This window comes from Cuculus canorus, chromosome 2, assembly GCF_017976375.1.
Source record: "Cuculus canorus isolate bCucCan1 chromosome 2, bCucCan1.pri, whole genome shotgun sequence".
Classification (NCBI taxonomy): Eukaryota; Metazoa; Chordata; class Aves; order Cuculiformes; family Cuculidae; genus Cuculus; species Cuculus canorus.
The window spans coordinates 64081207-64153295 of NC_071402.1; the positions used below are offsets into that span (position 1 = coordinate 64081207).

Genomic DNA, 72089 nt, shown 5'->3' on the forward strand with positions numbered 1-72089 from the left:
TGTGTCAAAGGCTTTACAGAAGTCCAGATAGATCACATCCATTGGTTTACTTGTGTCCACTGCTGTGGTTACCCCATCATAGAAAGCCACTAAATTGGTCATACAGGACTTGCCCCTCGTGAAACCATGCTGGCTGTCATTAATCACCTCCCTGTCCTCTATGTGCTTTAGCATAGCTTCTAGGATCAGTTCCATGTTCTTTCCAGGCACAGAGGTGAGGCTGACAGGTCGGTAGTTCCCAGGGTCATCTTTTCTACCCTTTTTAAAAGCAGGCACAATGTTACCCTTCTTCCAGTCACCAAGGACTTCTCCTGATTGCCATGACTTTTCAAATATGAAGAGTCGCTTGGCAACAACGTTGGCCAATTCCCTCAGGATTCTGGGATGCATCTCATCAGGTCCCATAGATTTATATATATTCAGATTCCTCAGGTGTTCACAAACCTGATCCTCCTCCACAGTGGGGAGGGATGTACCCCCTTGGTCACCATCTTCTTGTTCCATGACCCAGGAGGGTTGAGGAGAGAGGTTGTCGGTGAAGACTGAGGCAAAAGTTGTTAAGTAGCTCAGCCTTCTCCTCATCTGTTGATGTGAGGTCACCATTCCCAACAATCAGTGGGAGTATGTTCTCTTCCTCTTCTGATTGACATACCTGTAGAAGCCCTTCTTGTCAGTTTTCACCTCCCTTGCAAGTTCAGCTCCAGCTGTGCCTTGGCCTTCCTGACTTGATCCCTACACAACCAGGCAGCATCTCTATACACATCCCATGTTCCCTGTTCCTGCTTGCACTGCCTGTGCTGTTCCCTCTTGTTCTTGAGTTTGTCCAGCAGGTCTTGACTCAGCCATGGTGGTCTCTTCCCTTTCCTGCCTGATTTCCCACATCTGGGGACTGACTGCTCTTGCGCTTTACAGAAAACATCCTTAAATATTTGCCGGCTCTGTTGTTCTCCCTTGTCCCTGAGAACAATGACCCAGGGGGTCCTACCAAGTAACTCCTTGAAGAGGTGGAAGTCTGCTTTCCTGAAATTTAGGGTCCTAACTATATTCCTCACCTGTCCTATATCTCTCTGGACCTTGAACTCCACCAGTGCATGGCCACTGCAGCCCAGGCTGCCTCCAATCCTAATGTCACTGATGAGTTCACTTGTATTAGTGACCATCAGGTCCAGTGTTGCCTCCTCTTGGGTGGGGTCTCTATCAGCTGGACTAAGAAATTATCTTGCACTCCAGGAGTCTCCTGGATTGCCTACAGCTTGCTGTGCCACTTCTCCAGCATATGTCAGGGTGGTTGAAGTCCCTGAGTAGGATGAGAACTTGTGAGCGTGAAGCGTCCTGTAGCTGGAGGAAGAAGGCTTCACTGGTTGGCTTCTTGATTGGGTGGCCTGTAGTATACACCAACCACAAGGTTCTCGTTGATTCCTCGGTCTTTTATTCTGACACACAAGCTTTCAACCTGTTTGTGGCTACTCTTCAAAGACAGTTTGTCACATTCTATCCATCTCCTGACATAGAGGGAAATGCCTCCACTCGTCCTTCCCAGTCTGTCCCTTCTGAACAGCCTGTAGCCATCGATAGCCACACTCCAGTCATGGGGTCTGTCCCACCAAGTTTCTGTGATGGCAACTAGATCATAGCTTTCTAGTAGCATGGTAGGTTCCAGCTCTCCTTGCTTGTTGCCCAAGCTTTGTGCATTTGTACAGAGGCACTTCAGCTGGGCTGCGGTCGCATCGACTTCTTAGCAGACTCTTTATTACCTATAAGATGTTTTGAAAAAGTTTCCTCCCTGACACCTACTACCTCAGCAGCCTCCCAGTCATCTCCACAGGAGTTCAGATGTGCCACAGCATCCCCAGCATGCCCCTGGACAGCAGGTGGAGGGCTCATACCAGCACCCCATCCCTCCAATCACTGTCTGTCCTCCCACCGCTTGTCACAGGCTAGCCTGATGTTATCCCCCTCCCCCTTCACATCTAATTTAAAGCCCTAACTATGAGCCCTGCAAGCTCCTGGGCAAAGACCCTCCTCCTCCTTTGATAAAGGTAGCTCCTGTAATCCTTGGATCTGCCTGGTTAGCAGGGATAAACTTGCCCAGCAATCACTGGACTGTGACTGACCTTTGCTGCCATCACCAGACCTGAACCTGATTTCTTGACTTATGTTTCTGGCTTGACTTTGGACTTTCCTCATTGCTTCAAACTTGGCTGATGATTTGGGGTCTCTTTTCAACCTGCCTGTAATCTCTGGGCCCGCTGTGTTCACCCTGCTTGGGGTGGTAGGGCAGGGCCTCCCTGTACCCTTGCAACATATGACATCATTCAATACCACAACCTCCAGTTTAGAAAGATACAGCTTCACTGCTGAAGTGGTATTGGAAACAAACATTCATCCCCTGACCCTGCACCTTCCAGAGGTCCTCTCCTTATTCCAATTCATCCAGAAAGACATGCTTCTCCTCTCACCTGCTGGCTTTGTGTGATATGTTTTCCTATATAGTCTCCTTCTTTTTTTGCTTTGTTTTACTGGTATTTCTGGTTAGAAAATGTAACTTCCAAAATGTTAGGCAACTGTAGTTGATGCCTAGCTGAGTTTGCAGGGAGCCTGGCACAGAAGCACTAAAGCAGTTAAAGTCTTTGGAGACTGTTTGCCAAAAGTCCAAGCAGTGATAATGTAAGAGCCAAACTTATGCAACTTCTAGTTAAAGTACAAAAGGAAAGAGAAAATAATTAAGTTGTATCACTGGCCCTGACACTATAACAGTAAATTGGATGTGGGAGAGCATCTGAGTAATTTCTCAGCTTGAGAAGCTAAAAATCTGAGCAGAGGAGATAGGTGGAGGGAGCTGACCTGAAAAGAATCCAGTGGCACTTCTAAGCCTCATAGAAGAGAGTGAAAGCTATGAATCCGAGTATGATTGCCTTTATTTTCAGTGTCACTAGGATTTCTATAGCCTTAGGTGCTGAAGCATTTATACATGTAGCTAAAATAGTTTGATGTTCAACTCTCTGAGTTCCATATTCAAATTAAATTCTTAAGTGTCAAAAATCATGCGCTATCTAGATTGCATGCTCTTTGAAAGGAACTCAAAAACCAGAGGCTTGATTGGAAGTACTCTGAAAATATAAGCCATGGACATCCTTTCCTTCTTCAGTTAAAAACCAATAAACTGAACAAAAAGAACCAAAACAAACCACAACTGAAAAAAGCGTGGTAATCTGAAAACCCCAAACAAACCTAGAAAACAGATGTGCATGCAACTCTGCTATATTTTGCTCAGGAATAACCTTACTCATTTATGTCTGTGGATATAAACTGCTGTGTTCCACTGATACCTTTTCCTTGAAGTCCTCACTAGCATGACACTTAGAGGTATTTTCCTCATACTGAAAACTGGGCAGCTGATTACAGACATTTATCTCTGTGTAGCCTGCTTTTGGTGGTCACCTTTTTCGTTCCAAAACCACGTTCATTGAAGTCACTTTTTCATAAGCATTTTCCCATAAACCTCTGTTTCAAAAGAGATTATTCAAACCACTTTTAAACAATTATTCTTTTGAAGGACCTAATTGAAGGAAATAAACCTGTAGAGAATCTGACTGAACTAAAGATCTTCAGCATCCAAGATTATCTATCTGTCACCCTGTGACCTATTTCCTTCACACTACTTTTTAATTTTTGTAGCAATTATAGTGTATATGGATAATACCTATTAGCATATTTATGGTCATTGCTTCATATTTATTGTCTGCACAACTCATTAATCTTCATCTAGTGTGTGAGGCTGACAGCTCAATCTATTCTGCAATCTCTGGGCAGCAGCCATATCCAAAAAGCTTTTGTTTCCCTGTAAATAAACTGTGTTCAGGACCAGAGGACAATGGTACATCATGCAGTGATTGACACAAGCCATGGCTGCTAATCAAAAGTAGATTTTATTACCAGCTGAGTCAAATGCATTATGGGGCCATTGTTCTAGCGCTGTCAGGGCAAGAGCATACGTAGTCAGTCACCTTCTCAAGATGGGTTGATTGTTCTCCAAGATTAGACAGAGTTGCCTTATTATCCATCCCAGACAACAAGGCATCTCACCCAAACAGACGCCTTTACAGAAACTGCCTGTACATTGAATTGATTTGAATTGCTAATGCATAATCTGTCCAGCACAGATGTGCAATGAATATTTGGATGTTGTTTTGCATGTCAGTTGAGAAGGCTGGATGATGAGGTGATGATCATTCAGTGATGGGTACTGGACATTTGCCAACAATTGAGTTTGAGCACTTTCCCTGACAGTAATCAGATCAGCTTCCAAAATGCCTTTTCTTCAATTCACTGACAATTTATGTTAGAAGATAATGCAACTCTCTCACAGTTAACACAGTTGGCAGCAATTTGCATTTTTTTCATATAATTAAATTTTTCATTTCACCAAAGAAGAAATACGTATAAGCCACATATAACTGATATACATATTCCACGACACTTCCAAAGTAACTTGAATAAGAGGCCATCTAGATAAGTAAAAAATGTTGAAACTCTTGACAATACAGGTAACACTAGTTTTATTAGTTATGAACCTACATTTGCTGTGAAAAATTAGGAGCTTGGTAATCAAGCAGCATTTGGTAAGCTTTCCAACTAAAGCAATTAATATAATAAGCATTTAAGATATGACCATGGTCATTCTTGGAGAAGTTTGGTGAAACCACAATGTTCTGATTTAAAAATTTTCAGGCTCTGTCAGGATTGACATAGTATAAAATAGAAACAAAAATGAAACCCACATTATCGATGCTGTGACATCAGGGGGCTGATATGAACTCACACAGTGTCATCCCATGATGATGTGACTGTGACAGAGGTCTTTATGTAGTCATAATCATAGAACCATACAAAAAATTAGGTTGTAAGGAAGCTCTGGAGATCACCCAGCACAGCCAAGGACTTACCCTGTTACTTCCTCAGAGACTCACCTGGCTGAGCTCTCAGTATTTCCAAGGATGGAAATTCCACAGCTTCCCTGTGCGACTTGCTGCGGTATTTGATTAAACTTGTGGTGATTTCCCCCCCCCCCATATATCTGGCCAGAATTATGCAGTTTATGTCCGTTGTCTTTTCTTTGTGCACTCTTGATGAGATTTTGCAACTTATTTACATTCCTCATTTTTTTCAGATCTAAAAAGCATAGTCAAAATGCTACATTTAGGAAATAAGTAGCTAAAGATCTATTGTTAGCTTAGAAAATCAGGGGTTCATGGTGACACTTCTGATACCTTAAAGATTTTACCTTACAATTTTATTTAGTATCTAGTGTATCTCTAATAATATAGCAAAACACTTTCTCTCAGAAATAAATAACAGTGTTTCTCAAGAGCTTCTAGAGCTCTTTTTAGAATATAAAGTAATTAATGCATGTTTGTTACCTGTCTTTCTAAGACAAAGATGAGTATTCATGAGCGTGGGGTAGAGGGAAGAATCACTTCCTTTAACTTGCCAGTCTTTGCATCAATGAAATTTAATATAACTGGGAAAAGAGTGGGAAATGATTGAGCCAGAAGTTTTACAATCCAGGTCAGAAAGGACTTTACAGGTAATCCTGATTTTTCAATATGTCGGCCTTGTTCAGGGTTAGGTTAAGTGGCTGTCATTTGGATTTTTATTATCATTTTCATTTGTCAATAGCAAGACATTATTGTCCCTACATTACAGAAGAAATAAATCACAAAGTTGCACTACTGGCTTTTTAGGGGAAGAAAATTCCAGTTTGGGATATTTTAATTTTGTTTACTGTGGAAAAGAGAACTACAGACTTGTGTAACATCTACACCCTGCATAGTCATAATATCAGCTGAAATTCCATGGATTTTCCAGCTGGAAATCTAGAAACGGATCTTTGAATAAGTGGCATGAAAAGAGTAAGCTTGGATCATGAACGGAGTTAAATGGCAAAATCTTACTAGGTGTCAACTTCAAGCACTGGAATTCCAGTCTGCACTCCTCAGAGCTCTCCACAGATGGATCCTACCCCACACTGACGCTTCTGCTTTTGATATCATGTTTGTGAGCGTAGTCAGGATTGATGTAGTTTATGCCAGGACTTTGCTCCACAATGCAAACATACCAGGTGAGGCCCTGCTCAGAACAGACTCTGCAAAAGAGGAAGCCGTCCTGCCTTGGATATAATATCTGAAGGTCAGATGATTCGCCCAGATCAGGACTCATACCTTTGAGAGCAATTCCATAGGAACAGGGACTGGATGCACCACTCATCCACGGGGTCATGTTCCTATTTGTCCTTGATCTCCATGGAAGTCTTCGTCATTTCTTTTGGCTTTCCACTGATCCTTTCATTTTCCGACTTGAGCTACTACGTGCTTTTGAGGCACTGAAATGAAAGCCTGGGCATCATTCTCAAGGCTGTTAGTTTCTGCCGCAAGGAGAGCGGTACTTGAAAGATATCATGGAATAGCCAGTGCTTAATGTACTTAGTGAAGTAATTTTTTATCCCAAGACATTTAACACAAGCCATTATTCCTTCACAGAAGGATCCTTTCTGTAGGGCTAAAAGTCTTATTTTCCCAAGCACAGGAAGTTACTCCAGCTGACAAATAAATGTCAGCAACATGGTCTTTATTTTTTGAGTCTGGAAATGAAGGTAAATGTAAAGAATAGTTCCTTTATATATTATTCTATTAAAGAAATGCATAGATAAGTGGTAGAAATGTGTCATCTCTTGAGTTAAAGTTCCATTTAATCTTGAGGCTGCAATTTCCCATGTACAGTTATACTAACAAAACTTCAAAATACAGGAATATAGGCTACTGTAGACAATAGGAAGGAAAAGAGTATTAATCAGTCCATACAGTCCCCAAAAACAGATGTATAAATGTGAGGAAAAATTGTAAGTTATTCTGGAACATAGGAAGAAGATTCATGAAGGCAATATATAAGCCACTGATTGGTTGTACCTGTACCTTAAGAGAATATAAGGTGATTTTTTTTGGAAGAAATAAGGTGAAAACAAAAATAAAAGGTGAAGAAATTGAGTTAATAGACATAGTGTTATTTTTAATGACACTGAGTTCCCTCTACTATTCAAATGTAATCACAATTGCTAGCTTACTAAAGGCATTTCAAAATACACCATCTACAAACATTAAGTAAGCACATACAAGCATAGGAACCTCTTCTAATTCATGAGTGCCCCATGGATATGCCCATGACGCAGTATATGCTCCAGGGTAAGTGCTGAGCAATTCAGAATGGTTCGGGTCCCTCAGGGCAGACACTCCATCAACCTGGTGGGCCCAGTTCCACATAGAAGCAGTTGGCAGAAAAGGAGGCTGTGATGCCTACCATCTGCAGCTCAAGTCAGAGGACATGGGTTCACTTGTGGTCTCTCCACAGTGAGAGGAGGTTATCAGCTTTCTTTGTCACCTCCCATACTGCAGCTTCTACACCCAAGGAGTGCACTCTAATCACATGTGTCTGTGATCAGTGTTGCAGGGTCCAAGAGGCTGAAACAAATTCCTGTTTTCAAAACTGAAAGGGTAAGTCTTGCCAGAAGACGGATGTTGAGTTCAACATATGAGAGAGCTCAACATGTATGGACCTCTCCTCACCCAGAAGCTGAAAGTAATATTATTTTCCTATTCCCAGGAGATTTCTGAGGCCACATATATTATGATATTCAGGTGTTATGGTAAATAAACATAGTATAAACATTTAATGTGGGTAAAAAGGTTTCAAGTCCTAATACAAGCGAGTATCACTGAAAGTGTAATTGCTGCAACCGCCTTCACAAGGCGTTTGAAAAGCTATTAATGACAAAGTGGTTAATCTGTTACATGGGCAAGGAGTCTGATGACCAGATGGACTAATTTACTTCCTAGCTCCAGCTGCAAGATACGTGGATCAGTTTCTGTCCATGCTTGGAAAGTTTCCTTGGAAGAGCAGTAAGAATGGGTGATTCTTTCAGGCTCTTCTAAGCCCTAACAGCCTATTTCAATGAGAAGAAACCTCTTATTTTATGTTTCTTGTTAAGTTTTTGCATCTGAAGGATGTTTGGATTTGGCATTAGTCTCTTCTGTTTTGAGAATGCAAGCTACATGTTTACATGACTTATGCTGGAGATTGTAGTCTGATTGAAGGTGGTGAGTCTGCTTACTGTCATTGTTACAAATAAATGTATTGCAGCATCTGAGATCTTGTAAAGGGTAGACAACGATTATAGCAGCATGAAGTACAGTGAGAAAAGCGCAGAGAGAAAGCCATTCCTGGAAAGATCATGGAACATGTTCTCTTGGCATCCATACCTGAGGATGGGAAAGATGAGAAAACAGTCAGCAATACTCAACATGGATGTGCCAAGGGCACATTGTGCATGGCCAACATGACCACCCTCTGTGTCAAAATGTCTGGTGCCCCAAGTGCTGTGAAAGCTTTCATTTCAGAAAGAAAACAAAATTTCTCAGAAAAAGCTGCCTGTAAATAAGTTTGTAAACAAAAGAAACAACTTCCTCATCCCTGCAGTATTTAGGGAAACATGCCTGCCCATGAAGGCTGGACATTGATAGATGCCTTGAATCAATAGTGCCTTCAGAAACTGGATAACTTTCTCAAAACTGAAGTGCCTCTGAACTTCTGAACATCACCCACTTATGGCAACAGAATGCAAGCCTTATAAAAAGGTTCATCAGGGAGATCTTAATCCTCGTGGCTAGTTCTTAGATGGGAAAGAAAATGTTTCTCTATTTATAATGCTAAAGCTGCTGGGCAAGACAAAGTGGAAGACTTAAATTAAATGTCAATTCATGAGGTACTAACAATAAATAATGGAGAGATTTCTGTTGCCTTTGGTGGCTGCAGATAAGCCACTGGATAAACTATTTACTGCAGGTAGGTTGTGTAGTCCTCGATGGATCATTCTGTCCTAGATGGATCATTTCTGTGTTTTGTTACTTGGTTGAGAGAGCAGAATTGTGAGACTCTGCTGCCTACATCTCAGAGCCTTTATGTTCCCAGGCCTTATCGACACTATAAAGCAGCTGAGAATGTACCAAAGGTTCAAGAGCAATCCGCTCTCATTTCTTCTGCTCATGTTTGTCCACATTATGTGCAAGCTGTAGTGGTGGCAGCATGCTTTGCGGATGGATGTGCTTTTTGCAGGAAGTCTAGTAGGAAGAGTTGCTGATCCATGATCCAGCAGGGTATTAGCAGACAGAGAGGAGATAGAAGATGACTTACAGACAGTGATGTGATCCATTCACAGTGCCCATGATGCCTTCGTGTTATCCTGTCCTTTAGGGGACACTGATACTTTCAATATTTGGCTACTGTTCTGTATCATAGCACTGAGGCTGCCTGACTTACTGGGATGTGCAGCTGCAGTCAGTGAGACCCTGAACTCCTTCCTAGCAGAGCCTAAGACTTATCTTCAGCTTAGTTACTACAAGGACAAAGTAAATGCTAACAAGCCTTGCAACATCCTTAAATGTGCAAAGAGTTATGCCCTCTGCAGTTTCTGCAAAGCATTGGGAAAACTCACCAGATATGGCAATAACAGGACTATTATTTTTTTAGGGGTGCTGCACACATGCAGATGGCACCAGTGTGTGAAAAAGAGTTAATCTGGGTTTTATAGAGCTGTGGATTCCTTTATCAGGTCTCTCAAATACTTTCACTCCCTTGCCACCACGCCTTATTGATTCAGAATTAATTTACTTCAGCCTTATGTTATTCCCTCTTTCCTCCACCATTCCTCCTCCTCTGCAAAAGTCCCCAGACGTATGTGAGGCAGTCCTAGCCAGGAGAATTTTTTTATCGCTCTGTCGGGCCTGCTCTGTCCTGACTTCATCAGTCCTACAAGCAAATTTTTCCCCACAGGAGAAAGTTTGCAGCGCGTTGCAGAGCCCGACCTTGCCAGGGAAGTTGCCTTTGTACAGTCCATCTTTCTTTTTGAATTTTGGCTTGACTCCTCAAAGAAGTGTGTTCTTTTTCAAGTAACTGGAAGGTAAAGAGGAATTACCAGGAAAAAGGAATGTAGCACAAACAATGGAAGCAGAAGGGGATAATCATCTTACTTTTGCTGAGTAGGTGATCTACTATTAAAGGCCCCCTGATCTTAGTCTATAGCCCATTTTAAGGAGAAACCTGAAATGCATTAGCATCCACTGTAAAGGTGCATGTGAATTTTGAGACCAGCAGTGAACTGTCCACTGTTTATTTAGCAGATTCTGTAGTACAGATCCAGAAGCGGAAAAGTATGTTATTCTACCAGGATGAGCATGGGCTATAGCCCACATCCTCAAGCCTGGAACTAGGAGAAGAGGCTGCTCTGGGTACAGCTAACCCACATGTACAGTCCCAAGGGGTCATACATCTGGAACAAATCCATGCAGGAACAAAAGGAGGGGTGAAAGAGTTCCCAGACTTTCTGCCCAGTTTGCCATTCGTGCACATCTCCTGAGCCTGCTCTGACGGAGCAAAGGGACAGATTCATCTGTCACATTCTATTGTCCTGAGACACTACACCCCTGAGATTCTAATCCTAATAATCCATGCTGCAGCCTGTCCAGAGGAAAGCTGTGCCTTATTTGGGGTCAGAGCATGATTAGACATGTGGAGAAACCTTTCTTGGAAAAGGATGACTGAGCAGAAGGGAGTTTTCACCTTCACATGAGAAGCAGGGCATGGATACAGGAAAAGGCACAATCTGGGTGCTTGTGTAACACTGGTTACTTCCCGAGACACAGCAACTACAGTACTTCCAGGTCCTAGTGGTCCCGTTTTCTGAGACTATCTATCTTCCCCACACTCAGATCTGCGCTAAGTTTACACACTTAGTGCTTGTCATAGCGCCTGGGCTGAGTGATAGGGATGAGAACTACCAGGAGACACTACCTGTGGCTGCCGTTGTAGCCACAGTGAATGGCTGTGAGGTGCAGTTTGTCTCTATGCAGCAGCATCAGGTAGATATTCTGGAAAAAAAAATAGGCTCTAGGACCTGATTAGCTGAAGAGCTCCAAATTTTCCCTTATGTATATTTATTTTGTGCCTGCAAGGGGGGAAAGAAGGTGCTGGGAACTTCCTCCATTTGCGCCTGGGCACCACGACCTAGTGATACTTAAATCTATATGTTTCTCATCAGTATCTGTCCTTTGTGGCCAGGTCCACACTTGTTGGCTTGGTGTGTGACTAGACAAAGGGAGCGAGAGATATTCTGGCTCATGAAGAAAATAATTTCTTGGTCTCCTGGTCAACGCAAGGATTTCCTTCTTGGGCTCAAGCATCTGTATGGAAACGCAGTCCTGATGGCAGAGCATCCAGTAACTCTTTATTCCCCACAGTAGGGTGATATTTTGAAAGGTGTCCCACATCAATGAGAAAGCCATGAAAAGTTCAGTTTAAATATCAGCAGCTATTCTAAGTAAAAGTGTGAATTGGTCATGCTTACAGAGTGCCAATGAAGCTGCTGAGAGGAGTTAGTGCCATGGGAAAAAGCAAGATAAATGTGTAATATTTGCTGGCTCTTCTTCGATACAGAGGGATAGAACTTGAAATTTTATTTGTTCAGCAAGATTTTGACACTTGTCAGTTCCTGCCATGGTTATGTCACAACTCATGTGAAAGTGAGTTTCATCAGCTTAAATGAGATGCCGTCTGAAAGTCTATGGATAAATTTCTGGCTGTAGGCCCACTTACACCCATGTCTCCTGCTCTTTCCCTCTGTAGGGGTTGGAATACTCTTTGCAATTAGCAAAAGGAGTCTATTACTAGGGGAATATAAACAACACTGTAAAAGGCGAAAACTATTTTTTTTCCTCCCTGTCCACCAAGATCTGCACCAACCATAGTCTAAAGGGCAATTTAAATGTTTTGGGGAGGTAAGGTTTTCAAATCTGAACTTAGTTACTTTGCTGAGCTTGTGAAGGCCTTGAATGAGCACGGCATAACCTGTCATTTTGCAAGCGCCTTAGGAATCAATTGCTTAGCCTTCATTAATTAATTAAGCCTGTGCATTAATTCTGAACATCACAGTTCTAATTCTGAACATCACAGTTCATCACAGAACTTTCAGCCTGGAATCACTATGGTGGAGGAAACGTAGAGTCCTGTGAAAAGGAAACACTTGTCTTGAAACCCACTGTGGGAGCCTATTGACATAAGTACATCTTGCCTGAGTTTCATCTGTTTAATGGTCTTAAAGTTTTTTTAACTCACGGAAAGAACAGCCTTTGTCATTTGTTATAATCAACTTTCTATTGTCATTGTAAATGACCTTGCTCTTTGCCTGGGTGAGGGAATCTGATATAAAAGGGTTCTAAAGAAGGAAGGTGAAAACTAGATTCAGTCCTGCAGGCAAGAGAAGGGAGATTTGAATTAAGCTGTAAAAGGAGCTGATCTTCTTACCTGTTTATCATCTGCTTATTATCCAGAGGAGTTTACATCCAAGCAACTGCTGTATTACAGTGACTGTGTACTGCTATCTGAACATCAGGGATCCTTTTTGTCACGTTCATACCATGGTCATTGGGAAAAGTCTCACAGACTCCAGAGTGTTGTAGAATTGATCTTTTCACTCTTCCATGTGTCTTTCACAGGGTCCCAAGAAAATAATATCTCTGTGACACATATAGTTACATGAACCATTAATCAAAAGAGGCAGCAACTTCTGCTCCTTTCTTCTTGTATGAGGTGACCACACAGGCCATTCTAGAATGAAACTCTCAGAGATGAGAACAGCTTCATGAGTATTTTGTAATAAGAAGGTGCCTCTTGTATCATAATAATAATAATGATATAAAGAGATCGAGGAAATGAATTATGATAAAATCAAACAGTAAGCGTATTGCACAAGAGAGGAAAGAGGAGAACGTGTGATCACAAGATGTCGGTGCAAGTTTAACCACTGCTTATCACAGTGTGAATCTGGATTGAGATGTGTCTGCTCGTGGTACAAGACCCCTTTTCAGTTTTTAGTGTGTTTCTTCCTCTCTTCTGGACCATTCTTCAGGAGGCACAAAGCACTTATAATGTTGCTCACACATAAAAATGATTTCATAGTTGGTAACCCAAAGTGATATCAGATACTAAGATCTGAAGAATATTACTGTATGCATCTGAGTTAATAATATATTATATTAAGTATTTTCTTAAATCAGAACATATCTGTCCACTTGGAATTTAGGTGAAGAGACTGTGCCTTCCCCCAGTTCATTAAAAAAAATTGAATTTATGGGCATGCATGTATATAAATCCTGATTCCTATTACTGTGCATAAAATCATATGTAATTTCTTATAAATGTAAACTCACTGCTGTTACTCCAAGCTTGTTCTTTAAGAAATTGATGCGTTTTATATATGACTGAGAAAAATGCCCACCAGGAGACTGGTTCGAACGGGTCCAGAGGAGGGCTACAAAGATGACCAGAGGGCTGGAGCACCTCACATACAACAACAGGCTGAGAGAGTTGGGGTTGTTCAGCCTGGAGAAGAGAAGGCTCAGAGGAGTTCTTATAGCAACATTCCAGTACCTCAAAGGGGCCTAAAAGAAAGCTGGAGAGGTATTATTCACAAAGGCTTGTGGACAGGACAACGAGGAGGGGTATGAACTGGAGAGGGGCAGATTTAGGCTTGATATAAGGAAGAATTTCTTCACCATGAGAGTGGTGAGGCACTGGCACAGGTTGCCCAGGGAAGCTGTGGCTGCCCCACCACTGGAGGTGTTCAAGGCCAGGTTGCATGGGGTCTTGGGCAGCCCGGTTTGGTGGGATGTCCGGGCTCATAGCAAGGGGATTGGAACTAGATGATTTTTAAGGTCCCTTCCAGCCCAAACTATGATTCTATGAAGCTACCTGCTTTGGAGAAAAACACTGCCATTGAAAGCCTGCCACTGAAAATCCTGCCATTGTTACTTATGATTGCTTACGGACATCTTGGTTTCTCCCAAGTCTCAGTTTGAAGAAGAGCCTGGCACAGAGTATTTTATCTCAGTTCATCCCATATCTTTCTAATCACTTTTATTAACCATTTATTTTAATGATTAACAAATGGTTCAATTTATTTTGTGATTGCTTTGTGCTCATTGGGTCTGATTCTTCAAAACAGATTTTTCTTCTTTGAAATTTGCTCCTTTTCTGTGTTTAGTGGTCTCAGGACTCACTTTCTTTTGTCCTTTTATAAGGATTAGCAGAACAATGAATCACTTCTTGGAAACCATGAGATCTGGAGCATATGAAACAGTCTCTTTTGCTCAACTACAGAATTTTGCTTTAAGTTACTTTTGCAGCCAATATTCATGCTTGGAACCAAATAAAAATCAAGGAATCATTAACAAATAGGTGCTTCTTTGCACCTTAAAGGAAAGAATGTTAATGCTTAAACATTTGTATAAGATTGATGCATGTTCTCTAATCCTCCTGGACTGCTGGTCTATCTATCTTTTAAAAATCTGCTTCTACAACCATTGTTGAGGTTCTTCGTTTTGAGTTGACCACAGTTAATACTTTCTCAAATTATATTTTAGGGAACCTGTTCACCTGCATGAGTCAGAGTCTGTTTTGTCTAGTTTTAGTTAAATGGGTACATAAAGAAAATAATCTCTGCTTGTCAAATACAGAAGTTTGTCAGAGATGCAGTATTAGACTATCGTGTTAAATTAATTCCAGTCAATATCTACTTCAGCCTCTAGAAACGTAGTCTCAGTAATAAACCCATAGCCCCCAAGTTCTAGCAACTGAATTCTACCAAAGAATATAAAGGAAGAAAGAAAACTTACGTGAGCATTTATATCACTGTGGGGGACAGCCTGGACTGCGTCTCTCTCACTCAAAAAGTCAGATCTCCACAGTGCGTTTGTATACATACAAAGTGCTTTGAGACTTGAGTGTCACAGATTACTTATGTAATACAGTAGGAATGCAAGCTGTGGAATTTTACCTTGTCACCTACCTTGTCACCTATCATGAACTTTCATGTAGCTTTAGTAATCAAGAATTCATAGGTGATGTTTTGTAATTCTATTCATGTTGTTCACAGTAAGTCACGGATTAGTGCCAATTTCTTGTCTTGAATTCACACTGAATACTTCTGTGCAGAAAATTGGATGCTACTGGAACAGGTGACACAGCATCCCTTCCTTTAAGTATTACTAAGGCAGACACTAGCACTGGATGAATTAAACATCCCCTCTCGGTAGAATCTTCTCAGTGTATTGCTGTTTATGGTGATACATAGATTTTTCCTGGGATGGGAACTGTTTCAAGAAGAGAGTTGCCTATTTTCATGTTCTTTAAGCAGTGCCTATCCTCTGTAGGTGTCTTCTGGACCCACTTTTCCACTGTTTGGATCACTTAGGAATAGATAGGTTCTGCCTAAGAACAGAAGAGGTCTGAATACAGATCAAAGATCGTATTGGATTTATACTCTGCTTTCAACGTTGCCTGAAAGGAGATGCTCATGTCTAGTATTATTTGTGTGCTGTCTAATGTTGTTTCCAGCTCCTAATCACCAGTTATTGATGGACTTTCTCAGCGATGACTGTATTTGGACCATCACTTTTAAAATCAACCTATTTAACTAACTCTTTTTTTTGAATCTTTCTTTTGAGGGGCTTTTAGTGTTATTTCAGCGCTAAGGGAAAGTGTCCTCACAGCATAACTGTGCTATGAGAAAAATGATGTCATGTCTTTGTTTTTCCCTGTTGCAAGTCTGTAGAACCTGCAGTGTGTTAAATCAGTGCCATTATGCAAAGGAGAAGGCAGCATAATCAAGAGAACTAGAAACAATATTTTGTATTTTCCTGTTTAGTGTTTCTTTTCTCTGCTGCTAGGTATCTGCACAAGCACAAGTTTAATACAGAAGCACGAAACTATGTGCTGCATCTAAAGCTAAGGAAACATGGGAAGCAGCAGCAAATACTTTCCATTCATACAGTGGGTCCCTCCGGAGTCTCTCTTCAAATTTTGTTCCCATCTTTAGGGCAGGAATAAACAGTCCTGTTAATATCACTTTTAGATCACAATTTCAGACCACTGGGACTTCTCACAGTGTCAGAATATAGCCCTCATAGTTAAGTGGCATTAACTGATTGCTCAATAGCTGTGGATTGTGCACACAGAAGAGGCTGTTTAAGTTTCTTTAAAAATTCTCTAGACAGATCCTCCCAAGCCAGACAGATCCCAGTCTGCACTGCTGCTTGGGATTATTCTGTGAAGGCTTTCCTGTCTTCAGTTCTTGTTGGCTCAATCTTCCAGACCATCCAGACTTCTGAGTATGATGACTCTTCTTTCTGGCATGTATGTCCCTCCTCCCAGCCTGGTGTCATGTGTAAACTTGATGATGGTGCTTTCAATACCATCACCCAGACTGTTGAATGCTATTAGACCCAAAAGTGACTTCTGAGGTATTCTACTCATACTCTCTGGCCAGAGTCCAATCTCCTGCTCAAAGCAGGTCTGCTATGAGATCAGACCAGACTGCTTAAGACTTTTTTGAGTCAGGTCATGAAAACCTCTAAAGAGGGAGACTGTTGGACAGACGGTTTCATGGCTTCGCTGTTCTCACGATGACCAGAAGTTTATACTTATGCCCAATGGGAACCTTCCTTGGTTTGATATACACCTTTTGTATCTTGTCACTCTACTAGGCAGCAAGGTGAAGAGCCTTGCTCCTTCTTTTCTGTAACCCTTTAGAAGAACTGGAACACTGCTATTAACAAGCGTGCTTCCCTCAGTCTCTCCTCTTAAGGCACATGCTACTGTCTAACCAGGTTCTTTTGCACGTTCCATGCATGAAGGATTTAATGTTTAACCTCAAGACTACTAGCTTTTTTGAGCTATCTTAGGTAAGATGGAATTTTGATCTATCAGAGTGATGTAGTGATGTATTTAAATCACAGTATATGTGCAAATTATACTTAGGAGAGAATCTCAACTGTAATATGCAGTTGAGCCACAATACAAATGTGATTTCCATTATTAATCTCTATAATATATACATTATCATGATGCTGGGTGTTCCCAGCCTCCAGGAAGGAATATCTGGATTGGAAGATGCTTAAGCCCGTGGCTCTCTTCAGAGTTCCTCTTATTTGTTGTTTGCATTTTATACTCTACATTGGGCTGAGCTGTGCTGTTACATCTTCATTCACTTCATTAACTTGGGGACCAATATCTAAGCTGCCGGTTCATTCAGCCAGCAGATATAGTCATTTGCTTAGAGCAAAGGCTAGCTTCTGGTTCCCTTTCTGTTGAGGCAAGTTCACAGCTGTGCAACAGCTGTGCTCAGTAATTCCCACATTCTGTGTTCCCAGGATTGTCCTGCTCACCTTGCCTCCATACTGTGGGATGCCCACCTTGTTATTACACACTGCTCCTGGTTCTCTTCTCCTTAGTGACCAAATAGTCCTTGCTGCTCCTGGCAATCTAACTCTATCCTGATTGGATCCAGACAGGTGATAAGAGAAAAGATTGACTGGAGGGAAACTGAGATACCTGGGGATTGAGGGGTCCTGGATTTCTTCCCAGACTATTTGAGTGCTCTTTCCCTCATTAGACCCAAACATGGGTTCATTCTCCCTTACCTCTGATGAACCCGCACTACAACATCAGGCATCTTCATTCAGCTGCTGCATCCCCTGTGCTGCTCCTGTAGGAACTCTGCTTGGATTTCTCTTACCTTGGCAGAGGGTCAAATGTCCTGCTAGGCTCCCTCTGAGCATTCCTTTGCCTGAGCAGTCACTAGGTCTCTCTGAGCAGTCCTTTGCCATTGAGTCTTCTTGAGTTTCACTTTGTGAAGAAAAGGTTTTCTAAAAGAGGGATGAAGGAGGCAAATGGTCTGTGTTATGTAGCAAATGCTAGAAGAGGGGATGCCAAGGAGAGATACATTCCTGCTAGGAATGTATTCCTATTCTTCCATAATACGTATTCCTATTCCTATTCTTCCATAATACTCTTGTCCTGTTTTACTAGACGATGTGATGGCAGGATCTCTTCCTGCCATCTGTCCTTGCAGAGTTTCTTTTTGATTATATGCAGCACCTTTTCCAGCTGTAAGTTTGTTTACAGAGCTAATACTAGGCCAGGATCAGGATTTTAAAGAAGAGTAAATCAGATATAGTGTGATGCTCCTGTGATTTGTTTTACACTCTTGTAAATACTGTGAGACACAATTTTTTTTAACCTTTTCCTGGGAATAACTGAAGAAAGCATCTCAGCATCCCATTTTTTTTGTCTTTTATAAATCTTACTGTACAGCACAGGATTTCTGTGTATAATTGTGAGGGGAAATGTTCATTAAATTAAAATGTGGTCTGTGCTTGTAGTTGGACTGCAGGTTGTTTGAAGGCTAATTTCCCAGGTGATTGATTAGCTTACACAAGAGTTTTAAAATTTAACAACTTTTGTTCCCTTTCTCCATGTAAAACAACTCCAAATGATTTCTTTTTTCATATTCTGAATCATTACTTTTTTTCTCCTCTTTTAATGCACAGCGATTGGAGTTACAAAGATACTATAATGTTAATAGATATGTCTCAGAGTTCATGAGGTCAAACTTGTTGGTTTCCTCATATGACTAACAGTGCAAAAATCTGGAATCAACTCACTTAATCTTGGGCATAAAATAAGTGGTACGGAACAACTGCACATCCATAAAACAATAGAGACTAACCTCTGATTTATTTCTTTTTTGGGTCACGTGTTCTACTTTCATCATAAAAGCAGATAAAGGTAACTATAATTAAAATGTCTGTTTTCCTCCTCTACTGTTTGTGTTAATGTTCATGCTATTGAACATAACCCTTTGATGATACTATATTTTTTCAGTATTCTACAGTTATTGTTTCATTAAGAATACCCCTGTGATAATAACTGTATAATAAATTACTATTCAAAATAAAATATCAGCCATTTAATCCATGAGACAGAATAATATAGTCATAATAAAAAAGAGTAAAGTTTAGCAATATGATAATGTAGCATGAGGCTTTTATAGACTCCATGTAAATGTTAAAATCTATAAATTTTTTATATTGAGTAAAATTGTATAAAATAGTAATGGAGGGAGTGGGGAGAGGGGAAAAAAGCAGTGTCAGAGGCTGGCTTAATCCTGAGATTGCTGTTTCTTTGATTTCTTTTTATAATCTGAAAAAGAGTATAAAAATTATGTATATGAAATTATTTGTTTGTGGCTTATCTTACTTACTAGAGGTATTAAAACTAACCTGAAAAAGGAAAACTGCGTATCTCCATTTTCCAGCCCATAGTACTGTTAAGTGGAGAAACGCTAAAGCCTAATTACCTCTCTTGCCTTCCCTTGTGCATACCTTGTATCTCAGTACACACTCTGTCTCTATTTTTTCCTTAAAAAACTTAAACAACTTTTTTCCTTAAACAACTTGTGCCTTAAACAACTTTATTTGGCTTCTTTTTACATATTTGAGTTGTAAACAAAGGTAGAAAGATGTACAAATATTGGGAGGACAGGACTGAATTCCTTCTTGCAGCCATTTTCTTCTTGTTAAATCACCCTTCACACTACACTGGTTGGATATGATTTTAAAACCTTCATATTCTTGTAGGTTAATGATAATTTATTTAATTGTACTAGTCCAACACTTAATATTTCTTCTGACAGCAGATTGCACAAGATATTTGTAATTTGATTGAAATGAAATTATCTTAAAAATTTTTATTGAAATAGAGAGAAGGAAAGTTATACACACAAAGAGTATGGTTTTCTAACAGGTTCAGAATGGGAAAATATAATTATTGCTTTAAAAATTTGTCATTTTGGAAAGTCAACACTGGTCAGACTTGTTTTCTTGTATTGTGTTGGCCTAGACTCAGCACAACAAAATGAACACGATATCCCCTAGAACATGTTGACTTGTAAAATATGGAGGCACTTATTGTCCTCTCATGATGGAGCTGCTTCTTTTTAATTGACAGGTGGCTCATCACTGACAAGTACATCATGCATTCTACTTGCATAATCAAGATTCATGTTGTATTTCCAAAACAGAGAAGGGGAAGCAGAGAGGAATCAAAGCTACACTGGCACAAAATAAGGAACTGACTGAGCACTTGCACTTCTGAAACTAAAAGAAGTCACTGCAATTACTAGGGCATAGTTACGTGCATATTTCCTCATGCATAGCAGTAGCACTCAATGGTTTAAGACAGAAAATTAAGACAAATACTGGACACAGCAAAAACAACCAATTGAGGCAATCTCTACTGATGTAATGTTATTCTTCAAGATGCAATCCACCCAGGATCACTGAGGATTACTGAACCTAAACCACAAAGAGTGAAAGAGGAGTTGATTTGTACTTCCCCTGTCAAGAGGTAACCTAGGGCAGATCAATTAAACAAGAAAAAATCCCAACATCTTTGTATCTCCTGCCTTATCACCTGCCAAGGAAGTGGGCACTGGCAGAAGCAGCTCAGGAGTTCCCCTCCAGGAGGAGAAAGTGAGAAGGGATAGGAAAAAGGGAGGACTTTGCAACTAAACTGAAGTTATGAATGGTGTTGAGAAGATGGATAGAATTTAGTTGTTCACTGTCACTTCTAAGAGAAAAATTACAAGGCTTAAAATGAGGCAAGCAGGAGGTAGATTCAAAACAGAATGAAGAAGGTAGTCATGCAATGGGGAATTAAACCGTGGAAGTCCTCATAGTTGGGACTTTCCATGATTTTTTCCACAAAACTCTTCCATGAATGTCAAAACGGAAAAAGTGGAAGAGATACCCATCTGAATAACACAGAGAAGCCACAACTGGCTCAACAGTCCTTCGGCTGTCAGAGAGCCTCAAGGGCACATAAGCCAGGAGCCAAGGGTTATCCCAGCACACAGGAGAGTGACCTCACTGGCCAGGGCACAACTTCACTGTACCCAGGCAGCTTGGTGGCAGTGATAAGGTCTCTTAACAGTCCAGTAATCATCAAACCAACAGGCCTTACTGGCCCTGACCAGTCCCACCTGTGGCTGCCACCCACACCCACTGCTCATGGGTACAGAGGCTCCATTTATGCTCAGGCCAGGGCTGTCCATTTCCGTGTGAGCTGTATTGTAGGTGTACTTCTTTCTAGTCCTCTACTTGAGCTGTTTGGCTTTCCTGGCTTGAACCTGGACCTGTCACGTTACCTTGTTTCTTCCTGATGATCACTGAACTGTTGATAAGGTCTTCTTTTGACACCATCTCTTCTCTAGCTACCCAGTCCAGAGCTATGGGTCTGCACCTTCTCAGTGAGATAATTTCCTAGCCTTCATTGTGGCCGCTCCTGGCTTTTTCTCTGTTGTGGAAGAGTCTTGCTCTTGTTGCTCCGAAACAGTTAGCTCAGGTCTTCTCAGGTCCTGAGCTGATTACCATAGAGCCTGGCCCTCAGACTATGACAGGGCTTGACCTCACAGCCTCCTTGCAGCTACCTACGTGTCACAAGATGTGACCTCATGGCCACCCTGCAGTTTCTGTTTTAACCCCAAACGCTGAGGGGAACTGTGAACAGTTTGCAGAGGCAGATCTATAGGCTTCTCTAACCTCCTCTGCAGGAGGTGGCACCTCCTGCCCACCAAGTTCTTTGATGGTCTTTGGAGCATCTAGGCTTTGTTATGGTTCAAATCAGCAGCCCTCAAGGAACATCGCAGGGACAATCTGATACATGGGTTGATCTGCCCCTCTACCTCCATTGGCGGTGCTTCATATTTTTAGTCTAAAAGAAGAATGGGTGTTTCTGCCCCTTCACAGGAGCCCGACAGCTTAAAGTGCCTTGAATCTACCTGGGACCAACATGCTAGCAGTTGGGGTCCTCCAAGTACCCCAGGAACACCACCCTGTGCTGTTGGAAAGAGCAAATATCTGGAATTTGATATTGAGGCACATGGTTGCAAGTGACTCGGGACTTCCCTGGCATAGTCTGTGTGCCTGTTGAGCACTGGAGAACATGATGATGCCAAGAATACCACTACATAGTTATCAGGCAGGCTATGCAGCACACCATCTGCAAAACAACTGAAGGTGGACAGAACACAGAAGAGACCAAATGGTATCACAAGGTCCTTGTAGACTCTGTATCTAGTTAGCAGTTGGAAAAAAGCAGAACAGAAATGTTGGAAATAGGGCCTATGAGCCTACTTGCTCCCAACCCACGATCAATAAGCATTATTGCATCCCAACTCTCTAACTAAAGACAAGGACAGAGTTTATTTGTGGATTTTGTTAGTTTTACTCTAAATAGAAGCCTTATACTGAGACCTGGGTTGCAGTCCTAAGCAACAGAAAGACTGGTCTCTCTGTTGTGAGGTACTGAGCATGAAAATGTCTGAAACCATCTTAAATACAAATTGCAGAACTCAGACTACCAAGCTGTATTTTATGGATAAAATCAGATTTCAAAGAATGAGGAAGTTGTATAGTTACTCCATCCATTTTCAGACTAAAAATTCAACTGTACGGATTATTGGAAACCAAACAGAATAAACAACTAATACTGATGAGCTAAAAAGAGAGGTAGATAAAAAAAAAATCCAAACCCAAACAGATATTCCTGTCCCCAGACTTTGTATTACACTTGAAGAAAACTAAATTACTGTCACATCTGCAGTCACTGCATTAGGATAAAAGTATCTCCCAGCAAAACTATTCAACAAAGTTATACTGAAAAGTTACCACAAAACCAGGCAGAATAAAATGTCTTTATTGCCTGTTCTAGATTAACAATTTCTTTTTTGTGAAGTGTGCTCTCATTTAGAATTTAACATTGAATAGAGGGGATATCAATTAAGTCTCTATAAATCAGAAACTATGGAAGTAAAATTACATCCTTAAGCACTGCAGATACTGGCATAGGTGCAGAATTTCAGCACTAACATTTCTGCCTGAGGTAGTCCGATGTTGTTGGTTTTATTCGTCTCAGGTTCCTCCTGCTCACACACTTGTACAACTGTTTGTGACACTCAGTGTGACTAAATGATGCAATTTAAGTAAGGAAAAAGTCAATCACTTTAAAACCATACCATTCATATCCCTAATAGTGTTCTAAACAAGCAGTTGGTTGGCCTGTGAAATTCTCTCCACACTTCAGCCAAAATAGCTCTTTTACTTTAAAATTACTGATGAACATCTTAAATACCTAAGAATAAAGCTATGCTTATCTATACCAACCCATATTTGTAAACTGAATCAGCCACACCATACAGTATTAAAAGTAAAACGTGCAGTAATTTCCTAGTAAGTTACTGCCATTTAATTATAAATTTTTCCAAGGCACAGTACATGAAGGAACTCCCACAATGGCAGATCAGATCAAGTTAGCTCACCAAAATTTTAACCTTCTAATGAGACGGCGGGACATGTTTTGCTTGTTCTTTGTATCAAGTGACAAAAGGCAGCACAAGGAAAATAACAAGGAAATTCAGAAGTCTTGGGTTCTTCATTACAGTCATGATCAATACCAGTCCCCTGTACAAATGAGACATACAAAGCTGTAAAATGCACTATGGGACTCTAATTCTATTGTATTAATCTGCGTATGTATTGGTACAGGCGTTCTGCAAATGCTTCTGAGGAAAATTTTTCCATAACTCTGACTCTCCCAGCTGCTCCCATTGAGTCCTTTAAGAGAGGATCTCTCACAATTTTTAACATGGCCTCAGAGAATTGCGTTGGCACAGGATCGCACAAAAATCCTGTAACATTATGCACGATTGATTCTAAAGGACCACCTGAATTAACTGCTATAACAGGACATCTCATGTACATTGCCTCCAGAGGAACAATGCCAAAATGTTCATTGCTTGGTGTATAGAGCACACATACAGAGTTACTAAAAAGAGAGATTTTCTGTTCATCTGAGAACGATCTCAGAAAAGTGACATGGTCATTAACATTAAGCTTGGATGCAAGTCTCCTCAGCTCTTCATAGTGTTCCACGTTTTCCAGAACTCTTTTATCATAACCACCTGCCATAACCAGGTGAACTTCATTCCACTCATGAGAATCAAGCCTTCCTCGAAGCTCACATAAAGCTTCAAGAGCCAATGGCAGATTCTTTTTTCTCTCATACCTATTAATGGAAAGAAACAAGAACTTTTTCTTCTTCGGTATCAGGTCCATTATGTCTGTAGGAACTACTGTTTCAAAGCTACTGATGTTGAGCGATGGATAGAGGACATCAGGGTTTATGTGTGATAAGGACTTAAACGTGTCCTTGAACACACTGGCAGTGAACATGCTGTTCACAACAATACAGTCTGCCATGCCAGTCGTGTACTCTTCCAGCCAGTCGAGTGGTAATCTGTAGATGCGCTTCAGAAAAGATTCTCTCTTGGTCAGAAGCTGATCAGGGAAGTGACAGTAAAACAAAACCTTCTTACGGGGTCTGGCCAGTCTAAGTACAGGAATGCAAGCAGACACCTAGTACAATCACAAGAAACAGGAAAAGAGGAAATGTCTGTTACTTGCATGAGTGCTGCCGGCATGTACGTGCAATTTCAAAGCCATGCCCTGAGAGCCAGCCCTTTGCAACCTGAGCGCGTTCTCCCTCTCCTCTCCATGAGTAGACAAAGCTACACTCCCCCACCTAGGACCTCTTGGTGCAGCTGCAGATTTCCCCCCCTCACCTCAGCCTGTAAGGCTATCAAGACTCCCTCTACGATCCAGTCCCCAGCAAGACCTGAGACTTGCCAATATACCTACTCCCACTGAGGTCCACCACCACCAGTGGAGAGCTGGGATCATAGAATCTGTTCCGGTGTCTGATAACCCTTCAGTAAAGACATTTTTCCTGATACCCAATCTAAACCTCCCCTAATACAATTTAAGTCCATTTTCTCTTGTCCTATCATTTGTCACTTGGGAGAAGAGACCAACACCCACCCTGCTACAACCTCCTTCTAGGTAGTTGTAGACGGTAATAAGGCCCTCCCTCAGCCTTCTCTTATCCAGAATAAACAACTCCACTTCTCTCAGCTGCTCCTCATAAGACTTGTGCTTCAGCCCCTTCACCAGCCTCGTTGTCCTCTAGACACACTCCAGTACCTCAATATCCTTCTTGCAGTCAAGGGCCCAAAAGGGAACACAATATTGAGGATGTGGCCTCCCCAGTGCAGAGTACACATGAAAGATGACGTCCATGGTCCTGCTAGCCACTCAGTTTGATACAAGCAGAGGGAAGCCCAAGCTGCTCGCTTCAGCTACCTTGCACCCTGTCAGCACCCCTTCCTCCTCCTGGGCCTCCTCCCACCCCTGCCAACACCTCCACCCTGCAGGAAGGGATCTGGGGGTTCTGGTTGATGGCAAGTGCCCCAGCAGCCAAGAAAGCAAACCATGTCCTGGGGTGCATCAGTGCCAGCTGGTCATGGGAGGCGATTGTCCTGCTCTACTCCACACTGGTGTGGCCCCACCTTGAGTACTGTGTGCAGTTTGGGGCATCACGATATAAAAAGGCTATCAAGCTACTGGGGAGTGTCAAGAGGATGCCACAAAGTTGGTGAAGCGTTTAGAGGGCAAGTCATATGAGGAGCAAGCTGTCACTTGGTCTGTTCAGCCTGGAGGAGACTGAGGGGAAACCTTACAGCAGTTCACTGCTTCCTCACAAGGACAGGAGGAGGAGCAGGTGCTGATGATTTACGTTGGATATTCATACATCCATCATAGAATCATACAATAGTTTGTGCTGGAAGGGACCTTAAAGATCATCTAGTTTCAACCCCCCTGCCCTGGGCAAGTGGACATATTAGGAGAAGGATCTTCACCCAGAGGGTGGTGGAGCACTGGGTTCCCAAGGAAACAGTCACGGCACCAAGCCTGACAGTACTGAAGAAGCCTTTAGATAACGTCTTCAGACACATGCTGTGAATCTTGGGGTTGACCTATGCAGGGACAGGAGTTGGGAGTCGTCAGATGGGACCTTGGGCAGCCTCATCCAGTGGGATGTCCCTGCCCATGGCAGGGGGGTTGGAACTAGACGATCTTTAAGACCCCTTCCAACCCTAACTATTCTATGCTTCTATGATCCTCATGCATCTCTTCCAACCGAGGACATCCTATGCTTCTGCGCCACCCCTCGGGTCTGTCCCCAGCTCCCACTCTCTCCCCCGACCTCTCACCCCCCAGCCCTCCCCGTTGCCCCGTTCCCCCACTCTCTCTCCGGGGCCGCAGGTGGCACACGCACATTTCCCCCCCCTCCCCGCACCTGGTCGCACACGAAGACATCGGGGCGCTCCCCGCTGAGCACCAGGACGTAGAACGCCAGGAAAGCCATGCGGAGGGCGGCGCACAGGGCATGCCCCCGGCCGGCCAGGCTGCGGGGCAGCCACCCCGCCGCCTGCCGCACATCCAGGCCGCGCGTCTCGGCGAAGCAGCGCCCCGGGTCGTAGTGCGCCGTCCAGAGCCGCACCCGACAGCCACGCTCCCGCAGCGCCAGCGCCGCGTCCACCACCAGGCGCTCAGCGCCTCCCAGCCCCAGGTCCGGGTGCAGGAACAGCACGGACGGCGCGGCCCCGCTCCGCTCCCCCTCTGCCCCCATGGCCACGGGAGCGCGCCCACTGTCCCACGGAGGGAGGCGCGGGCGCCACGTCAGCCTTCCCACCGGGTCCTCCCGCTCGCTCCTCCCCGCGGGCGGCCCCGCCGCCGCCTGCGCGTCCCGCACGGCTCGGGAGCCACAGCCCGGGGGCAGCGGGGCCAGCGGGAGCGCTCGAGGCTCCGGCGGGGCGAGCTCGATCGGGGGCGGTGGGGGAGAAGGGGAGCGGGCGGGGAAAGGCGGGAGGCACCGCTCAGGCAGCGCGGGGGACAGCGCGGGGCGGTGGGGGGCGGGGCTTGCGGCGGGGAGCGACGTGGCCGGAGGCACCGCAGCGATTGTAGAGCCGCGCTCGCCATGGTGAGGTCTCGCCCGGGGACGCGGCGCCCCGTCTCCCTTCGCTCTGCCCGCGCCGCTCACCCCTTCCCCGCTCACCCCTTCCCCGCTCACCCCTTCCCCGCTCACCCCTTCCCCGCTCTCCTTTCTCTCCGCAGCCAGGACCCAACCCCAGCGCCACCAGCGTCGGATCCGCCGGCCGCTCTCCCAGCAAGGCGGTGGCTCCCCGCGCCGCGGGATCCACCGTGCGGCAGAGGTGGGTGCGGGAACGGCATCCGTGGGGTGGGATCCAGCGTGCCAGAATGGGATCCACTAGATGGGATCCAGCATGCGGGAATGGGGTCCTGTGGGTTGGGATCTGGGGAATGGGATCCACCGTGTGAGAATAGGATCCCACAGGACGGGATCCACTGTGCGGCACAGGGGGGTGCGAGAATGGGATCCTGTGGGGTGGGATTTACTGTCCTGCAGAGATGGATGTAGGAATGGGATGCTGTGCGATGGAATCCACTGTGCAGCAGAGGTGGGTGTGAGAACGGCCTCTGTGGGGCAGGCTCCCTGATCCAGCAGAGGTAGGTGTGGCAAAGGCCTCCTGTGGGGCAGGCTCCAAGTCATGCAGAGGCAGGTGTGCAAAGCGTTTTCTATGGGGCAGGCTCCGTCATCCAGCAGAGGTGGGTCTGGAAATGGGCTCCCATGGGATGGGATCCACTGTCTGGCAGAGGTGGGTGTGGGAATGGGCTCTCATAGGACAGGTTCCATCATCCAGCAGAGGTGGGTATGGGAATGGGCTCCTATAGGGCAGGCTCCACCATCCAGCAGGGCTAGGTGTGGGAGTGGGCTTCCATAGGGCAGGCTCCATCATCCAGCAGAGGTAGGTGTGGGAATGGGCTCCTGTGGAGCAGGCTCCACCATCCAGTAGAGGCTCCATCATGCAGCAGAGCTAGGTGCCGGAAAGGGCTCCCATGGGACAAGCTCCAAGTCCTGCAGAGGCAGGTGCCATCTGCATGAAGTCTAACAAGGGTAAAACTTGAGAGACAGTTGAGGTTGTTCAGCTTGGAGAAGAAAAGACCTTATTGCAACTTTTCAGTACTTAAAAAGGGCTTATAAGAAATATAAGGGGGAGAAACTTTTCAGCAGGTCCTGTAGCAATATTACAAGAGGTAATGGCTTCAAATGAGAAGAGGAGAAGTTTAGACTAGATATTAGGGAGGAAATTTTTACGTTTAGAGTGGTGAAACACTGGAACAGGCTGTGCAGAGAGGTAGTAGGTGCTCAAGGTGTCATTCAAGGTCAGGTTGAATGGAGCTCTGAGCAACCTGATCTATTTGAACACATCCCTGTTTGCTGCAGGGTGGTTGGACTAGATGACTTTCATGGCCCTTCCAACCCAAACTATTCTATGATTCTAAGTGCCGGATTTTGCACCTGCGGCATGGCCATCCTCGATATACACACAGACTGGGCAGTGAGAAGCTGAAGAGCAGCCCTGTGGAAAGAGAACTGGGGGTTTTGCTCGATGGCAAGTTCAACATGAGCCAGCAGTGTGCCCTCGCAGCCAGGAGACCTAACGATATCCTGGGCTTCATCAAGCATAGCTTTGCCAGTCAGTCAAGGGAGGTGATTGTCCTGCTGTGCTCCGCACTGGTGCAGTTCTACTTTGAGTATTGTGTGCAGTTTTTGGCACCACAGTATAAAAAGGCTGCCAAGCTACTGGAGAGTGTCCAGAGGAGGGCGACAAAGTTGTTGGAGGGCTTAGAGAGGAAGCCATATGAGGAACGGCTAAAGTCACTTGGTTTGTTCAGCATGGAGGAGACTGAGGGGAGGCCTATTTGCAGTTCACTGCTTCCTCACAAGGAGATGAGGAGGACCAAGCACTGATCTGTTCTCTCTGGTAACCAGTGATAGGACTTGAGGTAATGGCCGGAAGTTGTGCTAGGGAAGGTTTAGGTTGGATATTAGGAAAAGGTTCTTCACTCAGAGGGTGGTGGAGCACTGTAACGGGCTCCACAGAGAAGCAGTCATGGCACCAAGCCTGACAGTATTCAAGAAGCATTTGGGCAATACTCTCAGACATATAGTGTGAATCTTGGGGTTGTCCAATGTAGAGACAGGAGTTAGACTTGATGATCCTTGTGGGTCTCTTCCAACTCAGGACGTTCTATGATTCAGCCATTGTGTCCACTGCGTGCCTGGCTGGTACAAGTGTCTTCCTTCTGCAGTCTCTTTTGACGCTTAGTGCTAGGAGCTGGCAGACTGCTAATGTGTTTTGGTCTTTATTTCATTCCATTATCCCCTAAAGGAAAAATGCCAGCTGCGGGACAAGAAGTGCAGGCCGTGCCACTTCCACAGGTACTGGTGGGATGTGGCGATTCTACACCGAGGACTCTCCAGGGCTCAAAGTGTAAGTTGGATATATGGGTGGTGGTGGCGGCCGTGGGGGGATATATATTTCAGCTATTTATGTAATCTTTCAGTCTTTGAATTGAGAGATTGTAGAATCAGGGAGTGATCTGGGTTGGAAGGGACCTTAGAAGGAGGAGGTTGATGTTCTGTTCTACATGGGAAAACATGCTGAATGAATGTCAATTTACATAGATTTGGAGTGAAATATTTTATTTAATCTGTAAACCTGGAGAAGTAAGTTTTCAAAGTTGTAGTGGTTTTAAAAAGGTAGGTGCAGATTACATTTTTTGATTGCCTAGACTCACTTTAAATGGTCTTTGAAGACTGCAAGCAATGGAAGCCCCATCCCTGGAGGTGCTCCTGGTCAGGATGGATGAGGCTTTGAGCAACCTGATCTAATGGAAGGTGTCCCTACCTATGGCAGGGGGGGTTGTAACTGGATGATCTTTAAGGTGCCTTTCAAACCAAACTATTCTATGATTCTATGAAAGATTAATTGTCACAGTGAATTTAGGCATCTGTGTGCATGTTTTTATTCTGTTTTAATTAATTTCTTTTTATTTGTTAGTAAACATGCTGTAATCCTGCACTTCTCTCTTGAAAACATAGTATAATTGATAGGCCATATGCTTGCAAAATCTCAGGTGTTTTTGTTAAAAAGGCTGAAGATAAAATAATTTATCTAAGCTTGCAAAGCAAGCATCGTTCTGATACCTTGCATATATTTGTTCTTACAAGATGAACATTCCGAGATTATGGTCAATTACCTGGTGTTATTGTCCCTTAAACTGTAAAGGGAGCCTAACTTTTTAAATTTCGGGCAGTTTGAGACATTCAGATCAGATTCCCAAACAAGCTTTGTGGACGAATATTGGGTAATAAAGGTGGAGCGTGTCTTTCCACTGATGGGTGTGTGCTAAGTCATACATTGAGTGGGAGTCTGTACTTCTTGCACGTACTTTATGGCCTCTTGTTCTTACTGGGCTGAAGAGGCTCAAGGCACTCAGGAATGTTCCTTTTGCTTCTTTTTTTCTAGAATCCGTTAGTATTTTATTTTGTGGCTCTTTGAGAGGGCTGCTGCTGGCTGCAGAACCAGAACATTTGGAGGAGGGCTGCTGATAGTCTAGTTGGTGTTCTTTCCATGAATAACCCTTCCTCTGAAGTTGTCTTATGTGTTTTCATTATCCTATGTGCTTGACACTTTAAAAAGCCAGAAGCTATACAGCAAACTGACAAAGTAGTGGTGCTCTGCTGCTGCAGGTCTTACTTCTTCTATTCTGAATTCAGAGAGGAGACAAGGCAAAGAAGACGGTGAGCAACAGTAGTGTTCTAGAGCAAATCTATGCAGATAGGAAAGACAACTATTTTCTGGGTTGTTTGTTCTACTAAAACTCAATTAAAAAAAAATTAATAAAACTAAAGTAAGAAGCAACAGAAGTGTTCTACCATTAGGTAGATTTCTTTTTCAATAGATCTGTGATACAAGCTGTCAAAGCTGCTTTACCAATTTCAGTTAAGTTTCCTTGTGAATCTTTTGATTTCTTTTTTGATGTTGAATGGCCGCTCAGTTGTTCTAATCTTCACTACAAGCAGATCAGTAGGTAGATTTTCCCCTTTATTTATGTTGCAACACAGTGGTTCCCAATTTGAAGGCTTTGGAACACTGGGAGTTGGTTTTTGCAAGCTTCAATGAGTAGCTTTGTGGTCAAGCTTTTAATGGAAGAAACAAATACGTAAAAGTGAGTTAGTTTTACAAACCACCTGCACACTACATGTAACACTTTCTGAACCATGGCTAGGGAGCAACTGTCTTGCTTGCAGCTTTCCATGTGTTTTCCTGTGTATGTTTTTTTCCATAGCAACCAGTTGCTATCATCTCTGACCTATTCAGTAGGCTTAAAAATGAAAATGGATCATGGAGGGGTTGTGGTTGCCTCAGTAAAGAGTGTCAGCCAAAGCTGTTTTTAAAACTGATTGTAATCGCTACTGCATAAAGCAGTTGGAAGGCTTAGCTTGGTGGTGGGTTTTTTGTGGGTTTTCTCATGTTGTATAAAACTTGAGCTCTTCAAATTACTATGAAAAAAATCTGTAGAAACACCGTAGAACAGGTTATTTCATGCTAGCTGTGGTCAGGAGAATTGCATTATAGATCAAAAGTTTTATATTTTATATTGTGCCCAAATATACCTCTGATGCTTCAGGTATTTGGTATCTATACTCAACGTCAGAAGTACTAAATATGTTGAATAAGCAAGTTTGGTTTGCCTCAGGAAAGTACGTTTATCTGTAGTACAGGATGCTATGAAATGTATGTCTTTGAAAACAATATTAGCAAAAGGGAGCTGCAAAGAATCTGTTTGAGAGTGGGATATGATATTTTTCTCTATAAAACTCAGATGGAACATTGCATACTTTGCAAAGAAGACTAAACCCAAACTTGTTGCTCTTTCTGAGGCACTTGGTGCCTGTGGCTCGTGTATCTTGTCTTGAGCTTTCTGGCCTAATGAGCTATAGGCAGTGTTTCCTGTTGAGCCATGATAATCAAATTGGGCTCATGGTATAATATGCAGCCCTATGAAAGACATTCTGAGAATGCAGAGTACCAGATCTTCAGAGGTGATGGATTCTATTTTGTTTATTCACTTATTTTGAACTGCATGTTGGGCTGGGAAGATTCAGGCGTATGGAGGAGAAATGGAAGGTTTCAGTAGGTTGTCTTTGCGAGTGGAGGAAATGAGATGCACGTGTCAGTATCAGAAAGCTGATTATTCTGTGCGGGACCAGTGTCATTGGCATGTTTAAAAAAAACCCCAAACAAACAGAAATGCACAATCGCCCTTTTTTTTTTCCGTGTTCTATTCTAGTTATTGCTTCTCTGCGCCTTTGGCAGAGAGTGGCTTGTGTATTACTGCTACTAAAGGCTGAAATGAATTAAAGAGTAATTGAGATACAGTGCAAGGACTTTGTGCACCTGCTGTCATGATTTATATTATGTAGGACAAACTTCAAGCATGTACAAAATACTAGGGACTGAGGAGTACATTCTGTTGCTTAGTGAAAGGTATCCCTTGACAGGAGTTGCTTATGTAGTCATTGTTTGCCAACTTTCTTATTTTGCATGTTTTATCTTTGGTTTATTTGTTAAACGCTTTATGTCTGTGTTCAGGGTTCTCCATACCCAAATAAAACTAAGTATGATAGGTAATAATTGAGTTTTAAAACTCAACAAAAGATTACAATTATGAACTTTTGAAGTAGGTGGACCATGACTTTTTTTTTTTTTTTTTTTTTAAACTTTGTATTCAAGTAACATTTACCTGCATATAAACAGTAACCTGGAGTGTAATCCCTGCTGGATTGCAGAATTCATAGTGTTTTGCCCATTAGCAGGTTGAAAATCAGGCATGAGATTGTATGAAGTGAGTTGTATGAAGCAGTGTTTAGTGCATGTAATTGTGTAAGTGAGCGTATAATTGTGCCTCGGAGCAATGCCAAACAGCCAATTTAGTCTCCGAACATGTACTGTAAGATTAAAAGGGTTTTTAAAAGCATCGCTGTATAATTTCTAAACAGTGTGTTAAAGTGGGAAGGGAAAAACTTAAGAAATTTGTTCATCTGTACCTTTTAGGTAATGGTTAAATGATGGTGTTAACATTGACCTTCTGTGTGTCTCTTCCAAAATACGGAAGTCCCTGTCTCTCACCCACTGCTGCCATTGTTTTCAAACGAAATAAAGCCTCTGAAAAAATAGCTAATGTCAATTTTATGCCAAAGTTTTAGTAGCCGCTAGAGGACTCTCTTCGTTTTTGTATCTGACTACATCTCTGCTCAGGTGGCTATCCAAGTAGTAAATACAGATGATAATTTTCCAGACATTGTTTTCACAATGATAAGTAATAATGAACCATTAACTACTTTGTAAATAAGTGGGGATTATAGTGTGCTTCGTAATTATGTAACACAGGGTCTGTAAAACTGTATCTTCAGAAACTTAGAGGCAGCAGCAGTTTTTGATAGAGATGGCTGTCTCATTTCGGTGTGATTTAGGGTATCTCTATGACAAGAAGAGTTTTCTCATACAGTTGCTTATGAACTGATGAGTTTGCTTGGCTGATAATGACTGGCCTTTGGACAAAGTAGACTTTTTTTGTGTTAATATATTTTTTCTTTATTTTTAGTGGGCCTGTTCCAGTTTTGGTCATGAGTCTTCTTTTTATTGCTTCTGTGTTTATGCTGCACATCTGGGGTAAATACACCCGTTCATAGACTCAGCTGCCAACTTAAAGCTTACATTTTGGACCAAAATGTGGTGGATCCTGGTTGTTCTTGAAGAGAGACTCAGGAAGCTTCCTATCACCTGTTGAAGTCCTGTCAACTTTGGCTCTAATACTGAATGGATTTCTCAGTTTGCTAATTGGGCATATTTAAAGTTTGTCATCGGTCATTTTATATTTGTATCTGTACACTTAGAATACAGGTATTGCAATAAAAGTTGTATATGGAAATGCTAACAGTCTTAACTGTATTTTTTCCTCCTATTCCAACATATCACAACTAAAACATTATACTTGTCATTTTTATATATAACCACATTTCTAAGTAAATGCCATTTGACAGTTCAAACCATATTCTTCTGTAGTGTATATAATTCTATGCTAGAATATCGTTTTTTGTGAATGGGAGGGGCAAAATCAGACACACGAACATGCTATGGTAGTGTTTGTTGAAATAAAGCTGAGGGTACACTGGTTGAGTTGGTCATGTTAGCTCCAGAAAAATAGCTGGATTTAGTCTGTAAATACACATTAAGCTTTACTTAGTGCTTATTATACATAAAAGTATATAAATATGCTTGGTTTTCAAACTGCGCTGCAGGCACAACATGAACTGGTACCTAGCTGATTTTAAAAAGAATAATTGCATAGCTGTCAGAGACCTGTTTCTTCTGCAGGTCCAGACTCTTTATAGGAGTCTGAGCGAGGAAAATGGAATGGGAAGACTGGAAAAGCAATGGTTGCATTTTAAATAACAGGACAATCAAACCATCTGAGATATAGCTAAGTGGCTCTTCAGATAATGACTCTGGTTTCCTTCTGGATGATGTTGTTTATTTTTGCTTTTGAGCAGTCACACAGCTCTTCCTTATTAAAGGTACCTGCATATTGTTACATCAGAGTTTCATTTTTTTCTCACTGCTTGTGTGGTGCTGGAGATGCAGATAACCAAATTGAGCTTTTCCATACAGTTGGATGAAATTAATTTTAGCCTGTTGATCACATTATAATTTCTGTTTGAATATTGACTTGTACTAGGAGAAGAATATTCTTGGTGATGCAGCCTTGATACAAGTGTTGACTGCTAACATGGTGTAGAAGCAGCCTCTCTTGTGCACCACCTTCCTATAAAGCAATTCTTAAAGTAGCATTACTACTGAAAAGAAAAAACTTCGGAACAAAAAACAAGAATAGGGAATGTGGTCTCAGGGCTGTAAGGACAGTTCTTTTGAGCTGTGCTTATGCTACAATACCTAGTGTAATGTACAGGGAAAGATAGAAGACTTGGAGAAGAAGCTGAAAATTGTCTTACAAAATTTAATGGTAGGAAAGTTTGTTTCCACAGGAGTGAGTGTTGAGGAATGGGGAATTCTGGTGGCTCAAAGGTAGTGAGATAGCAGAATTCACTAAAGCAGTGCCAACTGAGCCAAATAAATCATGTATCAAAGGTGAAAGGATCCACAAATCACACTGCTGCACCTATGGAAGGGAAGTAAAAACACAAAGGAAAATAAAACAACTAAATGGATTAGATCATCACTTCAAAAGGCACTGGTGAGGATCTCTTTATTTAGATACTTTGCCTATCAAGAAAATAAAATCTGCAGTAGATGATTTAGTTTTAAGGCCAGAAAGAAAGCGCTAATGAAAGACCAAATGCCAGTCGGTTGTTCTATCGACCATGTGGACGGACTAAGTAAGTAGCCTCTTCTTTACTCTTGATCATACAGTTTTCTAACACAGCAGGAAATTATTTTATTTTAAATGCTTCCAGTTCCTAAAGGCTGTTCTGCCACATCAAATAATTCCATTTAAAGCCTTTCATATTCTTGTCTGGTATTTTGCTGTGTCTAAAGAATAAAATAAGGTATGAACTCAGGAAGAGGGACAAGGGGAAGTCTTGCTGCTGTAGGGCTAACATTTAATTTAACTGAGTATGAAAATGTTGACTATTTTACCACTCCATCTTGGCTTTACAGTTTGGATTTGTGAGCTTTCCTATACTTTAAAAAACCTTGCTACTTTAATTCATGACAGAAGTCATACTTTAATTGGATGCAGTTAGCTGAAACATCTATAGCTTTGTTTGTTGTTCCTTGTACATGATAAAAAGACAAATTTCTCTACTGGGTCCTTTCAAATTGTCATCGTTTTAATGATTAGCATGAAAGTGTCAGATGTTCATGCTCATATTTGTAGCGTTTCATGTACGTGAGCTGCAGTGGATCCTTGCAATCTGTGTTTTGTATGAAGACTTCAGCTTCACCGAAGTACAGATATAGAAATGTGAGTTGTAAAGACTTAGCAGAAGTTTGGCTAATAATGTGAAATTCTGTTTGGCCTGGGTGAATAAATTATGGCCACGCTGATCAACAGTAGCTAGTCTCTGATATGGAAAACTGGTGTCTTTCAGAAATAGACTGCAAAGAAAGGATGGTCATTTGCAAAGCTTCATATCAGACAACTAGGAATTACTAAGACTTTGGATTTTTATGCCTACTTATAAGTAATCGAAATATAACCTTGTCTGAGTTGTCTGTTAAAAGTTGTAAATATCTTTATAGTACAAGGTCCACAAAGATCTTTGCTCTGTCTCCTTAACAATAAAGATTCAGGAAATCTGGAAGAATGTATATTTCCATAGAAAATATGACAAGTATTAGAATCTTTTATACTTGACTTAAAAAAAATGTTTGCAACCTCAGACTCCGCTATTCCTCAAGAGAGCAAAGGGTTTTATAAGGAAATAGTCCTGTTGTATGTGAGTACATCTGTGTCACTTAAGCTTTCCCTCCCTCCCCAATAGATCTGTGTATGTGAGTCAGCTTCAGTCCAGTTTAACAGAGGAATAGAAGCTGAGAGATGCTGTTCTTGAGGTTTTGATGGAATAAGTAGCTGGTAGAAGAGGCAGACTGTAGAAGTTCCCTCTCAGCAAAAGACTTTTGCTTTTAAGTTATTACCTAGGGAGAATAGGGTAGAGCTAGACTTCTTAAATGCCTTTGATAAGAAAAGCTTTTAATCTTCACCCTTGCACTTTTTCGTGCTATGAAATCAATCACTCACTAGCTATGGATCTGTAGGGATGGGGGGCTTCATTAGTTCTGATGTTGCAAAACTACATTTTCTGTCTGTGCAGAAGCTGGCTCTGCTACACAAAAGCAGTATTCTTGTTTCTGTAGGCTTCACTATTTACTGATACCCAGTTGGTTACTTCCAGGCCAACCTTTCTTGTCATGGGCACACAGTATGTGAACTCCTCTCATCTTTTGCCATCATGTCACGATACATACTGTACCTCTGATAATTGCTCACAATATTTTTCGTTCTCAAAGGAACCAAGAGGAAGGGCAGTTGTTCAGGCATGTAATTCTTGACTGCCCCATATATACACGGCTTTTTTGCAGCAGAAGGATTTTTATTTTTCTTTTATTGCAGCAGACTCTGAATTTACCCTCCAAGAAGAAACTGTGATCTTTCTTTTCTTCCATCTATCTCCAGCTGTTTCTTGAGCTCTCTGAGCCTATCAGACATAATATATACTAGTGTAAGCTTTCTTCAGTACTTTTCACAGTTAAGTTGTAATGCCTTTACCACAGGCATGTATGTAAAATGTATATCTGTATAGATACGTGCATGCACATGCATATGGTCGCTTTATCAATTAGGAAATGCCAAAGGATGTTTGTCTGAATATGTAAGGTGGGATGCCCTTACTAGGTTGTACTGTGACAACAGCAGGAAGAAGCAAAGAGAACTGCTTGTGTTCTCTTCCTCAGCTGTGTTGGCTAGAGATGAGTGGATGCTATACTGAGATCATGTGGTGAGGGCTAAATGATTTTATAAATATACTAGTGGATTCTGTGAGGGATTTTGTAGAAATTTGGGGTTTTTTTTTTGGTCTGGGAAAAAAGGTGCCTCCTATTTCTTCAAAGGCTAAATTGTTATACCATTCCAGCTTTGATAATAAGGCTGCATTTTATATTATCAACTGTTTATATACATGTGTTTCATAGAAGGCTGTGTTTTGTAGACTTGGCATTGGTAGTAATATATTAAGAGTTTTAATTATTCTTAACTTGGAATGTGAGCTGTAAGAGGGACTGTCTGCCTTTTGGGTGTTTTTTTACTGAGGGGAAGATTGTATAGCGTTTGTGATTTCTGCTTTGCTTTCAGAAATTGACAAAAAGAAAAGCAGGCAAAGCAAGAGCAAGCATGACGTTACTGAGTACACCTCATCCCTGACCCATATTGTGACCTTCTCTTTTTCCTTCTACTATATTCTAGTTATCTCTTTTTCTCTGGAGGCTGACAATTATACTGAATTGTGCCATGTAGCAAGATATTGTTTTGATGCGGAGTTGTCATAGGTAGTAACGGTAGTGAACAGAACAGACACTGTTAATTTATGACAAGATCCAAATTCAGATGTGGATCACCACAGATTAGACACCTCATGTTTGGCTGCAGGTTGAAAATAATTATTCTCGTTTCTTATTTTGAAGGATTATTTACACAGCTGCTTTCCAGAAGTATGTGTGATTTTTTTAACCATCCAGAAATGAAGGAATTCTTTGAAATCACACTGTAATTTCATAAAACAGAACTAAGCAAACTGCTTTGTGCACTGCCTCCTCCAAAGAACTGTTTGTCTTAATATTGAAGAAGTGAAATTCTAGCTGGCTTAGTGTGATTTTTTTATTTTTTAGTTCAAGCATTTATCACTAGGTAAGTATACTGACCTGTTTTCCTCCTCTAGTGCTACAGAGAGAGATCAAATATATTCGAAATGCTGCAGAGGTAAGATGTTATCTAGGTGAAATGCTTCCAAAATAAAATGAGAACTATATTTGCAGTCAGTATGCTCCAGTTTCAAAGGGGTTGTGTTCCCAACACCCATTAATTATCAAACACCATTCTGTGAGAGTTTCTTCCGACTTTATTACCTACTGTTCTGATTTTCTTTTCTCGTAAGGTAATATGAAAAGAACCTAAAGCAATGTTGTCTTACATTCCCAAGATTGGCTGGTAAATAATGTTACTCCTTTCTTACATGAAAGTACTGTGCAGTTAGAATATGGCATATGTTGTAATCCGTGGAGGAGAGCATATGTGTTCCTCACGTCAGGAAGGCATCTGTGAGTGGAAAAGACATAACGGCATGATACAAACTGCTGAGAAGTTTGTGAAGGACTGAACTGATGTAACTGAATGTGAATCTGAGCCTGATGCAGTTGTGGAGCTTGGTAGACCTAGCTTTCCCATTTTGTTCCATTGTTGTTAGCTCCTTGCTGAAAAGCTTTTCATTATTTAATTTGGTATTTGGGCATGATTTAAAAAACAGACAAACCCATACTTTACAGAAAGTTGAAAACCCATGTATAGAGGAACTCACAGCAGTGGATAGTAGAATTAGTTTCTTTCCTCTGTGGTGGAATTAAATAATACTGATCTTCCTGCTGTCTGCATGCAACATTACCTATTGGTAGAATAGCTTTCACTGTGTGAAAGTGTTTGTGGAGTGAGATTATCTCCATATTTCTGAAGAAAGAAAGAATGTCACAAGAAGATTCTTCTGTGGGAAGAAGAAAAATGTTTTTGCTAGTTCTCCTTCCAAGAATATTTCCACCTCCAAGATGGAATTATTTTTAAACACTTTCTGTCCCACAGCAAACTCAAGAATAGAAGAACATTAGATAGGGCCTCTTATGTCTGACCACTGCATGAAGATTGACCTCTTTGAAGGAAAATTTTTTCAGTTACATGTCTTCTTGCAGCAGACCTTGTATCTCAGTTGCTGAGGCTGTTGTGGCCACGGTAGTGTAGCTTCTTTAAAGAAGCATCTGTATTCTGTAAAAGCTCAGAGGTCTTTTGTTTGTCTTGGTGTCCAAGCAATGTAGTTCACCTGCAGCTGTTCCTTCTTAATATTTAGGTAATGCCACTGCTTCATCCAGTGACAGCCCTTCCTCCCTACTTTCTTCTGGATTTTCTGAGAGGATGGGTGACTTGATGAACTCCTTTTCTCTGTGTGAACAAAAGAAATCTTGCCCCTCTAAGATGATTTAACTTTCGAATAGTTAACTTGAGATTTCCACAGCATAGCCACTAACAGTTATGTGCCTTATGTAGTCACTGGTGACAAACCTGCATTTCTATGGTTTAGTTCTGCTAAGCTGTTTTAGTGTCAGGTGAAAAGGTGCTGTGTATGTGCCCGTAGCTCCAGGCAGTTGAAGAACTGTGGACAGCAACTTGAGAATTGTTGAAGCATTTGTCAACATTGTATGTGCCAGATTGATTGAGATGAAATCCAACCCTGCATCCCAGCTGCTGCTAACAGAGCTACTGATCCTTTAACTTCGTTTTAGTGAGGAAATAAGAGTGCACAGTGATGATGAAACCTGAAAACCTCAGGAAGCCAAGCAAATTTTTAGCAGTATGATGATCGTTGAAGAAAAAATAGCTGGCAATTCAAGTAAACACTTTAAAAAGACAGTAAGTCAGTAAACGCTACTGAAGCACGTTTTCTTACCACGTGAGTAATGCTGAACCATTTCATTTTAACTTGCTTCTTCTTGGTTGTGCCAACAGAGTTAAGAGTCTATCTGCTATTGCCTTGCCATTACTAGGCAGCATTTTGTGCTATGTACAGCAACTGAGTCACCCCTATGCAGTGGGAAAAAAAACAAAACAACTAAATGGATATAAATTTTTAATAGTTTTAGTCTTGCGTCAAAATAATAGTGTAATCAATGAAGAATAAAATGAAAAAATCTTAAAGAAACGTTAGCAACATTTTTTATGTGTCTGATGGGCTTGACTGTCTCAAAGTTAAGATAATGGGAAAGCTGCTAAGCACACGTGAGAAAAGGATGAGGCAGTTGTGGGGTTTTTGTGAAAAATGCTTTTGCTCTTCATTTTCTAAGCTTGCTCTTTACCGTAAACCTGAAATGAAAACCCAGGAGCTATATTGATCATCAAGTTAAATTTGATTAGAAAAATAGACCCTCCTTGTACTTAAGGTAAGGAATGAGCTATGAAACAATGTGCTTCCTCCAAAGTATTGCTTTTTAATTTTTTTTTTTTCTTTATATATGTGGAGCATTACAGAGATGAGGAACAAGAATATGTTTGGTTGAAGTTGCAGACACTGGGCAGATTGTGACAGAGTTTATGGTATGTGTGGTCTTAATGCTGTAACACTCTTAAAGCTGAGTCCCTGACAAAATTGTATTTCTACACTTTTTAAATATGCCACAAGTCACTGATAGAAAGGTTTGCTTCAGAAAGGTTTGCTAGGGTAGTTTGGTGGTAATTGTACCTGATAACATCAGAGAGTTTTACATACGTGAATGTGTTGGGACCTTGAGATGCAGTCTTGACATTCAGAAATACTGGAGTATTTTTGAACCTCTCACAGCCCACAGCCTTTCTTAGCATGTCATGTGATGCTTTCATTCTCTTCCTTCACAGACCAGTAAAACAAGCACCATACCATAATGATTGGGTAAATAGCTGTAGCTTGCCTGTGGGTTGGACTTCTGCCCAAACACCAGAAATAGGTGAGTAGAGCACAGGTCACCGTGCATGGCCATGCATGGAAAGGGTAGGCAGTGCAGCTTTTGGTAGATGTGCTGGCAACCCTGCGGGATGGAAGGAGGAGGAAACCAAGTGATGGAAGCAGAAATCACTGCTTCACCTCCTGCGTGCCCCATTGACAGCATGTTATTTGTATGCTTTTGTTGTTAGCAGACTTTAGGAAATGTATCCAGCACACCCTGAAGACAAATCCAAGTAGTTCTGGTCTAGAAGCTCAGTGCTGGTTTCTTTTGACCAAATGTATTAGCATTTTGACTTTTTAGTTAGGTGGCTTAAAATACGTGTTTGTGTATTTGTCGGTAGGGCATTAGAGTATTTGAGGAATGCGTCAATTCTTTAAGTTGGAAATTCCTCTCACCTCCAGATACCAATAAGAGGGGGAAATTGTGAACTTTGACAATGTGCTCCTGCACAGCAGGTCCTGCTCGGTTAAATCAGCTTAAGTACTGTCTTCAGTGAAACTGGTGTTACAGCACTATGACCTCTTCTTTCTCTCCATCCCTTGCAGCCCTTTTTTGCAGCTGTTTCCCCAGGGTATAGAAGGACTAGGTTGCAGCATAGTTTTATTCTTTGGGGTAATGGATCTTGAGACTCAAATGTAGCAATGGCAACAAGCTGTGGTACATCACACCACATCTGGCCGCAGTGCAGTATGGCTCACTCCTTGGCCTCTAAGGTCTGCCAGCATGGCAACAGAATAAGCCCTGCAGATCTTAAGGCCAGTTTTGGTGAAAGCAGGCAGCCTTCAGAAGTGACTTGGCAGGAAAAGAAAGATAGCAGTGAATGTCCTTTTCTGCTTTCTGAGGCTATAAATAAAGACTGATATGTGGTTTGGTTTTTTGTTTTTTGTTTGTTTTTTTTTTTAAACCTACCCCTTTCAACCCCTGGAATCTACTTTTCTTCTGTGTTAAAAATAAAGGCCTCTTTAACCAGGACTTTTCACTGGAGACGTAGAGAAATTATAAATTCATAAGGAATTAAGGAAAATCGAGCAGTTCTGTCCAAAGGATGGCTAGAAGATGTTTTCCTCCTTAAAAAAAGCTAGGTAGATTGAAATAAAACAAGACACATCTTTCCCCAGACCATGCTCATGTACAGAAAAATAAATGTCTTCCTCCTAAACAACTTAGATTTTATATGGATCTGATGCTATTGTAAATTCATGATATTTTTAAAAAGTAATCTATGAATAAAAATAATTAAATTTAATATTAAATATATTTTAAAATCAATATGCTTAACTTCCTATAATCTCAAAACAATTATTTTGAAAAAAATCTTATTTTTAAAAAATATTTTTTGTTTTGGTCAAAATTAAAATGAAAAGTAGTTGTCAAATGTCAACATTTTCTGTGAAGCGGAAATTGAAATGGGAGCCAGCACTTAATACTAGGTGGCTATGACAATGTAAAATAATGTTGGAAGCATAGATATAGGTCATAACAAAATGTACTTTGGAAGAGATGCCTGTCCAGCCCCCTGCTTACATCAGGGCAAGCATCAAAGCTCAGTCAGCTGGCTGAGGGCCTTGTCCAATTGCATTTTGAAAATCTCTAAGGCGGGAGATTTTGGAGTTTCTTTGGGTACCGGTCACTGTGCTTAAACACTCTCTGGTGAAGATTTTTTTTTTTTCCTTATGTCAATTTAGAAATTCCCTTGTTTAATTTTGCAGTGATTGCCTCTCATCCTTTAGCTGTGCATTGCTGAAAGGACTCTGGCCCATCTACTCTCTAACCTTAGAGAGGTGAGGACAGCAGCCAGCATTTTCCGCTTAGTGCTCTTGAGCTAAACAAACCTGTTTGCTTCTGTGCCTGTATGTCATATGCTCCAGCCTCCAACCATCTAAGTGGCCGCCTTCTAGATTCTCCCGTTTGTTATTGTTTCTTTTGTACTGGGGTCATAAAACTAGACTTGGTATATAACATGAGTCAAATAAAGGATTATCTTTAGGATTGCTTCCCTTGACATGTTCTTTGTACGCCTTGCTGTATGGTCAGCCTTCATCGCTGCATGGGAATGCTATGGATTCATGTTCCATTTGTCTCCTGGGACACCAAGATCTTTTTCTGCAGAGCTGCTCTCTGGTGAGTCAGGCCACGTGTTGTTGTATGGTGTTGCTCCATCCGAGATGCAGGATTTAACATTTGTTGTTCCTGAACTTCAAGAGGACTTTGTTGGCTAATTTTTCCATACTGCTAAGGTTCCTCTGATTGCAGTGCTGGTCTCCAGCCTAGCTACCACTTTTTGAAATTGGTGTAATCACAAACCTGCTGAAGATGCAGATAATGAGATCCATTGCTTTCCTGTCAGGAGCACGAGAGTGAGTCTGCTTCGCTGCAGGTTTACTCTAAGCTCCTCTGCCTGTTTTTGACCATTGTCACAAAAAAAGTGATAGGTATGGGCTTGTGTACAAGGCTGGCACTTGGATACTGGATTTCACATAAGAGCAGTCTCTAGCTCCGTGCTCTGCTTTGCATGGAGAATACATGTGAAAACTCAGGTTTGCTTGAGAGTGCCTTCCCAAATTTCACTAGGCACTGTTCCCAGGCCTTCTGCTTGTTCATTTCTCACTCACCACCTGTGCATTCAGATCTGTCTGCTGGCTCATAAACCAATTTATATGAAGTTTGTACTTCTCAGTAGCCTGCACCATTTCTGTTATGTGTAGGTTTCAAGCAGACCATCCTAGAAGATGCCTACAACACACACTAGGTGGCTAGTGCAACACATAAAAGTTGATTTCTGGTATGAATGCAGGAAAACTGTATTTTTCTGAATTTGGTGTCAGCGTTCCCAGTGATGTCTGGATGTTTTTTCCTGGCTCATCTTTGCCATATAAACATCAAAGCCTAGAGGGAGAAAATAGCATTGATGCCACAAAGTTCACTTTCCCGGCTCTTGCAGGCAATGTAACATAAAATCATTTCATAAACTGATCAAACTCCTTAACTAAGATGCATGAACTTCCCATATCGTGTTTGAGAAGATGCACTGGAATAAGTGCAGCAGTTAGCTATCTCCCATTAGGAAAATACACCTTTTAGCAGTGAGGTTGTAGGAATAGTCATGCCAGGCTTAGTAAAATCCATAGCTGAATCACAGGCTATGTAAATATGCTGGTACTTTAGGAAGAAGATATTGATATAAGGAAGTGTATTGCCTTGCCCCTGCAATGCATGAGCATCAGGTAATGGAAAGCTGATCTCTTAAAAAGCCATCTAATCACCATGTTTAGTAGAAAAGTGCTGTGAGACAATTGTGTTAATGCTGGAGAATCAGATCCCCCACCACTATAAGAGAGTAGATTTCAGATAATGCTAAAATTAGGAACAATACTGCTGTTGACAGCTCATGGGTCAGATGACAAGGAACTTTGTCATAAAGAGTGGCATATGTTCCCAACACAGCATCCTATCTTAATGTGTCTTTCTGAAGTACCCAGCTGTGAAAAAGCTGCAAGGGCAGATTAAAGTGGTAGAGCAGTGGCACCGTGGGTTTTGGCATTCCAGGAGTAACTCAATTGTTTTATTGTGAACCAGCAAATGTATGGAGTCAAAGCAATACTTTCACATGCAAAGTTTCATTTTTTCATTAACGCATTTAACGCCATCAGATTCTACACTTGAAAGAATTACTGTAATGTCAAATTAGCATGGCCATGCTAAATATTTCCAGCACCTGCTGTGACAGAAGGGCTTTCATACAGTGTGTCCCTTCTTACTTTTCACTTCTCACCCTCACTTTGTGCTGCTGGTTAAAACCCTTGTAGCACAGTCTCCCTGTAAAACCATTTAGATGAATCAGAAGACAGCAGTTTCTCATTCAGAACTGGATTTTAATTTTAAAATAAAAGCAGACCTACATTTTGTCTTGAAATAAGATGGTAAAGAAAACACAATACTCTGAGAAACCATGAATTCCTAAGAACCTCAAACACTTACTAGCTATTAGTAACAAGCAATACCACCATAATTTCTTTATTCTCCCAGTCTGATGCCTTCATGTTTTGGGCAGACTAATTCTTCAACTTCCTTTCTGCTGTAAACCATTTTATGGATTCTGCTCACCCTTTGGCTATCCTGACTAGTCGTAGTTGCTACTTTGTAGGAGGTACATCATATGTAGCTCAAGGTCATTTATAGGATATATTTCATTGAAAACTGACTTGGTCTTGGTTGTGGCTGGCCATGCACAGGCACTGTCTCCTTTTACTTGCTGAGAAGGGCAGTAATAATAGGTCCTGTTCTTTATTACTATGTGTGGGAGAAAACCATTTACATCTGAGCAAAGCCAGTGATTTGCCCCTGCTTTCATTTCTGGGCTGCATCAATGCCACTCCCAATTTCTTCATATATGCGCTTACCTTTGTCCATTGCTAGAAAGCACTGCTTAGATTTCTGCTGAGGACATCCAACATCATCCTGCCTTTTACAGGCAAAATGCAGCTTGAGGTGAAAGCATTGGCTGGGTCCCATCCTGTCACAGCTGCTTCTGAAAGTGATCCCAAGGCTTTAGAGGATGTGTTCTTGTCACGCCGATGAAGAAAGGGTATTGTTTATCTCAAGTCAGACTTGCTGAGTTGGGGTGAACATTGTACATATGTTTCCTGTGAGATGTATGCTGTCCTTGCATAGAAGCAGTGCAGAAGTTGAAGAACTGAATCCTAATTCTCACAGCAATTCAGTGACATGGGTTGGGCTAGAATACAGGATTTCTGGGGTCCTTAAGTTATAAATAGCCCTCTATGGAATGCTATGTGCATGAATACCATCTACTATAAGTTAGCCTTTGCAGGAGTTACCAGTACTAGGAAATACAGGAGACTGGTGGCACAACGCATCAGTTTACAGCAGAGATTGTCTGTGTTTACTTTTAAGTGCCCTCAATATAGGGAAGAGTGATAAACTGGAGTAAATCCAGTGTAGGTGGTCGGGGCAGGAGCTCTTGCTCTATGAGGGGATGCTGAGAGAACTGGACCTGTGTAGCCTGAAAAAGAGGAGGCTTAATAGCAACCTTCCTCATGACAGAGGTAATGAAGAAGTTGAAGGCAGGCTTTTCAGAGCTGTACGTGGTAGGATAATGAGAGGTTCGATACAAAGAGAAACCTTTTTGCCATGAGGACAGTCAAGCACCGGAGCAGGTTGCTCAGAGCAATTGTACAATCTCCTCCTTCCGCTATTTTCAAGACCTGATGGACAAAGCCCTGGGAAGCCTGGTCTGATCTCATAGGTGATCCACCTTTGAGTTGTAGATAACGGGGTTGCACTAAATGACCTTTCAAGGTTTCTTCCAACCTGAATTATCCAATGTCTGTATGATTGTTGTGGTGCCTTTCTGACATTGATGTCTTGAACGTCTGCATTGTCTGAAACTTGGGATATTTCTGCTGGACAGCAGTTCAAGTGAAGAGCTGAGGGTGAGTAGAACCTCAATAAAAGCCTGCTTCAGGTTACCAAATGTCTTGGAGAGTTGTGGAGAGGAAGAAGTTTCTTAGTTTTGTGTGTAATTTTATTCAGTCTTTGGAGCATGAGTTTTTGATTTACTGAACTGAGTAGAGATAGTTCCATGATATTAGCTAAGAATACAGTATGCACTCCAAATAAATGAACCACAGGACTACAGGAATCATCAAAGCTGTACATGCTGCTCCGTCTGGTGGGGAGATCAATAACAACTTCAGCGTTTAAAAGGTGGAGAGAGACATTCTTCTATCACAAAGACAGAATTTTTCCAATCTGTACTGTATATGTAAGCAAATGTCCTTGCTTTTGCGATACTTACACTACACAGGGCACAGAAAATCTAAACTTGTTTGGGAATTTTGGGTTTTTTTAAGAATTCTGCAGGTATAATTACTATTTTTCTCCTATTCCCTTTCTTTCAAGAGGAGTAGCTGAAATTGATGTGGCTGACTAGTTGCAAACAAAAGAAAGTCCTGAAAAATCTGGCTTCCTCTTTTCTACACGTTGTAGACTCAGAACATGAGAATGTTTGCTGAAATATCCAGAGCAGATCTTGGAAGTCAGTCTTTGTGTTCAAGGACTGCATTCTACCTTTTTTTAGAGGGCTTACCTCAGTGGTCCCTGATTAATGTAGGACATCATCTGATGGAAGTTTCTTCACCAAATTCCAGAGTGACTCTGCATAGAGATAAATGAGAATGACAGTGTTGATGGTGCCTGGAAATAACATGAAACATTCTAAGATGGAATTAAGAGCTCCTATTTTTGGAAGACAACAGGAGTAAAGGTCACATTGCCTCTTCCATGAGCTATGACATTCCATGTCTGATAGTGATTTCTCTTGAAATAAGAGAACCTCACAAGAAAAATGTATGAAAGAATAAAAGCTAAACTAAAAGTTTTATGGATTTCATAGGTGTCTTTTTATTTTCATTACATAATCAGTAACGCCCTTTTTCCCCAAAATCGTGCACACAGGTGGCAGAGGTTGTGCACACAGAGTCAGAGAGAGTGAGCCTCAGTCTAGAACTGTATGGATATGACCTGGAGACTTACATGCATTTTTTATTCTTATATTTTGAGCTAGAAAGGTAGCAGTGCGCACCTTTCAATCACTTCATTTCGGTGAGAAGTAAGCTTTTATTTGGACCAAAGAGAGTGTTACAGTGCTCTTCACAACCGTGAAATATTCAGTTTTGCTTTTCTTTCACAATGAATAAAAAAGCCTCTTTCCTGTATGATGGCAACTTTGTAATTCAGACACTTGTAGAGACTGCCTGATGAGTAGTGAAATCTAGTTCCTTCTACTCTAGTCTGAATTGAATATATGACCTTGAAGAGAAAGGGTTTGCATTATAGTCCCCAGAGGTTGGCTTCTGATCTGAAGACATAAATTCTTGAGAGGTTATTTTCAAACTCTGAATTTGATGAGACTTTTCTGCTGTAGACTTTCAGATCTCCATCATAAGGCCAGTGTTTAAGGAAAAGCTGTAGCCTTGTAGCCCGGGCTTTGTATGAAGTTAACAGCAGAGGCTTCTGGACTTTTCAGGCCTTGTATGGACTTGTCTTGGCCTGCCTGCAGATTTCCTCCACCTTGTTTACCTGTAACAGTGATTGTCTAATGATCAGGTAACTATTACTTGCGTTGTTTTAACCTTTGATCATCTTTGTCCCAGTGTGTGGTGTAAGACTTATTGTTGTATAGGTTTCTGACTAGAAGATATTACTAACAAGTACTTATTCTCTGTAGAATGAGCTGTGTATGACAGGTCCTAGAGTGAAACACCTTGAGAACACAGGTATGGGATGATACCAGAGTCCCCAGAGCTATGAACAACTCACAGAGGTCACTTTTACTAGTGACTGAAGGAAGGCAACCTTTAAAGCTGGGTAAAACCAGTTAGGGATAACAAAGAGAACAAATATTAAGTGGGAAAGGGACAAGTCTCCATGACCAACTTGCAGTGGCCAGATTACTGTGGGACACCTCTACATGGCTGACTTTCCAGGAACGACTGTATACAAGGAGCCTTGAACACTATGAACACTAGGTTGTTTTTTCGTTCTCCATTGTTTTGGAGGGCGATGGTGTTTTTTTAAATTGAGGGACTTGCATACATGGCATTTCACCACCCCAGCATCCTCCTCAACCCCTGGCAACCAGGAATGGAGGGAACCAGCAGTCCCCACTGCCATGTAAAGTTGTCCCTGCAGAGAGTTGGCTGTGTAGAGGTGTCACATGGAGAGTTGGCCGTGACAAGTTGTCCTAGATCCATATTAAGTATCAAATATATGTGAGACACACCATATGTAGTGAGTACATGTGTAATATAGAGTTGAAGGTGGCTGAAAAAAGACCAAGGTACAGAGCATGTTAGAAAACATGTAAAAAGGACACCAAGCAGATCCTGAGTTGAGGAGGAAGAAAACATCAACATACTGGCAAAAGACTTGAATACTTAGCGCTCACTGTTGCCCTTCTGCTGCACAGAAGCTGTCATCATTAAGATCCAGAGGGGAATTAACGATATTAAAGGGGATATTAAAATTGGTAGTGTATATACTATTTTAACTGAATATAATTTGAACCGTGAAGTGTAAGCATCATTGTAGCTGGATGGGCATTCTTTCATTACACTGTTAAGACTTCAGCTAGATTCACAGTCACTTCATGTCTTTGCATATATGGTGTGTTCCTTTTGCCCTTAGCATTTCAAGTGTCTCAGACTGATGGGAATTCAAGCAGTTTATAATGTAATCTAAATGAAATTATTTGATAGCAAAAATTAGGGAACAATCATGAACAGCTGTGTTTCCCTGACTGATAGAGAAAAACCATTTCGGGATGACCCATCATGAAGAGGTACATACCCATCTTTTGTCATGCTTAGCTGGAGCAGATGAATCTGTTTCCAAAGATTTTTTTCAGAAGAGAGTAAAGAGGAAAACTTTAAGCATCATGATCTAGTGGGAGGTGTCCTTCCAGGGGTGTGGAACTAGATGATCTTTAAGGTTCCTTCCAATCCTAACCATTCTATGATTCTATGAAGGCACTATGTGGGGAAGGCATGTGATTATGTAATGAGTTGCTGTCATCCTAGAGAGATAAGATGTATGAGGTTTTTTGAGTATTTAGGAAAAGACAGCTTACATGCCATTTAAGATGTCACTACTGGATTTGGCCTTCATGCACTTGACCTGAATAAAGTGAATATGTGGTTTACTTTATGAGATATTTGGGGATGACTCAAGCAGTCATCATGCTCTGATACCAAGACCTACCATCTTGCAAGAAAACTTTTAAATGCTTCTAGAACCAATCTTCTAGATCTTGTGAGGTCTTGTACTATTGGGACTTATCAGGTAGCACAAGGAAAACCACCATGTTTAGAGCTTATTTACTTCGTATAGAAATGAGTACAGTGATTTGGGTGGAACAGTCATTAAATTTCAGAAGATCTGTTGAGAGACCTTAGCCTGAGAGCGAGTCTGTGAAGAAGAAGGGTCTGTGATGGTGTTTAAAGGAGAACATCAAAGACGAAGGAAATGAAACTGCTACTGTGTCATTTTAAAAGACCAGAGAACAAACTGCACCAATATTAAAAGGAAATATTGTAAACCATAGGCTGTTTCCTGTGGGGCCAAAATGCAATCCCTACAATTCAAATTGCTCTTTGTATGTGTGAAGGACAGATTTAGACCCACTAGGGAAAGAAAAGCTGTGAAGAAGAGGAGGAGGGCTAACAGCTTACTTCTTGGCTGTTAACATTGAATAATTAAACACTAACAGCCGAAAGGAAAGCTGTTGTTTTCCTAGTCCAAATACCCAGCCAGGAATAAAACATTAAGCAGCTATACAAATGATATCTTTCATTTTCTTTCCATAAAACAAACCACTAAGTTAAACAACATATACTTTGGACACATGGACTTTAAGTGCATTTTCTATAGCCAGAAGAAATTTCTGAAATTTGTGTTATGCACATCACAGGTAAACTGAACATTATTTAGTGTGCTTTTTTCCCCCCCTAAAAAAATTAATTTTGCATCTGTGAAAATTAAGGCTAATATCTAGAATACTAAAGGTTTAAACCGTGAATACCTACTCTAAAGGGCTTGCGTGCTCAGAATCTTACTTTTTTTCTCCCAGCTTGTTATTTGGTCCAAAAATTTTATTATTTATTAACATTGTGATGTTTATGAAAAGTGAGACGTTAGTCTGTCCCTTTACTGATGGGGGTTCTTAAGGTACTGTGGCATTAGGCTCTGGTCCCTGCTCCTTTTATAGTCTTTTCACACAGGCTGAACTTTCAAGAGAATGAACCAAATTGTTTTACTGGTAGTTTTTATTGTGTGTTAAGAAGGGATTGTAAAAATTACAGTGAAACAGAGACATCACATTCATGATTTCAGACTACAGTCCTTACCCATTCACACATTTTATAGTGTAAGAAAACTCAGAGGAGAAGAAAAAAATAAAAAACTAAGAGAAGAAAAAAAGACATGAAATGAAGGAGAGATGGCACTAAAAATCCAGTATGTCTGACAGAAGAAATACCCCCCAGAGCCAGAAAATTGTCATCAGGTAGCAATGATATCAGTGTAGAGCTCCTTCCAGCTTTGGATCACGAAGCCCATCAGCAGAGCTCCCTGTACACAGCACCCCTTCACAGTCACTCGTCAATCAAACTACTCTGAAAATAAAGAGCACATGTCATCAAATTTGTAGAATTCTTCCCTTCCTGTTTATGCAAGAACTGCCAGATCACTTATGTTGCTGCACCAGCTTTCTGTCCTTGGAGAAGTGGGTGATTTTCTTAGCCTAGTGTCACAGTAGATGAGTTCTTTTGCTTCTAGTGTGAAACTTAAGTGTTATAATTTCACACTGCACAGGACACTGAGGACCTTTGTAGAAATGCAAAAGTAATGGGTTTGGAAGGCTATTTATTTACCTCTATAAAGCTCCTCTGCCACCTTGTATGGGGAGAGATAGAAGGATCAATACAAAATATCGTATTTGCCTGTGCAAAAGCCTTCATGCTTATTTGTATTGGTTGGAATCAAGTGCTGGAACCGGCAAATTGCTCTGAAGAGGGCAGTATGTCATTACGTGAAGGCAAAGGAGCAAAGTATAGAGGCACTTAAGAATAGATGGAGTCAGGACTCAAAGACTGTATCTGCATTGCTATATAAAGTGCACTAGGGACTGCTCTCTGATCCTGGGTCCTACAGGCATGGCTGAGGTTGTGTTCGTAAAGTTAGACTCTTTTAACCTGTCCTCCCCGTCAGAGAGGCTGGTTACACCCAGGATGGCTGTTGGCCTGCATTAGCTCTTGAAGCATTCCTAGAGATCAGCAATGACATTTGGTCTGGGCCAAAAGTATGCTAGAAGCCATGCTAGCACTTTCATTCAAGGCTGATTGCTTGTCAGCGCTCAGGCCCACGTCCACATCCTGTTCAGTTTACTTGGACAGATGTAGTCAGAGGTTCCAGTGCCCTTGTCGTGTTGGAATAATATGGGACAAAGCAGTCCTATTTTGGTCAATTGTCGGCTGTGTGTAGCTCTCTCACACAGCTGACTCTCTCAGTCTGTAGTTGGACTCAAACTACGTCTTCAGAGGCACTGTGAGAATAGAATCACAGAATCACAGAATCACAAGGTTGGAAAGGACCCATTGGATCATCGAGTCCAACCATTCCTAACACTCCCTAAACCATGTCCCTCAGCACTTCATCCACCCGTTCCTTAAACACCTCCAGGGAAGGCGACTCGACCACCTCCCTGGGCAGCCTGTTCCAGTACCCAATGACTCTTACTGTGAAGAATTTTTTTCTGATATCCAACCTGAACCTCCCCTGACGGAGCTTCAGGCCATTCCCTCTTGCCCTGTCCCCTGTCACTTGGGAGAAGAGGCCAGCTCCCTCCTCTCCACAACCTCCTTTCAGGTAGTTGTAGAGAGAAATAAGGTCTCCCCTCAGCCTCCTCTTCTCCAGGCTAAACAACCCCAGCTCTCTCAGCCGCTCCTCATAAGACTTGTTCTCCAGCCCCTTCACCAGCTTTGTTGCTCTTCTCTGGACATGCTCCAGAGTCTCAACATCCTTCTTGTGGTGAGGGGTCCAGAACTGAACACAGTATTCGAGGTGCGGTCTCACCAGTGCTGAGTACAGAGGGAGAATAACCTCCCTGGACCTGCTGGTGACCCCATTTCTGATACAAGCCAAGATGCCGTTGGCCTTCTTGGCCACCTGGGCACACTGCTGGCTCATGTTCAGTTGGCTGTCAACCAGCACCCCCAGGTCCTTCTCCTCTGTACAGCTCTCCAGCCACTCTTCCCCCAGTCTGTAGCACTGCATAGGGTTGTTGTGCCTCAAGTGCAGGACCCGGCATTTTGGCCTTGTTAAACCTCATCCCATTGGTCTCGGCCCAGCAGTCCAGCCTGTTCAGATCCCTTTGCAGAGCCTCCCTACCCTCCAGCAGATCCACACTTCCTCCCAGCTTAGTGTCATCCGCAAACTTGCTGAGGGTGCACTCAATGCCTTCATCCAGGTCATTGATAAAGACATTGAACAGAGCTGGACCCAGTACTGAGCCCTGAGGAACTCCACTTGTGACTGGCCTCCAGCTGGAGTTAATTCCATTGACCACCACTCTCTGGGCCCGGCCATCCAACCAGTTTTCAACCCAGGAGAGTGTGCGCCTGTCCAGGCCAGAGGCTGACAGTTTCTGCAGCAGAATGCTGTGAGAAACTGTGTCAAAGGCTTTACTGAAGTCCAAGAAGACTACATCCACAGCCTTTCCCCCATCCAGTAGTCGAGTGATTTTGTCATAGAAGGTGATCAGGTTAGTTTGGCAAGATCTGCCTTTTGTAAACCCATGTTGAAATAGAGTAGAGGATCACTCCTTGTAGAAACTGGCAGTCTTTTCTCTAATAGAGCTGCATGGATAAGGAAAATGATGAAATTTATATTAAAAACATTAAAAAAACAGCAGTACTTTGGCTGGCAGTTTTCCCAGCACACCATATGTCGACCTTTTCTGGTCAATGTAAGAACCACGATCAACTGTTGTGGGATTAGTGTTTCACCTCAGATGTATCACCCCATGCTTTGCTTTCCCACTGATGCCACCCTGCCACCCTTTCCAAGTGACTTCGGACTCCCTTTATGTGACCTTTCGCTTGAGGCTGTTTCCAGTGTGTATTGTCAGAGAAGTCATTGCAGTCTCATAAAGCATTGCCTGCACATTCTCCAAAGACAGGATTTCATTCATTCCTGTGCATACCTGGCCTGGACCCTGTTTCTCCATTGTTGCTTGTCCAACCTTAAAATGTTCTTTGCAAAGCTTTTTTTTTTTTTTTTTTTTGACTTGCAGGTTTCTTTCTGATTATCAGAGGAATATCCTTTTCCTCTTCCACAATGTCTGTGTTTTCATTCTTTTATCCACAAGACAAATTTCCGAGGGATCTCTATGAGGACAACCTAGTGTTCTTTACTGGTCTTTGATCCATATGCTGAAGGTGAAATCTTCGTATATTTTTAACTTTCTTCCATAGCATTAATTCTTTATATTCAATATGAATTATTGGCAGATTAACAACAATCTGGAAAAGCAGATGGTGCTTTCCAGACCTCCCTCCTCCTTCCCTGTCATGGTTGAAAGGAAACTAACGTTAATGCAGCCCCAACCTTCAGTGAGAGCACAGGCCTTCAGTGTGTCAGGCTGCCAGATCTTTCCATACAGCTTTATCTCATGCACATATTTCCTATTTCTTCTGGATGTAGAAGGAAAACTCCAATATATATCAGTATTTTTATACTGTGCCTAAATTTTATAGTATACAGATGCAAATATAGAATCACCATATAACTACATCTATGTATGATCACATAAGTATATATCAGTGGCTCTGCATTTGTGCTTCTAGATATATGGATGTGGGTTCACAGAAATACATATGAATATATGTGCATACACGGTACATCAATTATTTATGTGTACTTCCTAAATCCATTTGGTGTCAATATCAACATGTTCCTCTGTGGAAACTCTGAAATTTAGGTCTCATTTAAAGTTGTTAGCATGGCTTGGAATGGCAAACATCCACCAGCTACTGATTAATGACAGACATCTCCCCTGGCTAGAGATGGACCCTTGTATCTCTTTCTCTGCACAGTTGCACTGTGTCCTGCCTTTATGCTTGCCTGAATTTTGGCACCTTTTCACTCTTTCTCTGCTCGACAACTTTCTTCAAAGTTTTTGTGTCAAGAAAATACACCATGCTAATTGTACCTGTGCTTTTTCTGTGTACTAGCAGTATTATTTGTCACCAATTATACTCTTAACAATGGATAAGAACTATTCTGGATGTGCACCTCAAGCTCTTTCTTCAAGCTTCTTCCAGGAAAACATTCATTTTGTAACAATTCTTTCACTTCACAGGAGATAAGATTAGCATGAAAGATAAGATAGCACTGAAAACAGCAGAAACTAGTAGCAAATAATGTATGCACATGTATATACACATAGATGCACAAAGATTTCAGCCTGAGTCATACAACCTCTTTTTGGCAGATACTTTCCCTTTGTCTTCAGTAGTCCATTTTTTACCATCTTTCCTTCCAGCCTACAATTAATAAAGTCAGTCACCAGAGGCAGTGAAATTGCTTATTCTTTGTCCTTTTGTATACTAATAGCCTGTGCTGTTCCATATTGTGTTGCTGGTAGGAAGGGTTTTGATGGAAAACTTTCAAGACAGAAAAGATCCCACAGCACTGGGAGTTAGTGAAGCCCATGGTGCCCTCTTACATTCTGCACTACTGCACCATGTGCAATATTTATTTTTTTCATGTTGTTTTAGAAAAATAGTGTTTAATTGCTTAGTCACAGCCTTCCTACATCATACAGCAAGGGGCCACCTTGACTATGAATACAATATCAATGAGTAAAGTGTTTTTGGTGGTGAGCACTGCAGGGAGAGAACATCGGCTGGGACATGATGGAGTTTCATCGAGCTTTGTTGTGTTTTAGTTTGTTTTCATTTCTTTGTTCAGTTCTTCGGTGACATTTTGAATATTTGGGAAGTAACAAGTATAATCCAGGCAAATCTCGATAAATAACTGTGTTTTTCCCCCATCCATGACCAAGTGACATCTCATTTAAGATGAAGCAGATTAATGTCAAGTTTGCCAAGAGCATTTAGATCTACAGGATGGAAAGCAAAATTTATTTATTACTACTGGCTTCTGGTGTCATTTCAGACTGTTTCATGCTCATCATATAAACATCCCCTTGCATTTAGTCAACTATATACTTACAGTCCAAAAGGAGTAGCATATGGTGTGAAAACCAAATGCCCCTGCCCACATGAAAGCTCTATACATTTGTTTGAATGTAGTCAGGAAATAGTCACGATCTTCTTCCCACTCTCAGAGGAGTCAGCTGAAAGCAGCCAAGCCCCTGTTTAGCTCTCAGTGACTGCTGGTGTAGGTTCTCCTGATGGGGGAATGGGATGGACTGTCTCATCTCATGGGAGCATTTCGCCGTACTCCTCTGAACTTCCCATGCTTTGTGTGTTAATTCTCACTACTGACATATTCTTCCTCTTCCCCTCGAAGGCTGTCTGAGTTCCTCCTCAGAAAATTTCTGTTATATTCCTCTCCAGCACCTGGTTCTAAATCTCATTCTTTTTGTCTGTGGAGCAGTTAACATCATCAGGGACCTCCTCCTTGATTGCACCCTAGTACTCAGTTTTCACCTCTGCTTCCAGAGAGTGTGTTTGCATCCTGTCAAAAAACTGCCTTTAATTCCACATCTTTTAAAATCAGTACTCCAAATGAGAACCCATCACAAAATCTATAATAAGTCACGACTTCCACTTCTGTTGCATATTTGCTTCTGACCATTCTTTATTGGGAGGTTGATATTAATATCAGCTATTAATTTTTATAGAGTCCCTTCAGTGTTCTTGATCCTGCAATTTTCAGTCATGTGCACTTGTAATAGAATTACGATGCTCTGAACACCAACACGTTTCTTCCACGTGGCATAAAATCTGTGGCGTGCTTTGCAATGAGATGATGGATCGGTGTATGAAGCGGGGGTCTAGTTCAATGCTCTGCCTTTAACCTGCCATGCGGGGGCAGAACAGCTCCATCTAGGAAGGTAGAATGAGTTACTTCTCCCAAAGAGCTAGTGGCTGTGCAGCTCATCTCTCCATAGGAGAAGATATTCCACTGAGGAAACCTGCAGAATAAGCTGAGTTCTCTAGAAGCCCCATGGGTTCAGGAAAGCCTCATCAGGCTTGTGTTGTCCTGCCCATCTGCAATAGCTGATTCAACTGCTTTTGCTAGTAGCTCCAAGACAGAGGAAGCCTACCATCATGAGAAATTCCATATGTTCTGCTCCATCTGAGCTGTCAAACAAGCCAAAGTCAGCTCTTAATATTTTGAAAAGATCAAAATGAGACTACAGTACATGACTGTTGTGCACTGGAAGCATCATTGTGTAGCCTGGTTCAAGAGCGGCACCAATGGGAATTGCATACACAGAGGAACTGCATAGCACGAAGAAAGGTTCTCCAATGTATAGACCTCTGCATCTCCCATATACTCTCCAGTTGTAAGATGTGTAGATGCATGGCTGTCTGGTAGGACCTATATTATTTTAATATTCTACTTTTTTCAAGAATACTAGACACGGGCAGTAAGTCTTTAAGGATATTGATGTATTTTTAGTGGTTCTATTCTGAAAGTCTTCCCTGCAGAAATTTCAAACACTATTTTAAAAAACCTCTACAGATCTAAGTCATATGAGTCACTAAAAAAAGGTTTATATTTTCCTTCTTAGATTAAAAGAAGTTTATTTCTCCAGTAGATTCTTACTTTGCTCTGCCAGAAAAACTAATGGGTTTGTTCTTTCAGTTAGGATGAAAGGAGCTGTTGGAGGCCCTTTGATATGCTTTTCTCATGTACATCAGATGATGCAGACAATGAATGGACAACACTGTGACTGATGTTTGCCTTAAAAATACTATTTAATACTGGGTTTGGACTGTTATTTCCATTCTGTTGGCAAAGCTGCACTTATTTCATGCCACTTGATTCTTCTTTGTTGCATGGACATTCCATTAAAGGCCATAATTCAAGCAAAGATCTTTCATAAAAAATGAACATATAAGCAAAAAGCCCTATATGAGGGCAAAGGTGAGTACCCTTGCTCTCTCTTGAACCACCACCTCTAAAGAAGATTTCCTTCTGAACTGAAAAGCAGTATGTTGCTGGTAACTCCTGAATTTCAGTCCTCTATATCCTGTTATAGAAAAAAATCCCACTGAAATCAATGAACTGTTAAAAATGATTTTTTTTTTCCCAAAGCCTGCAAGAAATAGTGCAAAGCCTTAAAAAACCTCAAAGTTAAATCCAATTCCTTAGATCTCTCTTGGAAGAAATCTTATTACTTTCAACATCATTATATACAAGACAAAGCCTATAAGGCTTTGCTGAGTGATTGAAAAAGGCAAAATAATGGCAGCACTTGAAACTACCTGTAATTATCATTGACACCAGGTCAGCATCGTTGCAATGACAGTCTCACAGAGTGATGATTCTCACTGGTTCGGAATTTATGCAAAACTGCAAAACAAAATGTGACCTCCACATTCAGTATTAAGGTATCTCTGGAGCTTTTAAGCATCTGAATTCACAATCAACTCTGTAGCTGCTTTCATCTTTTGAAGAGCAGTTAAATTCTGAAGCAAAGAGTCCCAAGCGTTTTCCTGGTCAAAATCACCTCTCCTTTCCCATTCATATTTACTTAGGCCTCTCCCTTCTCTGTCACTGTCACACAATGTCTCTGCAGCAGCTATAACAGCTTATACGGGAAAGTAATAATAGGAAGGCATTTAATGAATTTTAAGCTGTCTTTAATGTAATTTAGCAGCTGGAAACAAGGAGAAGAGCCAGCCAGCACTGTGTGACCTGCCAGCTCTCTATGGATTGTCAGTGGTCAATGTAGCACAGACTTCAGAACTGCTCTCTAGGGTATGCTGGTGATGTTTCTTTTCTCGGGCTACATTCCTGTTTTCAATTAAATCAGTGTCTGAAGTACTCTTTCTGATATAGTTAATACCTTCCAATAAATGCTCTTGGCTACATTTCTCCCCATATGCTGTTCTTCCTCACACGTCTTTGCTTAGTGAGTGAAGCAGACATCACCTGAACAGCAAAGATGCTCTTTTTAGACAGACTAGAACCAAGGTTTTGTCTTGAGAAAGCAAAGAAGTAAAAATAGTCCTTTGATTACGTAGCAGTAATTCCTCTATTCCTGGGGAACCTTTTTTTTTCTTTTGTTCCTTCACTGTTACTCTTTCAATGTTAGGCCTGCAATGTTGTTGGTTTTTTACTCTAACTATAAAGGAGTTTCCACCATAAAGCCACTTATCAAACTATACAGCTGAAGTTTTTGGTTTGCACAAGCATACCTTGAAGTTCTTTCCTCTTCATTTTCCACTAAGTATACGAGCCAAATTGTTAGCACATTGACCAATGCCTTTGAGGCATTATAAAACTTTTTATGACAACCTACTATTAATATTATATAGCTTCTTTTGAAATAGGCTTGCAACAGGTGTCTTAACTTTCTGATTCTTGCTTTCATCCCCTCCAGTTCAATAAAAAATACGCAGTATAACAACATTTATTAAGATCACCCCTGTTTCCAGTTGGTCTGTGCTGGGACATGGAAGGAAAATACAGTTATTTACTAAGCTGTGCAAAGCTCTGCATTTGCCCTCATTTTTTAAAAAAATCATTTTGATACAAATTCACTTTTGCAGTTTTCAGCTTCTTTTTCTTTTTTTTTTGACCTTTAAAACAACCTACAAAAACAACCAACCACAAAACTCCCCTGTCACACTACTGTGATGAGCTCCACAAGCAGCTCTTTGTGATGATCCCACTACTGTGATCCAGAACAGCATAGAGAGTTGTGCTGGTAATATCTGGAGCTGTTCAGCTGCTTTGGGTTTTGCAGAAACCATTCCAAAGAAGGTGGTGGCCTAGTGACACCATTGCTTGCTGTGGAAGGGGTGTGTAGATCGCTTCAAACTCATTTGGCCAGATACCGCTGTCATCCTACATCGTTCTTTGACATTCTCATTTTGCCTGTTTGGGTTGATGACCAACTGTGATAAGCTTTTGCCTGCTGAACCATAATAACCACGGCTGGGCATTCCAGATAGCCATAGTTCTAGGGACCCAATAACCATATCTCCAAAGGTATTCAAGCAATTGTGGATTGTACTAGTTGAACAATTAAGGTAGGGTAAGTATGTCTGTACCTCCTGGCATTTGCAAATTTGTGTGATTTATGAATCGCAAGTGCCAGCAGCTGTTGTGCCCACAGCTGCGCAGTTGGGCTACTCACAGCCATATGGCAAAGGTGGCTCAGGGCTGCTTAGCAACGTAGATAAAACTCAGTGCTGCCGCTCCCAAAGTGAGATGCTTGGGTAGGATCCACTTTGTAAGCAAGGAGGAGGGAGGGAACGGAGGTAGCTCAGAGAGAGGAGGGAGCCTGGGGAATGCAACTTGTTGCTGATGTTAAGTGGGATGAGTGAGAGTGTGAAGTGTCTCCATCCCCTCACTGGTGTCAGTAGCTGCATTGACCTGCCTCTCTGAAGCTCTGCAAAGCAGCCATCAGGGCTGCAGTCACTTATCAACCCGCTGCCCAAGGCAGCTGCATGCTCTGTGCTTAGAATTGGCCCTGCTGTTCATGAAGGTGGAAGACAAGTGAGCAGAGGTGCCCCAGTCCACAAAGACAACATATATGAAGTCCATTGAGCCCTGACTTCTCATTCTAAACCTTTCACTGCACTTTCCTGGATAGTTTCACAAGTTGTAAAGTCTCAGGCTGCAGGTAAATAAAATTTAAGTTGGGACCACTGCTGAATATTCCTCCCCAGTTGCACATTCAAGGCCAGGCTGGGTGAGGCTCTGAGCAACGTGATCTAGTTTGAGTATGTCCCTGCCCATTACAAGGGGGTTGGACTAGATGACCTTTAAAGATCCCTTTCAACCCAAACCACTCTATGATTCTATGATTCCTATCATTTCTCTTACAGTGAGTCTGGCACCTCTAGAAAGTGAACAGATCAGAAAATTGACCACGTAACAGAAGTGAACACTTTTGTATCACCAATAAAGCAGAGGAACATGAGAGCTAATGCCAGGAAGGAGGCTGGAATGTATGGCTTGGGTGATACCAGGTGGGACTGTATTGCAGAACAGCAGGCTCAGATCAGACAGGAGCGTTTGGCTTACTAACTTGTGTTCAGGCATCCCTTTTCTGAGTCTGGACCTAGCTTTGCTTGGGAAGTTTGGGGTACAACATGGATCTGGTACAGCATTTCTTGTTTCCGAATCAGACTAGTGTCATCACAGAACAAATGCATTTGCAGTTACTGTCACTGAAACAAAAACGGTTATTTGTGATGAACAGCAATGGTATGACCCTTGTCTGAAAAACCAAATCATACCCCAAACCATAACATTTCCATTCCCTTTGCCCTTTTCAAATTGACCCTGCCATTTTCTTTGAGTATCAACTTTAGAGATCATTCCAGTTTTTAAAAAAACCCGCAACCCAGGAATGTTGATGAAGTCAGTGATCAATATAATTAATACCTATAGCTGGAAAAGAGCTTAATGGATACAAAAATGCATATGATTCTGGTAGCGTACACACAAATTCCTGGAGACTATGAAAAATCCACATGCAAATTTTTATAACAGTTGATTTCTAAGTCTGTAAACACATATATATGTACACTGTCTGCTATTACCACAGCTTTGAAATATTCAGTTAATAGACGGTTTCTTTTCTTAACTCTATACTAAATTGTAAGCATCATGTTCTAAAAGTAGTTCGTACTAATAGGAAATATAAAAAAAGAGAACGTTTGACTATGCCTCAGATTTCCTGAGGAATAGTGTCTATAATTAAAAAAAAAAAAAAAGGCTAGAAGAGCCTGAAAACACCACTCAGAGCCCAGAGCTGAAGTGTGAAACATATCACTAAGTGCTGGGGAATTCATAGTTACTTGCAGACAACAATATGAGTGGGCAGGCTTGTAAGCCTTTCTGAGGGGAGGCATGATGCTTTGATGTGCCCAGTAATTACATTACGAGTTCTAATTGGTGTAAGCAGTAAAAAGAGTGCCTCGTGGCATGGAAAAAAAAGACTGTCATATACCTCTAGTTATATGCTGTGCTTTGGTTAGACATTGTCCAAATGAACGTCTCTCCATTCAATCACATTTTCCACTGGAAATTCCTTTTTCCTTTGCATATCTTTTAACACATGAAAGTCTCTGTGAGCTCATTTAGATAGGCTGCCACACAGGTACATCAGATAAAACCACAGGCTGTAACCTCAAAAGGAGTGGAAATATCATTTTAGAGATCTTGTCTCTTCTCTGAGAATCAAGCTGGCATTGTCTATTGCATTCCTGCTTTTACATGTACTTGCCAAAAAGGTCTGTTCTTCAAGGACTATAAAAAAAACCAAACCCTAAATAAATAAAAATTGCTTTCAAGGCCTGAAAGTGCTTCAAATCAAAATGTGCCATGGTTGTGCTGCACCTGCAGAAAATCCAGGGTTGTTTCATGAAATCCTGCATGTAAGGAGGCTGGAGTGATATTTAAACATTGAAGTGTGTCATAGGCCTAATTACTGTATGTGTCTCTCCACAGTGGTGCTAAATCTGTATGAGTAATGGGAGCAGGAGCTGGTGTCTAAAATCCCCTTTCAGACCCCTGTTTAGCAGCATCACACGGGTAAGGAATCAGTGACAGCGTGGGAAACATGAGTCACATCGGTACTGATTGTTGAGATTAGACTAGAGAACAAACTTTCTCGCTAGAGTGTTGGATGGTGACAGAGGAATCTATATGGCATTTGGCTCTGTCGTTTACCAGCTCAGTAAATCACCTTTTGAGGCCTCTGGTTCCCCACCTGTAAAATGCTGAGCAAGAAAGAGTGGGACAGCACCGTTTGTCTTGGCAAGAGCAATGAAGAACAGCTCAGGATGGATGCCTCATACTACCAGAATTGTGTCCTTGACTATTATTCCTCACAATGAAAATTAAAGTGAAAAACTGAGGTGAAAAGATGCTTCTTTTAAGCAACATAGGGAGGAAAGAGAGCTTAAGAGACAGATAGACAAGAAACAACCCTGGGTGTAACAGCCAATTCAGTCACCACATTTGCTTTCATGTTGCCACATTTTAACAAACATTTACAGTGGGGCTACAAGTTGCAACTTAACATAAAACCTAAACTGTGCCATACTTACAGTAGAACCTTGTGAGAAATTAATTGAAATCTCAGTGTTGTTTTACTGCTTCTTAGGTCTGAGAAATGCCTGTCATAAAACTAATGAGCCAGGATGTGGTGGTTCAGCTAGATGGGGATGATCCCTTCCTCACCGCCTGAACGCAGCACAGCAGCCACTGGACAAGCAGAGGTGGCTGCTGGAGTAAGCAGGCAGCAGTCGGTGTGAGTAGAGTGGATGGAGAACATGGGTTAATAAAGGCTTCATGTGAAGCTGGAAAATGCTTTCTCCTGTCCCTGTCTTGGGCACTGTTGACAGAGAGAAAGACTTGGAGTTCAAGGTGAATGTGAGCATGAGAGGATGGGTTCAAGAAGAGACTTCTCTTTGTGAATCCTGCAGACCTTCTGGAGGGCACTCATACAGTCTATGGCCTTCTAAACCTTGCAAAGGACGCCTTGCAAGTAGCGCAGGATAGGGAGAAGTCAGTATGCAGCATTTGCTTTCACCCTCTGGAGACCATAGCATTGTTAATTCCTTTGAATAGTCTTTAGGGGGAATTAATTGCTATTCATCAATAATCACTAGTGTATTCTGTTGTATGATCAACACACAGAGTTTGGTGTCTGTATCTGGTTTTGTACTCTTAGGTCTTCTAGAAAGGATTGTAGAATGTAATCATTGTAAGCAGAGGATATTTTTTAATTCATTTTTGGCTTCAGTACAGTAGCAGCGTAATTATTGCGCATAATTTTGCAATGAATTTTTGAGTAAATTAGTATAATTACAGTCTATTCACTCATCTTATTCTCCTGCAGGTCTATCTCCCATTCATTTGAATGGATTCAAAATTAACTGTTTTTCCTGTTCCTAATAGTGATAAATGACCATATATGGATCATAGAGTTTTGCTTACGTTTGTAAATGATCCTAAATAATTTTGTGTGATTTAAGGTGGATTCATATTTCTTGAGTTTGATGAATCTCAAATTACGACTACTAGGAACCTCTTACCCCTTTTTGCCTGGCCCCCAACTCCAAAACTCACCCCAGTTATATTGTATTACACTTCTAAAAAGATGATTATTACACTAATGTCAGTGAGGACAGAAAAGTGTGTGAAATACAAAGGTAGAAGGAAAGCTTGGCCCTGCAGAGCGGAAACATTAGTTAGTAAGATGATAGGAAGGGTGATGAAGAGAAAATGGAGAAAAAAGTCAAAAGAGAGTGGTCATATTTTGTGTAACACTGTCTTACACAAAATGCATGATATGAAGACTTATGGTGGGGAACTGAAATATAAATGAACTATGTGTTAGATCCTGGCTAGATTCTTCTTATGACTGAGCACCATCTATACAGGGAAGATCAGCAGGGTGGCTGTGCTGTCTGTAAAGGTGCTTCTTGGCTTTGCAGAGGTCTAGAAGAACTGCAAGAATCTGTCTTACTGAGAGGTTAGGAACAATCATTGTGCAGGAAGGGCTTTCAGCAGAAGACTCCCGTGACTAAGCAGGAAGCTGCATGGGAGCCAGTAATGCAACCAAATTGGATGCAAGAATTGAAAAGATTAATGTAAAACAAAGGAAGAGTATAAAACCAGTGTTTGAGCAATTATCAACAAAAATGAATGATGTGAAAGCGCAGCTGGAGCTAAATGAGGAGAGGGCATTAAGGGTAACAAGAAGGGATTCCACAGAAATACTAATTACAAACACTGATTACATCAGTGGGTCCACTGATTAAAAGAGGAAAACAACATAATAACAAATGTTACAGAACAGGGTCCCCAATGTCATTTTTGCATTAGCTCTTATAGACAAAGCATATTTGCAGCTTAATATGTACCAGCACTGTCTGTTATGGAGGATAGCCTACAGAAGGAAGAGCAATTAGTGAGAGACAACTACAACTGGATGCATTCAGATCCATAGGGTTTGATGGGCTGTATCTGCCAGTACTGAAAAAAGTACCTGCTGCCTGTCATCTGTGAAAAATCAGGGCGATCTGCAGAGTTCCACGTACACGGGGAAAGTCTAAAGGCCTGTCTTTCGTAAAAGCAAAAAGGAGGATCCGGGAAACAATATGCCAGATATTGTCACCTCAGTCACTGAAAAAGAACATCTTGAAATTCATTTTCAAACACAGCAAGGACAAGAAGGTAGTGGCCTGTATGCGGAGGCAGATGGCACCATTAGCAAATTTGCAGACTGTGTTAAGTGGGGGGGAGTGATAGACAAAATATAGCAGAGCTTTAGTCCAGAGGAATCTTTGGAAAGTTGAAGACTGGGACAACAGCAATTTCATGAGATTAAGCAAGAAGAAATGCAGGTTCTACATTGAGCGTGGAATAACTCCAGCATTGATACAAAGTGGTAACTGGCTAAGCAGAAGGCTGTCTGGAAAGGACCTCAGGCATATAGTGAACTGTTTGAAAGACATGTGGTTGAGTCAAATGTCATTTTGTAAACAGTTGTGTAAACATCCACCTTTACTTGATACTGGTGAGGTCATACCTGGAATCATATATCTCGTACTGACCTTCCTTCTTCCCCTCAGTTCAAATGAAGCTGTAAAGAAGCTGAAAGGAGTCCAGCAAAGGACTGACAGAATAGTGAAGAACCAAGAGCACAAGCAGGGGTTGAGCAGTTAGTCTGGTGAAGAGGAGACTCTAAGGTGATCTTAGAAACAGCCTACAGCAACTGGAAGAGGAATAGCAAAGATGATGGAGCCAAAACCTACCATTTAGTAGCTGACAACAGGACAATGAACAGCAGCCAAGAACTGCACTTGGGACGTTGAGATTAGATGGTTGGGAAAACCTGTAAAAGAGGTTTTGTAGTCCTGGAACACATTACTGACACTATGCGATCTGCATGCTGGGAAATTTTCAGGAGTTGGCCAGACAAAGCACAGCTGATGGGAGCTACTGTGGGTTATACCCACAGTATGAAGCAGGAGGACGCATTAAGTGATCTCCGCAAGTCCCTTTCATGCAACTTTTCTATGATTCTATGGTAAACATCATCTGTAGGTAATAGGAGATACTGTGTGGTTGAACAGATGCAAAGTGAACTATTATCAAGATGAGATGGGTTTCTGAGTCATGGCAAGAGCAAAAATCTCTAGGATATTTTTTAATTACGTTGCATTTCTCTTTTACATGTGTCCTGACAAAGGAATGGTCATGTTTCTCTGCCTCCAGGAGATATTTCCTGAAACAGTACTCTTCCTGTTTCTGATAGACACTGAGCAGAGTTCATTTTGTTTCCCAGTATTAATCTTTGTATCTCATCTGTCTACATGTTCCTCTCATATCTCCTCAGGGAGTTTGAAGTCACTTCTGCTGAACTTTTATTTGTTGTGTGCCTGTAAAATCATCTGGTACCTGTGCAATGACTCCTGAAACTTTCTCTTGATTTTTGTTCTTGGGTGTCTTTATTAGGTTTGTTTGGGGTTTGTTGAGGAGGTGACAGACGTTAAAGACAATCTCATGGAAATGTCAGTCTTCTTTTAGAATCCTTGGATTTTTAAGAAAAAAGAGCTTGCTTCAGCCAGCTTGTTGTTTTCCAGAGCTCCTAGAGGAGAGCAGTGTGTAGTGAAGACACCAGGACTGTACATTTCTGGGAACTGTGAAGGAGGAGGGGCATGGAGGTAAGTGCAGAATAGCCCATCAAACTCACTGAGATTTTATTAATATTCCCTCTGCTTATTGACATAAATCTGAGACAGTTTGAAGTAGTTTCAAGTGCCTGCTCTGCTGAAACTACGCTGTGGCCTCCCTAGTCTCCAGACAGTGCCTTTTGCAAGGAAGCGTGTGTGGGACTTTCTCAGGCTTTCCAGTTGCGTCTGTTCTGTCTTGTATTAATAGTCACTGAACCACAGAAAGACTGATTTGGCTTCCTTCATATTCTTGTTGTGAATCAGGCAGAGCTGGGACTTGTGTCTGATTTTCTCACATGCCATGTGAATTTCCCTCACAAGCAAATTGCTTGTATTGCTATCCTGGCATTCCTTTCTTTCTAGTTTTGACTAAAATTTGTGACTTTCCTTGTTGATACTGCCCTATTTTCTTCTAAAGTTTGTATTTGACTAATTAGTGTTTTCTAAGAATAACAAAAATATTCAGCAGATAATTTCCCATCAATCCATGAAGACAACAAAGAAACCACAATGTAGGGCATCCCCTTCAAGAAATCCAAAGTTTCGGCTTTTAATTTTGGCTTTTAATTTCGCAATAACTTCTTGAGGTACACTGACTTCTCAAATGTCCTTTAGAATTTGCCGGACTTTAACTAGGTCTTTCTAAGTACATTTTTTTGTAGCCTTGCAGCTAGGAAACCTAACAGCTTCATTGGGCCAGATACTTTTACACAAAAGGAGCAAAGGCTATAGGAGACTGCAGACAGCTGATGAATGTCAAGGTTCAATAGGCTGAAGCAAGGGAATAAATTGGGAGAGTGTGTATGCGCACACCTGAGAGGGGAAAGATGTTGATGCCATGGTGAAATGAACATAAAAGACTGGAAAAGTTGTTTTTTGCTTGTCATCTGTCTTTACACCAGTCCTCCTTTCCCCGGTGTGCCTTTGCTAATAAACAACATTCTCTCTTTGATTTCAACTTCCAAACATTTTATACAGTTTTCTGGGATTGGACCTTTGCTAGGATTATGAATATTATCTAGATTTTTCTGTTATATTTAATGGTTTCCATTCCTTTGTGTCACTGTTACATTATCTTCTTTGGTTTTTCTTTTGTTATGTGCTATTTCATATTTGAATGCCTGCTCCTATGTCAAGTGCCATCTGATTCTCCCCGATCTTTTTATTTTTACGTATTTCTCCAACTTCAGCTCCTTCTATTGGCTATAAGCTGGATTATTGCTCTCATGAATTAGTTTCTGTTAATGATTTGAGACTTTACTACCACATTTAGCTTTTTTCAGCTGCACATTTTAGTTTTACTTTGATACTACTTCTCCACTTTCCATTACTATCCCTGAACAGTATGAGCCTGTAAGTGTTTTCTGTGATTCAGCTACGGAACAAGTACTGCTGTCAGTGAAACTGAAAGCAACTGTGGTGGTGTATTCAGGGGAAAAAAAGCTGGCCCTTTTTCTGCATTTATATCCTGCATTTATATCTTGTAGTAGTCTAAGCAGTGGAAGGAGAGGTTGTTAGACAGCTGTTACATGTTAGTAACTCCCTTCACAGTGTGATACTGAGCCCAAATATGATAGTAAGTTCTTAACCACTCAAGCAGTCTCTCATTGCCTCCAGAAGAAAGCAGCAGGACAGAGTTTTAATTGTGTCTGTCTGCTCCTTTGAGGCTGCATGCAGACTGTCAGTGGGCTTTGCACCCTACAGGTTAGAAATCCCTGGTTTAGAAGAGCTGGCAGAGGAGTACTGTAAATTTTGAATCAAAAAGGTGTAACAAGCTATTCTTGGTTCAGCGTTGTTTAATACCTTTAAAAGCAATTAGGAAGGAGAGGTATAATCATCACATAGATGCAGATATTATAAATTGTGACCCAGTGGGTAGGTGCCAGCATTTAAGACCTTCAGGCACTGAGTTCAGTCTGTTTTGTTCAGAAGAAGGGGATTGTTCAAACCACTTTTCTTACCACTCCTTTAAGTGCAAATGATGAAATACATAGTTTGGCATTTGCCCCCTCCATCTCTACTCTTCTCATGGAGATTACTTCCATATAGTGCTATTTTATGAAGGAAAGGTTTAGGTTCATCTTGTGAGATCTAACAGATAGTAGGTAACAGAAGTTTAATCTCTGCAGGTGCCACTGGGGACTGATATGCAGCCAGCACAGGTGGAATTGTGGATCCTCCTTTCCCCTCCGTAGTTTGAGAGAGCTAGTGTTGCTTGTGATTTATCAATACACCTGCATGTGCACCTGCACACGCAGACAAACACACACACACAAATTCTCATGGACTCAGTGCAGCATGAGTACACAGGAGAGCATGAGGGCAGGGTGCTGTTCACGCTCTCTTCTTTTCCTTACATATCATAACACACACAGCGAAGTGTGTTTTTACTTCAGTTTCTTCCTAGAAATTAATATCCTTTAGTTCTGGTAGCAGCTCACTTATGGCAGAAGAAAAGGGAAAAGGTATTTTTACAAGAATGTAAAAGCAATGAACTTTGATCCAGCAGAATATGTATAGCCCATGAAGCACTTATTTATCACGTGGATTAAGTAGTTTAGTACATTTTCTACGATTAGCTGTTTCAGAAGGTTCACTTGTGTTTGCTGTCAAATTTTGTTTGCACAAGCAGAGATTGCTGGTGGCACAGTGGTGTTATCCCACCAGAGAAATATTTGAGTGAGCTCTGCATAAGATTCTTGCATTTCCTCACATAGACTTACACCTAGGGAGTTCTCTAGTTTGGTGGGCAACTTCAGCTAGAATGAAGTCTTTGAAGGAGTTTGTGTCCTTTTTTGGCAAACAGAGAGGACAAGGTGTTGCTCTGAAAGAAGAGTACAATCTAGACAAATGGTTGGGAATTTAAATCCTTATGAGGACAGAAGAGATCACTATAAGGAAGACAGAGGACCTTCCCCCTTTTTTCCATTTCTCCTTCCCCATTCCCCTCATTGTAATCAGCAGACTTTCCTTACTATGATGGGAAAAACATTTCTGCTCTCATATTGCTGCTCCCATCCATTTGCTTGTTTCCTCGCAACGTCCAATCCGACATTCACAGTTACACCCATGTAAGGGAAAAGTTTAATACCTCTTTATCTCAGTTTGACTGTCTTGCTAGTGTCTGTCTTTATCACTAAAAAGAAGTAAATATTTTAATATGTTAATATGTTGTTAATACACATCTATGTTGGACAGAAGTTTGAGATTGTTCAACATTAGTTAAAAAAGATGGGTTACCTCTATCTTAATCACCATCTCTTTCCAAGTGGAGGGATGCCCAACAAATCTTTACTTTCTAAAGCTTGGTCTCTCTTTTGTTTTATTTTGCAGTGCTCAGTTTAGCAAAGCTCTGATATAATCCTAATTTGCACTGAAGTGTTACTGCCATTCTTGTCAAGAAAATCAAACAACAAAGCAAAACTCAGCCTTAGAGAAGCCAATGGATTTGAGTTATCTTTTTATCTTTCCCAAATAATAGCCACACACCTGAATGTATATTTTAAAGTAACATATCACATCATTAAATGAGAATTCTCTGATGTACTTCAGAAGCATTCTGGTGTATGTGTGGTGAAGTTGGCATTGAATTTCTAACTTCTTTTCCAGGTGCATTTGTGTGAATATTGTGTGAATTTCAATATACATTTGTGTGCATAACGCAAACAATTATTACAAGCCTACCTTTTATTGAACTGCACACTTTGTGAATCATGTGGAATTTGGGTTTAGTCAGGAGATTTTGCCAAACATTGTATTAGTTATAATTGCTTGCCATCTTGTAATGTTTAGAAACTACAAAACTCGTTAGACACACACTCACCACATTAGTCAAGATCACTCACAAAATCTGCTCTCACTGCACAGTCTAAGCAACCAGTTTATTTTTTGGCTACCTGGGATTGCACCAAACTTTTCTCTTTAGCAGATGGTATGGTAGTCATGACACTGAGGAAACATCAAGAAATTAATGAGCCCTGAGAGAAGAGCAGATAGAATTTTCTCCCTTCCGTAACATTTTCTGAGTTTTTCTTGCTCTTATTTCTCTGCATACATATGGGCACATGCATGCATGCATGCGCCACTCCCTGTGTCCAGTGCTCTGCTGCCAAACTTGCTCGAACACAAGCATCTGGCATTAGCCACATCCTGCAGATGGGTCGTGAGTGACACACACATGGTGCAGCTGTCTGTATCTGGCACTCAGGTGATTATTTGTTTGCTAATCAACCAGCAGCTCCATTAGTTGAGTTGGAGGTTAGGTGAGAGAGATTAAATATATAGAGAAAGAGAGGCTATGTACTTGTGGGTGAAATGCTGGGTGGTAATTACAAAAGATGTAAGGATTGTTATTGTAACTGGGGCTGTAGCAAAAATTAAATCTATCTATTCAAGCTGCTTGTCACTGAATATCCAATGGCAGTTTCGTAAAGCAGAACAAGATGCTCAAACCTGCTCTGTTCTGCAGCAAGAATAGAGATATCTCCATGTTTGCATTATAAAGCTGCGGTCACCTGCAAAAATGATCAAGTTTCAAACTAAATCAAATATGCAGTTTCTCACAACTGCTTGCAAAGGACGTCAAGAGTTATGTGTGAAAAGAGAAAGAGTGAAATCTGATATATTTGTGCTGTTCAGTTCAATTAGTTTAGTCAGATTACCAAAATTGCAGGTGTTAATTCTGCAGGTGCCAGCTGGGACTAATCAATCTGCAGGTTTTATCTGATGCTTAGTGTAGCTCAGCTGGCCAAGCAACAGGCTTAATACCTGGCAGAGAGGTATGGTCACCTGCTAGGATGTGATTTGTTGCTGTATTTTATGCAACATGTAATAAAACAGAACTCCATACAATTTTTAATTTATTGTGGTTTTATATGAGCATTTAACCTCTATAGAATGAGGGAAAAAAATCCTCAAATTATTTAAAGATGTTAGCATTTTATCAGTAAAATACACAGAGTGACATCCTGAGGTCATTGGTTTTGACCTCTGCAGGAATGGAATAGTGTTATTACATTTGAGTAAAATGCTCCTGTGTTATGGGCTGGCGTGTGTAGCTGGGCTAGAGGGAATTGAAGATATTTGGCCCAGAGAAGAAAAGGGTAAGGGAAGATCTAATTAGTGTCCTTAGCTGTCAAAAGGAGGGTTTACAGAGAAGACAGAGCCAAACTCCTCTCAGAGCTGCTCAACAAAAGGACAAAAATCAATGGTCACAAGATATCAAGGGAAGTTCTGACTATAGGAAGGAAATTCTTCAGCAGGAAATTCTTCACCTTAGTAAGACGCTGGAACGGATGTCTCTGAAATATTGCAGAGTCTCTGTCCATGGAGACACTGAAGGCTTGTAAGGCAACTTGGACTGCCTTGAAGCTAGCACTGCCTTGAATAGGTGGTGGAAGTGGAGATCTCGAGACCCCTTCCAGCCAAAACCTTCCTGACGTTCTGAGTTGTTCTTCTAAACTCCATCTGGCCCCGCTCTCCCCTCTGATCTTCCAGAAAGAGGTGGAGCTCATCCT

The 72089-nt window shown here is 41.5% G+C and overlaps 2 protein-coding genes and 1 long non-coding RNA gene across 3 annotated transcripts; 1 reads left to right on the forward strand and 2 right to left on the reverse strand.

The window, feature by feature from the left end:
* Nucleotides 1-3968: 3968 nt before the first annotated feature.
* On the reverse strand, nucleotides 3969-14886 carry LOC128851301 (uncharacterized). Its single transcript, XR_008448627.1, has 3 exons — nucleotides 14778-14886; nucleotides 12409-12620; nucleotides 3969-8312 (listed from the first exon to the last, which is right to left on the reverse strand). It is a non-coding gene; the product is annotated as an uncharacterized LOC128851301 (long non-coding RNA).
* A 6276-nt stretch (nucleotides 14887-21162) lies between these two features.
* ALG2 (ALG2 alpha-1,3/1,6-mannosyltransferase) lies at nucleotides 21163-26597 on the reverse strand. The gene is made up of 2 exons (XM_009564216.2): nucleotides 26197-26597; nucleotides 21163-24416 (listed from the first exon to the last, which is right to left on the reverse strand). The coding sequence occupies exons 1-2, from the start codon at nucleotides 26527-26529 to the stop codon at nucleotides 23514-23516; spliced, it is 1236 nt and encodes a 411-aa protein (XP_009562511.2). The 5' UTR covers nucleotides 26530-26597; the 3' UTR covers nucleotides 21163-23513.
* A 210-nt stretch (nucleotides 26598-26807) lies between these two features.
* On the forward strand, nucleotides 26808-33770 carry SEC61B (SEC61 translocon subunit beta). Its single transcript, XM_054060416.1, has 4 exons — nucleotides 26808-26880; nucleotides 27015-27112; nucleotides 29156-29257; nucleotides 33438-33770. The coding sequence occupies exons 1-4, from the start codon at nucleotides 26878-26880 to the stop codon at nucleotides 33523-33525; spliced, it is 291 nt and encodes a 96-aa protein (XP_053916391.1). The 5' UTR covers nucleotides 26808-26877; the 3' UTR covers nucleotides 33526-33770.
* The last annotated feature ends 38319 nt before the right edge of the window (nucleotides 33771-72089 follow it).

Coding starts and splice junctions, on each gene's coding strand:
- ALG2 (XM_009564216.2), bottom strand. CDS start 26,529: ATGGGGGCAGAGGGGGAGCGGAGCGGGGCCGCGCCGTCCGTGCTGTTC. Junction 24,417..26,196: donor ATGTCTTCGTGTGCGACCAG/GTGCGGGGAGGG, acceptor TGATTGTACTAG/GTGTCTGCTTGCATTCCTGT.
- SEC61B (XM_054060416.1), top strand. Junction 27,113..29,155: donor GGATCCACCGTGCGGCAGAG/GTGGGTGCGGGA, acceptor TATCCCCTAAAG/GAAAAATGCCAGCTGCGGGA. Junction 29,258..33,437: donor GACTCTCCAGGGCTCAAAGT/GTAAGTTGGATA, acceptor CTTTATTTTTAG/TGGGCCTGTTCCAGTTTTGG.